The sequence below is a fragment of the Salvelinus namaycush genome, chromosome 12 (genome assembly GCF_016432855.1).
Source record: "Salvelinus namaycush isolate Seneca chromosome 12, SaNama_1.0, whole genome shotgun sequence".
Taxonomy (NCBI): Eukaryota; Metazoa; Chordata; class Actinopteri; order Salmoniformes; family Salmonidae; genus Salvelinus; species Salvelinus namaycush.
This window is the reverse complement of record NC_052318.1, coordinates 53,314,615-53,386,703: the sequence shown is the minus strand read 5'-3', so window position 1 is coordinate 53,386,703 and position 72,089 is coordinate 53,314,615. Positions and strand designations below refer to the sequence as shown.

The 72,089-nt window shown below is 43.2% G+C and overlaps 1 protein-coding gene across 1 annotated transcript; it reads left to right on the top strand.

The window, feature by feature from the left end:
- The first annotated feature begins 47,904 nt into the window (after positions 1-47,904).
- ncbp3 (nuclear cap binding subunit 3) lies at positions 47,905-71,863 on the top strand. Its single transcript, XM_039006046.1, has 13 exons — positions 47,905-48,356; positions 48,967-49,032; positions 49,180-49,285; positions 53,309-53,434; positions 53,510-53,644; positions 53,846-53,976; positions 54,062-54,170; positions 65,007-65,106; positions 66,413-66,513; positions 68,012-68,321; positions 68,482-68,693; positions 70,412-70,594; positions 70,699-71,863. The coding sequence occupies exons 1-13, from the start codon at positions 48,174-48,176 to the stop codon at positions 70,989-70,991; spliced, it is 2,055 nt and encodes a 684-aa protein (XP_038861974.1). The 5' UTR covers positions 47,905-48,173; the 3' UTR covers positions 70,992-71,863.
- The last annotated feature ends 226 nt before the right edge of the window (positions 71,864-72,089 follow it).

Sequence of the window (72,089 nt, the reverse complement as noted above, 5' to 3'; positions counted from 1 at the left end):
CTTCAAAAAAGGTATAATTATACCCTGAACAAAACATCAACACATAAGAAGGTAGTACAAACCCTGAGGCCTCCCGGAAGCGGTATTCCACTGATTGCATGCATCTCCTGTGAGCAGGCGGGACAATGGAGGAGATCGCTTCCACAAAGCCTGTCTATTTCAAACCGCCTGTACGTCTACTCGAGGAATGCCTTCTGGAATGTCGCCACATATCTTTCCACTCTAATAACATGCAAAACATACAGAGGTATAAGTAAGGGGCAATTTTTTATATTAGGGGCAAATATGAATCACAAATGTATTCAATCGTTTGATGAGCATATACACACTTATCCTGCCAAAGTGCTTTTTTCTTCCATCAAACATTCCCACAAAGGCTTGATGGGAGCATCCCGGGGCCAACACCTGCATGTCTTCAAAGAACTTGTGGTCTGACCACTGTCTGACCACTGACCACTCGTCTGACCACTGTGAAGGTGGTCAGACGAGTCACGGTGGCTGCCCAGTAGCCATTCTTTGAAACTTTGTCCAGCCCCACTGTCCCAATGTCTCAGACACCCGGATCAGTTTAGAGCAGGAGGGAACAGGTTGAAGCGCCCTGAGTCAGGAGTAATTATTAGGAAGTAATTAATTACATTCTTTAAAACAACCATACAGCTGTGGCACAGCCATGGACAAAATACAAACTAGAAACCAGAATGTGACACAAACAAAATCCAAATTAAATTGTTCTATATATTTGGACTGTAAATACTGATGCACTGAAAATTGTGCAGCATGACTCAAAAGTATTGCAGGAGGTGCTATCAGATTTGATTTGAAACACCTAAACAATAAACACACACCTTTCTCCTGGTATGTAAGAGACCCCTCATCATCCTGATGAATTACGGTGGTTGGGGACAAGGGGCGATAAAACCCTTCAAACTGAGACTTCCTGTGGTGCAAAACCTTGATGCTATGCGTGGCTATGTCTAATGCGGCACAGAGAAGATGCCTGCACCGCACAACAGCATCCTCACTGTTGCAATTCTGACACTGGCCCAACACAGTACTTTCAGCAGAGAGCATGCTGTCCACCAATACCAATACTGCCACTGGCCCAACACAATGCCTTCAGCAGAGAGCATGTTGTCCACTATTACCAATACTGCCACTGGCCCAACACAATGCCTTCAGCAGAGAGCATGCTGTCCACTATTACCAATACTGCCACTGCCCCAACACAATGCCTTCAGCAGAGAGCATGTTGTCCACCATTACCAATACTGCCACTGGCCCAACACAGTACCTTCAGCAGAGAGCATGTTGTCCACCATTACCAATACTGCCACTGGCCCAACATATTACCTTCAGCAGAGAGCATGTTGTCCACCATTACCAATACTGCCACTGGCCCAACACAGTACCTTCAGCAGAGAGCATGTTGTCCACCATTACCAATACTGCCACTGGCCCAACACAATGCCTTCAGCAGAGAGCATGTTGTCCACCCTTACCAATACTGCCACTGGCCCAACACAAGGCCTTCAGCAGAGAGCATGCTGTCCACCATTACCAATACTGCCACTGGCCCAACATAGTACCTTCAGCAGAGAGCATGCTGTCCACCAATACCAATACTGCCACTGGCCCAACACAGTACCTTCAGCAGAGAGCATGTTGTCCACCATTACCAATACTGCCACTGGCCCAACACAGTACCTTCAGCAGAGAGCATGTTGTCCACCATTAACAATACTGCCACTGGCCCAACACAGTACCTTCAGCAGAGAGCATGTTGTCCACCATTAACAATACTGCCACTGGCCCAACACAATGCCTTCAGCAGAGAGCATGTTGTCCACCATTACCAATACTGCCACTGGCCTAACACAATGCCTTCAGCAGAGAGCATGTTGTCCACCATTACCAATACTGCCACTGGCCTAACACAATGCCTTCAGCAGAGAGCATGTTGTCCACCATTACCAATACTGCCACTGGCCCAACATAGTACCTTCAGCAGAGAGCATACTGTCCACCATTACCAATACTGCCACTGGCCCAACACAGTACCTTCAGCAGAGAGCATGTTGTCCACCATTACCAATACTGCCACTGGCCCAACACAATGCCTCCAGCAGAGAGTGTGCTGTCCACCATTACCAATACTGCCACTGGCCCAACATAGTACCTTCAGCAGAGAGCATGTTGTCCACCATTACCAATACTGCCACTGGCCCAACACAATGCCTTCAGCAGAGAGCATGCTGTCCACCATTACCAATACTGCCACTGGCCCAACACAGTACCTTCAGCAGAGAGTGTGCTGTCCACCATTACCAATACTGCCACTGGCCCAACATAGTACCTTCAGCAAAGAGAATGCTGTCCACCATTACCAATACTGCCACTGGCCCAACACAATGCCTTCAGCAGAGAGTGTGCTGTCCACCATTACCAATACTGACACTGGACAAACATAGTACCTTCACCAGAGAGAATGCTGTCCACCATTACCAATACTGCCACTGGCCCAACATAGTACCTTCAACAGAGAGTATGTTGTCCACTATTACCAATACTGCCACTCCCCGAACACAGTACCTTCAGCAGAGAGCATGCTGTCCACCATTACCAATACTGCCACTGGCCCAACACAATGCCTTCAGCAGAGAGCATGCTGTCCACCATCAGCTTCTGTAGTTCCTGCATCAGGGAGTCTTGTGGAGATAAAGACAGTTATTTTTTTTTTTAAACATGACAGAACCCATGAAGATAAAAGATTGGCTATATTAAAAAAGTTTAATGTTGGCATGGCATTTGTTTGGCATTGTAGCAAACTTTACCTGTATCTTGTGGGGATAGGTGCAGGAGCCTGGATACTGCAGGAGGATGGGTACTGGTACTAGATACTATTAAATACAAATTGTGTTATATTTCTTCATCAACACAACTTAAAGGCATTAGTATAACTGTGTTTTTTGGGTGAAGAGATGAGAATCCACTTCGACAGACATACGTCATAAAAGTATGATATACTTTACGTCGTTATATTAGATATATATATATCATTAAATGACATGTGCGTAACTATGTGGTTTTAATGTACATTAGCTGTGGTTCTTCTTATTTTGGGAGTAATATGCAAATTTGAATCTATTTTCAATACATGCAACCTAAGAGTTCATGCCTGCAAGTTAGAGGCTTAGGTTACAGTCAGTCAGTCTGAGGATTTGAACGTTTTATAGCACTACTTTGTATTTAATCCCACACTGAAATGAAAGCCAGTGAGCTAGCTGAAATTGGTCAGAATATTGCAACTGCAAATAGTACTAGTTAGATATTTCCTAACAAGGCAGTCATGCTACCTGACAAGTTGAACGACGCTAGCCTTGATGAGACCCTTACTCTCTTGGGGTTGGAGTGTGTAGCTTGATTTCCTTAGAGTCAAGTGACCTGGATTCAAGCCTACCTCAGGTCAAAACCCCCTCCTACCATTTGATTTCCTTAGGGTCAAGTGACCTGGATTCAAGCCTACCTCAGGTCAAAACCCCCTCCTACCATTTGATTTCCTTAGAGTCAAGTGACCTGGATTCAAGCCTACCTCAGGTCAAAACCCCCTCCTACCATTTGATTTCCTTAGAGTCAAGTGACCTGGATTCAAGCCTACCTCAGGTCAAAACCCCCTCCTACCATTTGATTTTCTTAGGGTCAAGTGACCTGGATTCAAGCCTACCTCAGATCAAAACCCCCTCCTACCATTTGATTTCCTTAGAGTCAAGTGACCTGGATTCAAGCCTACCCCAGGTCAAAACCCCCTCCTACCATTTGATTTCCTTAGTGTCAAGTGACCTGGATTCAAGCCTACCTCAGGTCAAAACCCCCTCCTACCATTTGATTTCCTTAGGGTCAAGTGACCTGGATTCAAGCCTACCTCAGGTCAAAACCCCCTCCTATCATTTGATTTCCTTAGGGTCAAGTGACCTGGATTCAAGCCTAACTCAGGTCAAAACCCCCTCCTACCATTTGATTTTCTTAGGGTCAAGTGACCTGGATTCAAGCCTACCTCAGGTCAAAACCCCCTCCTACCATTTGATTTCCTTAGGGTCAAGTGACCTGGATTCAAGCCTACCTCAGGTCAAAATCCCCTCCTACCATTTGATTTCCTTAGGGTCAAGTGACCTGGATAACAGCCTACCTCAGGTCAAAACCCCCTCCTATCATTTGATTTCCTTAGGGTCAAGTGACCTGGATTCAAGCCTACCTCAGGTCAAAACCCCCTCCTATCATTTGATTTCCTTAGGGTCAAGTGACCTTGATTCAAGCCTAACTCAGGTCAAAACCCCCTCCTACCATTTGATTTCCTTAGGGTCAAGTGACCTGGATTCAAGCCTACCTCAGGTCAATACCCCCTCCTACCATTTGATTTCCTTAGGGTCAAGTGATCTGGATTCAACCTACCTCAGGTCAATACCCACTCCTACCATTTGATTTCCTTAGGGTCAAGTGACCTGGATTCAAGCCTACCTCAGGTCAAAACCCCCTCCTACCATTTGATTTCCTTAGGGTCAAGTGACCTGGATAACAGCCTACCTCAGGTCAAAACCACCTGCTACCATTTGATTTCCTTAGGGTCAAGTGACCTGGATTCAAGCCCACCTCAGGTCAATACCCCCTCCTACCATTTGATTTCCTTAGGGTCAAGTGACCTGGATAACAGCCTACCTCAGGTCAAAACCACCTGCTACCATTTGATTTCCTTAGGGTCAAGTGACCTGGATTCAAGCCCACCTCAGGTCAATACCTCTCCTACCATTTGATTTCTTTATGGTCAAGTGACCTGGATTCAAGCCTACCTCAGGTCAAAACCCCCTCCAACCATTTGATTTCCTTAGGGTCAAGTGACCTGGATTCAAGCCTACCTCAGGTCAAAACCCCCTCCTACCATTTGATTTCCTTAGGGTCAAGTGACCTGGATTCAAGCCTACCTCAGGTCAAAACCCCCTCCTATCATTTGATTTCCTTAGGGTCAAGTGACCTGGATTCAAGCCCACCTCAGGTCAAAACCCCCTCCTACCATTTGATTTCCTTAGGGTCAAGTGACCTGGATAACAGCCTACCTCAGGTCAAAACCACCTGCTACCATTTGATTTCCTTAGGGTCAAGTGACCTGGATTCAAGCCCACCTCAGGTCAATACCCCTCCTACCATTTGATTTCTTTATGGTCAAGTGACCTGGATTCATGTCTACCTCAGGTCAAAACCCCCTCCAACCATTTGATTTCCTTAGGGTCAAGTGACCTGGATTCAAGCCTACCTCAGGTCAAAACCCCCTCCTACCATTTGATTTCCTTAGGGTCAAGTGACCTGGATTCAAGCCTACCTCAGGTCAAAACCCCCTCCTATCATTTGATTTCCTTAGGGTCAAGTGACCTGGATTCAAGCCTAACTCAGGTCAAAACCCCCTCCTACCATTTGATTTTCTTAGGGTCAAGTGACCTGGATTCAAGCCTACCTCAGGTCAAAACCCCCTCCTACCATTTGATTTCCTTAGGGTCAAGTGACCTGGATTCAAGCCTACCTCAGGTCAAAATCCCCTCCTACCATTTGATTTCCTTAGGGTCAAGTGACCTGGATAACATCCTACCTCAGGTCAAAACCCCCTCCTATCATTTGATTTCCTTAGGGTCAAGTGACCTGGATTCAAGCCTACCTCAGGTCAAAACCCCCTCCTATCATTTGATTTCCTTAGGGTCAAGTGACCTTGATTCAAGCCTAACTCAGGTCAAAACCCCCTCCTACCATTTGATTTTCTTAGGGTCAAGTGACCTGGATTCAAGCCTACCTCAGGTCAATACCCCCTCCTACCATTTGATTTCCTTAGGGTCAAGTGATCTGGATTCAACCTACCTCAGGTCAATACCCCCTCCTACCATTTGATTTCCTTAGGGTCAAGTGACCTGGATTCAAGCCTACCTCAGGTCAAAACCCCCTCCTACCATTTGATTTCCTTAGGGTCAAGTGACCTGGATTCAAGCCTACCTCAGGTCAAAACCCCCTCCTACCATTTGATTTCCTTAGAGTCAAGTGACCTGGATTCAAGCCTACCTCAGGTCGAAACTCCCTCCTACCATTTGATTTCCTTAGGGTCAAGTGACCTGGATTCAAGCCTACCTCAGGTCAAAACCCCCTCCTACCATTTGATTTCCTTAGGGTCAAGTGACCTGGCTTCAAGCCTACCTCAGGTCAATACCCCCTCCTACCATTTTCTACTCTGATGAGCAGAAGTAGGATAGTGTATGAGGGTCAAAAGCATGTCATGTTAAGGTGTGAGGGATTTGTGATAGAGAAGCACAGGTTGTGTTTTCTGAACCGAGGGAGTAGTGTAACGATCCTAGCCTTGATAAGCCTGTTAGGAAATCCCCAAAGGGAGATCTCGCTCTTGGCATCCCCCCTGGGGTTCCTTAAGGGCAGGCTATACCAAACCTCTCCTCGGGCCCCTCCAGACGTTTCACATTTTTATTTTAACTTTTAACGGGCATAAATGGTTCAATTAGTCAATTAATCATCAAGCTTTTGACTAATTAAATCATGTGGTATAGTTTAGGGTTAAAACAGAAATGTGAAACTTCTGGGGGGGCCGGTGGAGAAACCGTGTTTTAGGGTCAGATTCCCCAGGGTCAAACTCTATTTTGGGCGATGCTCACCCCCGCCATTAGCTGCAATATGGTGACCTGTTCCGGTAAGGTCCATGTCCTCCTCTGTGACCTTTGATGACAATAATATACAATTAAAATTTTCTTATTTTCTTTATTTCACATTTATTTAACCTGGTAGGCCAGTTGAGAACAAGTTCTCATTTACAACTGCGACCTGGCCAAGATAAAGCAAAGCAGTGCGACACAAACAACAACACAGAGATACACATGGAATAAACAAAAGTACAGTCAATAACACAATAGAAAAAATCTATATACAGTGTGTGCAAATGAGGTAAGATTAGGGAGGTAAGGCATTAAATAGGCCGTAGTGGCGAAGTAATTACAATTTAGCAATTTAACACTGGAGTGATAGATGTGCAGAAGATGAACGTGCAAGTAGAGATACTGGGGTGCAAAGGAGCAAAGAAAGTTATTTTTGTTTTTATTTGTATTATTTTATTTCACCTTTATTTAACCAGATAGGCCAGTTGAGAACAAGTTCTCATTTGCAACTGCGACCTGGCCAAGATAAAGCAAAGCAGTTGGACACATACAACAACATAGAGTTACACATGGAATAAACAAACATACAATCAATAATACAGTAGAAAAATCTATATACAGCATGTGCAAATGAGGTAGGATAAGAGAGGTAAGGCAATAAATAGGCCATGGTGGCGAAGGAATTACAATTTAGCAATTAAACACCGGAATGATAGGATGTGCCAAAGATGAATGTGTAAGTAGCGATACTGGGATGCAAAGGAGCAAGATAAATAAATAAATACAGTATGGGGATGAGGTAGATTGGATGGGCTATTTACAGATGAGCTATGTACAGGTGCAGTAATCTGTGAGCTGCTCTGACAGCTGGTGCTTAAAGCTAGTGAGGGAGGTAAGAGTCTCCAGCTTCAGTGATTTTTGCAGTTCGTTCCAGTCATTGGCAGCAGAGAACTGGAAGGAGAGGTGGCCAAAGGAAGAATTGGCTTTGGGGATGACCAGTGAGAAATACCTGCTGGAGCGCGTGCTGCAGGTGGGTGCTGATATGGTGACCAGTGAGCTGAGATAAGGCGGAGCTTTACCTAGCAGAGACTTGTAGATGACCTGGAGCCAGTGGGTTTGGCAATGAATATGAAGCGAGGGCCAGCCAACAAGAGCATACAGGTCGCAGTGGTGGGTAGTATATGGGGCTTTGGTGACAAAACGGATGGCACTGTGATAGACTACATCCAATTTGCTGAGTAGAGTGTTGGAGGATATTTTGTAAATGACATCGCCGAAGTCGAGGATCGGTAGGATGGTCAGTTTTACAAGGATATGTTTGGCAGCATGAGTGAAGGATGCTTTGTTGCGAAATAGGAAGCCGATTCTAGATTTAATTTTGGATTGGACATGTTTAATGTGAGCCTGGAAGGAGAGTTTACAGTCTAACCAGACACCTAGGTATTTGTAGTTGTCCACATAATCTAAGTCAGAACCATCCAGAGTAGTGATGCTGGACGGGCGGGCAGGTGTGGGCAGCGATCGGTTGAAGAGCATGCATTTAGTTTTACTTGCATTGAAGAGCAGGAGGTAAGTTGTATGGCATTGAAGCTCATCTGGAGGTTAGTTAACACCGTGTCCAAAGAAGGGCCAGAGGTATACAGAATGGTGTCGTCTGCGTAGAGGTGGATCAAAGAATCACCAGCAGCGAGAGCGACATCATTGATGTTTTCAGAGAAGAGAGTCGGCCCGAGAATTGAACCCTGTGACCCATAGAGACTGCCAGAGGTCCGATTTGACATACTGAACTCTATCGGAGAAGTAGTTGGTGAACCAGGCGAGGCAATCATTTGAGAAACCAAGGCTGTTGAGTCTGCCTATAAGAATGTGGTGATTGACAGAGTCAAAAGCCTTGGCCAGGTCGATGAATACGGCTGCACAGTATTGTCTTTTATCGATGGCGGTTATGATATTGTTTAGGACCTTGAGCGGGGCTAAGGTGCACCCATGACCAGCTCGGGAACCAGATTGCATAGGGGAGAAGGTACGGTGGGATTCGAAATGGTCGGTGATCTGTTTGTTAACTTGGCTTTCGAAGACCTTAGAAAGGCAGGGTAGGATAGATATAAGTCTGTAACAGTTTGGGTCTAGAGTGTCTCCCCCTTTGAACAGGGGGATGACTACGGCAGCTTTCCAATCTTTGGGTATCTCAGACGATACGAAAGAGAGGTTGAACAGGCTAGTAATAGGGGTTGCAACAGATGCAGCGGATAATTTTAGAAAGAGAGGGTCCAGATTGTCTAGCCCAGGGGATTTGTAGGGGTCCAGATTTTGCAACTCTTTCAGAGCATCTGTCACGACTTCTGCCGAAGTTGTTGCCTCTCCTTGTTCGGGTGGTGTTCGGCGGTCGACGTCACCGGTCTTCTAGCCATCATTGATCCATTTTCCATTTTCCATTGGTTTTGTCTTGTCTTCCTACACACCTGGTTTCAATCCCATTCATTACCTGTTGTGTATTTAACCCTCTGTTTCCCCTCATGTCTTTGTCAGAGATTGTTTATATGTCAGTGTTGTATTTATGTCTGTATAGGTGTGCGACGGGTCCTCGTACCCACTTTTGTTTTTGATGTACATTTAGTGTTTGGAGTATGTTTAGTGGACTGCTATTAAAGAGATTCCATTACACTCCATTTGACTCTCCTGCGCCTGACTTCCCTGCCACCTATACACACGACTCTGACAGCATCAGCTATCTGGATTTGGGTGAAGGAGAAATGGGGGAGGTTTGGGCAAATTGCTGTGGGGGGTGCAGGGCTGTTGACCGGGGTAGGTGTTGCCAGGTGGAAAGCATGGCCAGCCGTAGAAAAATGCTTATTGAAATTCTCAATTATCGTGGATTTATCGGTGGTGACAGTGTTTTCTAGCCTCAGTGCAGTGGGCAGCTGGGAGGAGTAGTTGGTGAGGAGGCTTCTAATGTTAACATGCATGAAACCAGGGCTTTTACTATTACAGAAGTCAACAAATGAGAGCACCTGGGGAATGGGGGTGGAGCTAGGCGCTGCAGAGCCTGGATTAACCTCTACATCAACAGAGGAACAGAGGAGGAGTAGGATAAGGGTACTGCTAAAGGCTATAAGAACTGGTCTTCTAGTGTGTTTGAAAAAGAGAGTAAAAGGAGCAGTTTTCTGGGCATGGAAGAGTAGATTCAAGGCATAATGTACAGACAAGGGTATGGTAGGAAGTGAATACGCCGAAGCATTGAGTGACGATGAGAGAGGTTTTGTCTCTTGGGACATCATTTAGACCAGGTGAGGTCACCACGTGTGTGGGAGCAGAAACAAAAGGGCTAGCTAAGGCATATTGAGCAGGGCTGGAGGCTCTACAGTGAAATAAGACAATAATCACTAACCAAAACAGCAATGGACAAGGCATATTGACTTTAGGGAGAGGCATGAGTAGCCAAGTGATCATAGGGATAGCTAGCCGAGTGGATAGCTAGCCGAGCTGGAGACACGGCGATTCAGACTGCTAGCGGGCCGGGGCTAGCAGGCCGGCAGAAGGGCCTTAGGGGGACGTCGCGACGGAAGAAATCTGTTGTAGCCCCTTTGGACGGTTTATGTCGGCAGACCAGTCGTGTTGGATCGGCAGGGCTCTGTGTAGGCAGTAAAAGGGTCCAGGCCAATTGGCAAAATAGGTATTGTAGCCCATGAGGCAGCCAGGACTGGCATATGTTATCTATTTAGAAAAATTGGTTACACTTTACATGCGTAAACCAACACACAAAACGAAATAGGTACATAACACTTACCATGTCTGTAGGCCTTCTTAGACCTTTTTAGTCCAGGTCTTCGGTGAATTATGTTGCCTTTGCTGTCCCTCTCTATCCATTGGACAGGAGCAAGGCTAGTGGCAGGAGCAGGTGACTGTCGCTTTGCAGCTCGCTCCTTCTGATCCTAAAGTATTTATTAAAATCAAACATAGAATGGAAATCAAATCAAATCAAACTGTATGTGTCACGTGTAGTGTAGACCTTACCATGAAAAGCTTACTTTACAAGCATCTAACCAACAGTGCAGTTCAAGAAGAGTTAAGAAAATATTTACCAAATAAACTAAAGTAAAAAATAATAAAAAGTAACACAATAAAATAACAATACCGAGGCCACCGGGAGGTACCGGTACCGAGTCAATGTGCGGGGGTACAGGTTATTCGAGGTAATTTGTACATGTAGGTAGGGGTGAAGTGACTATGCATAGATAATAAACAGCGAGTAGCAGCAGTGTACAAAGCAAATGGAGTGGGGATGTCAATGTAAATAATCCGGGGACCATTTGATTAATTGTTCAGAAGTCTTATGGCTTGGGGGTAGAATCTGTTAAGGAGCCTTTTGGTCCTAGACTTGGCGCTCCGGTACCGCTTGCCGTGCGCTAGCAGAAATAACAGTCTATGACTTGGGTGACTGGAGTGACAATTTCTTAGGCCATCCAAAAAACGTAACGATGCGGTTGGAGTCGTGTTTGGCCACGCAGTCGTGGGTGAACAGGGAGTACAGGAGGTGACTAAGTACACACCCCTAAGAGGCCCCAGTGTTGAGGATCAGCATGGCAGACGTGTGTAGTAGCTGAATCAGAATTAGTTAGGTAACATAGATAAATAAGATGTTTAACTTTCATAATATGCTTATGTGAGATACTTGTCATTACAATGTCTGTTTTTGGACTATACTGTCGGCAGTTGCATTTTCCTTTCTTCTCTAGGGAAAAGTCACTTGGGGCCTAGAGAGGGGAGAGGTCAGGCTTGTCTTTTACATGTATGGTAATATGCAGAATATCCGAATGGAACATTGTCTTCATATGTGAACAGGTTTGAACATTGTCTTCATATGTGAATGTATCTGTTAAACCATGTGAAGGGCTCCACAATGTCTGTACTCCAGTCACTCCCTCCTTTTCCCATTGGGGGGAGGAGAATGGCAGTGTCTGAACCATTGTATTACCCCTCTGATGTTGCACTAATCTTGAGATAGTATATGACCTAGAAGTCACTCCCCTCAGTGAGCTTGTCCAGGAGGGGGAGAAGAGGGGGTGTATTTGAGATGGGAGTATCTAAAGTTGACAATTGAGTTATGCCATTGGATGAGGTAATGTTTTCGTACTATGAAGTACCAAGAACGAGATTAGAACCTCGTCTTAGAGAGCATACTGAACGATAATTTATAGCTAATGCTATCTGGCTATGGGATACTCCTCTCTCAAGTAAAAGGCCCTTTGTGAAGTTTCTGAGATCTGTGGTTCGTCATGTGAGTTGAGAGGGGTGTATCTTGGCTATAAAAGATACTAGAGTTATTTTGTAAGCACTCTCAGAATTAATTTATAGACACTGAATTGATCTGAGAGTCAAAGGGCTATGGTGAAGCTCATTTGATTAAAGATGAAGTTTAAATATAACTCTGACTTGTGTGTGGTTTGTAAACTCTCCTCATTTAGTAATACAGGAAATTACCACGACACGTGTTGTTGCCTACCCTTACCACCTGGGGGCGGCCCGTCAGGAAGTCCAGGATCCAGTTGAAGAGGGAGGTGTTTACTCCCAGGGTCCTTAGCTTAGTGATGAGCTTCGTGGGCACAATGGTGTTGAATGCTGAGCTGCAGTGAATGAACAGCATTCTCACATAGGTGTTCCTTTTGTCCAGGTGGGAAAGGGCAGTGTGGAGTGCGATTGAGATTGCGTCATCTGTGGATCTGTTGGGGCAATATGCAAATTGGAGTGGGTCTAGGGTATCTGGGAGGATGCTGTTGATGTGAGCCATGACCAGCCTTTCAAAGCACTTGGCTACCGACGTGAGTGCTATGGGTAGGTAATCATTTAGGCAGGTTACCGTCGCTACTTTGGGCACAGGGACTAATCTGTCTGTGATTAAAATTACAACACAACAACATTGTGGTATGTACCCACAATTCAACTGCCCTAAAAATATACTGGGGTAATGTGAAAAAATATCACTCACAGCTACATGTTGAAACTGTAACCCTGTGCGATAGATTTCACGAAGTATGTCCTCAAATGCTACTTGTGCCTCATTGCCGCTCTTTGCTCAAGCTTTTTCCGCTATTTGGTTGAACATAAATGTTATTGTATAAACAAGTACCAAAATGTGTGATCATGTACTGTGAGACACAATCAAATATACAGTTGAAGTCGGAAGTTAACATACACCTTAGCCAAATACATTAAAACTCAGTTTTTCACAATTCCTGACATTTAATCCCCGTAAAAATTCCCTGTTTTAGGTCAGTTAGGATCACCACTTTATTTTAAGAATGTGAAATGTCAGAATAATAGTAGAGAGAATGATTTATTTCAGCTTTTATTTCTTTCATCACATTCCCAGTGGGTCAAACGTTTACATATACTCAATTAGTATTTGGTAGCATTGCCTTTAAATTGTTTAACTTGGGCCAAACGCTTCGGGTAGCCTTCCACAAGCTACCCACAATAAGTTGGGAGAATTTTGGCCCATTCTTCCTGACAGATCTGGTGTAACTGAGTCAGGTTTGTAGGTCTCCTTGCTCGCACACGCTTTTTCAGTTCTGCCCACAAATTTTATATAGGATTGAGGTCAGAGCTTTGTGATGGCCACTCCAATACATTGACTTTGTTGTCCTTTTAGAAGAATGTTTGGGGTCATTATCCATTTGGGAGACCCATTTGCGACCAAGCTTTAACTTCCTGACTGAGATGTTGCTTCAATATATCCACATAATATTCCCTCCTCATGATGCCATCTATTTTGTGAAGTGCACCAGTCCCTCCTGCAGCAAAGCACCCCCACAACATGATGCTGTCACCCCCGTGCTTCACGGTTGGGATGGTGTTCTTCGGCTTGCAAGCCTCCCCCTTTTTCCTCCAAACATAATGATGGTCATTATGGCCAAACAGTTCTATTTTTGTTTCATCAGACCAGAGGACATTTCTCCAAAAAGTATGATCTATGTCCCCATGTGCAGTTGCAAACCGTAGTCTGACTTTCTTTATGGCGGTTTTGGAGCAGTGGTTTCTTCCTTGCTGAGCGGCCTTTCAGGTTATGTCGATATAGGACTCGTTTTACTGTGGATATAGATCATTTTGTGCCTGTTTTCTCCAGCATCTTCACAAGGTCCTTTGCTGTTGTTCTGGGATTGATTTGCACTTTTCGCACCAAAGTACGTTCATCTCTAGGAGACAGAACGCGTCTCCTTCCTGAGCGGTATGACGGCTGCGTGGTCCCATGGTGTTTATTCTTGGGTACTATTGTTTGTACAAATGAACGTGGTACCTTCAGGCATTTGGAATCTGCTCCCAAGGATGAACCAGACTTGTGGAGGTCTATAATTTTTTTTTTCTGAGGTCTTGGCTGATTTGTTTTGATTTTCCCATGATGTCAAGCAAAGAGGCACTGAGTTTGAAGGTAGGCCTTGAAATACATCCACAGGTACACCTCCAATTAGCCTATCAGAAGCTTCTAAAGCCATGACAACATTTTCTGGAATTTTCCAAGCTGTTTAAAGGCACAGTCAACTTAGTGTACGTAAACATCTGACCGACCGGAATTGTGATACAGTTAATTATAAGTGAAATAATCTGTCTGTAAACAATTGTTGGAAGAATTACTTTTGTCATAGACAAAGTAGATGTTCTAACCGACTTGCCAAAACTATAGTTTGTTAACAAGAAATTTGTGGAGTGGTTGAAAAACGAGTTTTAATGACTCCAACCTAAGTGTATGTAAACCTCTGACTTCAAATGTATATAAAAGGTTCACTCATGACAGAAGTAAATTGGTATACATTATGGATGGTTGATTTTCATTATCGTGGGAACTGTGTTATATTGTGCAAAAGCAAAAGGCAAAGCCTCCACAGTTAACACTAAAATGTTTTGTTATTTATCAGCTTTAAAACATTAAGATCTTAGGTGAGAACAACGCTCAAATTATTATTTATTAACTAGATGTTGTAATATTCATATGTGTAAACATACTGAATTATAATTGGATGCATTTTACCGCCATATCATACTGTGCTATGATTGGTTAAGACCACCCAGATGGTTAGGTCATGGTCAGTTTGATCCTGGTTGGCGATACGTGAACATGCCAGTTATAGCTAGCTAATAAAGAGCTACGTTAAGAAATATCCTGTAGTACTGCATTTTATTATTTTGTACAAAGCGTGCAAAACAAGACAGATGTGTATATTCACATTTACACAATCAGTATACAGACAGCAGTTTAAAATGTTCAGACACCAGTGTAGCTATGGAATCATATTTATATGAGACACATACAGGCCATAAATAAACGAGCTACGCCATCAAAGATCTAATTAAAAGGCTAACTAGTTTATTCTGTTATATGTTATTGTCACGCCCTGGCCTTAGTTATCTTTGTTTTCTTTATTATTTTAGTTAGGTCAGGGTGTGACAGGGGGGGATGTATGTGTTTTGTAATGTCTAGGGGTTTTGTATGTTTATAGGGCAGTGTCTAGTCTTGGTGTATGTATGTCTATGGTTGCCTAGATTGGTTCTCAATTAGAGACAGCTGTCTATCGTTGTCTCTGATTGGGAACCATATTTAGGCAGCCATATTCATTAGGTAGTGCGTGGGTGATTGTCTATGTCTATGTGTAGTGTTTAGTGTCAGCACTATTTTGGATTATAGCGTCACGTTTGTTGTTTTTTGTAGTTTGTAAAGTGTTCTTCGTTTTCGTCTTCATTAAAAATAGAAGATGTATTCAAACCACGCTGCGCTTTGGTCCTCCTCTCCCACCATATAACGATCGTGACAGTTATGTATTATATGCAGAGTAATTGCTCATTTTAAGTTGGGTGCGGTATTCAACACAACCGCAGGTGTAATAAGAACGAACACAATGGTCAGTTCTGGTACAAATGATAAAACGTCAGTTCCAGTACTACGGAATCATGGGAGATTGAGTTTCACAGTCCGTCACTCACAGCCAGACACTTTTAAGTCATGAAATAAATAGCTCAATAATTTGCTAAAAAGTATTCCTATGTGCTTATACACAATTGTTATTATTGATTATATTTTTACATAATTAATAACGGCAAGCAGCTAGCTAAAAAGGACCAATGTTCACTGGGGTTGCATCTGGCAGGAACCAAAAAGCTAACGTTAGCATACAAGATACTATTGTGTAGTGCGAATAAATATAACTTACTGTCTACAAGATGAACCAATATACGTAACTGTCTGAAATAAAATAAGAGTTGGCCTGACATTTGCCACAGCCCTTTTCAACCACTTTTGATTTGGTTTAATAAAATATATTGATTCCAAAAAAGAGGGGCAAAGTGCTGTTTTTTAGAACCATTTGCCTCATGATTTGTCAATTCGCACCCAATTTCTCCATCCTTATGACACATACAGTCTATATCGCTTTTGAGTTCAGCACTGATAAAGACATTGATATAGATACATTATATCTCTTTATGGATCTGTGCATTCTTGCATTCTCTTCAAGGGTGGGGAAACGTATTTTTATAATGTTACGACATTCATTTTATTAAACATTATATGGAGTTTCTGCAGTGATTATAGGCTCTGATTGACAGCCTATTTCTGGCAGTTACAGCATGATACCTATAAAGTACCACACCCCAGGTCATATAATGATTCCCATAGTGCTATATAACAATTACTGAATGATATTTTGAGAGCAAAGTCGACTTCTCTTCATGCTTTCAAACCAGAGACTCCTAGCCTGGTCCCAGATCTGTGTATGCTTCATTCCAAGTCCTTGATTGCATTCGGTTGTACAACTGACTGACTTTCCCTTCCTTTCCCTTTCCCTTGTCATGCAAAGAGTAGTGTCAATGAGTGGCATGATGGCATGAACAGACTGGTACCCAGGCTAAGACACTCCTACACTTTCTTTCTCATTGTGGGAGGATATACAGAAAGCTCAGGTAGGCACCTTCCTTTTCTCTCACTTCTGACACATCTGCAGTCATTCCAGTATGGCCACAGCCTCCTCTTCCCTCACAGACCACCTCCGCTGTTCGATCTGCACAGAGGTCTTCACTGAGCCTGTGTCTCTCAACTGCCACCACACCTTCTGTAAGAGCTGCATCCAACAAAGCCTGAAGACCCTTCAGCAATGTCCGTTGTGCGGATCTTGCCTATTCAGAGACTCAACCTTTGAAATCAACAAGCCTAAACCTAAACCTAGACTTAAATCTAAACCTGAAGGGGTGGAACAGTCTTCCGATCACGGTGAATGGAGACAGAGAACCACAGCAGGACAAGACATGTGTTCTAAACACAATGAAATCTTGCAATTGTTCTGTGATACAGACAAACGGTTCATCTGTGTTGTCTGCAGAGACGGGAGAGCCCACGCAGGACACAAGTTCAAACCTGTGAAAGAGGCGCAAGATGACGTTATGGAGAAACTAGTCTCTGAATTAATCTACCTTCAAGAGGATATCAACATGGTGGTCAGGTTCCTGGAGAGCGAGCGAGGCATCACGGCGAACACGCGGGAGAGAAACGTCAGACTCAAAGCCGAGATAAGCTCCCAATTTGAGGAGCTCAGAGAGCAGCTGAGACTGAGAGAGGAGCAAGCCATGAGGGAGATAGAGGACATGGACATGGACTTTGAGACTAAACTAACCGAGATAGAGGAAGTGTTGGCAGAAGGCTGGGAGAGACAGGCCATCTTAAAGTCAGCGATGAACATTGCTGAGCCCAGGGAGTTCGTCATGTGGTGGACAGAAAAGGGTGAGGCCGAGGCGAGGCTGGTGAGGGATGTTGGAAAACTGCAGGGACCTTTGATGAGGAAATGCCCCCCTCCCAGTCCACAGAAACCCTGGACAATCCTGGGCCTATCTGCTACACAGTCCAAACCATCCATCACACTCCCCAACTCAGTCAGGATACAACGTGGCCCAGCCGGGACAGAATTGCAAAGCCTGCTTGGCTTCCTGGACTCAGAGGGTCTGAAGAAAAGTCTTTCCAGAAGCATTTCTCAACCCACAGAGACCAAATCCAACAATTTATTCTTCAAAAAGAGTAATTCTAAAAAAGATAAGAGTAAGTTTCATGTCAGTTTTTAGATGCTGAGTCATGTCTCAAAGTGACTTTCCTCTTTACAAACTGATTGTGCTCTTGTAATCTGATTATTTTTATTGATGTGATTGAGTTGAATGAATAGTTTGTATTATTTTTTACAGTTTTATTTGAATTGTGGCACTGAGAAAACAATTATTGTGTGCATTTGAAATGTGTAAAGAAGCTCATATAGATTTGAGATTATATTTAGATTGAACATTTCTTGTTAGATTTTAGCATTAGCAATTAATCATGCAGGTATAATGCACTCAATTCTCAAGATCAATGGACTTATATGAATACATTCAAAAAAGTGTCAAACTGTGACCTAAGCAAGGAAGCCATAAATATTTGAAAACATGGTATACAGTGCTAAACCTATTTTATTTATCCTCTACGGGATCGGTGTCCCTAAACCGGGACAGTTTTTGCTCAATATGCGATATTGTGACTAGAAGGACGTTGTAAACAACAGACAACTTCCGGGACATAGACGTCTAATATGGGCAGAAAGCTTAAATTCTTGTAAATCTAACTTCAATATGCGATAATGTGACTAGAATGACGTTGTAAACAACAGACAACTTTCCTGGACATAGACGTCTTATATGGGCAGAAAGCTTAAATTCTTGTTAATCTAACTGCAGTGTGCAATTTACAGTAGCTATTACAGCAAAAAAATACCATGCATTTTTGTATGTTCGCTATAGTTATGTACTTGAAAATGTATAAATTGACCAATTCAGGACATTTGGGCAAACTCCTGACAGACTTGATACAAAATATTGTGTAGTGATGTAATTCTTAACTGGATCAATCTGAAACTTTGCACACATACTGCTGCCATCTTGTGGACAACATCTAAATTACACCTAGAATCCTACATCACTGTCTGGCCTTTCTACTACATTTCAAAGACAATGAAACAAAAAATAAAATAGAAAATACATGTTTTTTTGTTTGTATTATCTTTTACCAGATCTAGTGTGTTATATTATCCTACATTAATTTTAAATTTTCCCAAACTTCAAAGTGTTTCCTTTCAAATGGTATCAATAATATACATAACCTTGCTTCAGGTCCTGAGCTACAGGCAGTTAGATTTGGGTATGTCATTAGACGGTCCGATCCTTAAGAGGTTTAACCGAAACACTACAAGTCACATCTATTTCTGAATTACCAACAAAATAATGTAGGCTATTATCTGTATAAGACAGATCAACTTTGTAATAAATTACATATCACATATTTTAACCTCCCTGTACCAATGTCTATTTCCACAGCCTTCCAAGTCCAAAGCATGAAGGCAATACCTACACAATACTCTGACATTACTCCCATTTATATTCCATTAGTCCTTCCACACCGACATCGTCATTGTCTGACCAATTCGGTTATCTCACTTTCAGAAAGATCATTTGAATAATGTGATGACAACCATGTGATTGTTGCCTGAGGTGAGTGAAATAGATTTTGTCAGTGCTGTTCATTCTCTATGGTAAGTCTCATCACTACGAGTGAAATATATTTCTGTCCACTGGTTGGTTTTGTGTCGGTTTTGTCGCGCTGTTCCACTCTCCATAGGCCACTGTAGAAAGGACACTTAGAACAATGAGATAGATATTTCACCTGATGTATAAATGTGAAGCATCCGCTGGGAATTTCCACTCACTACCAAATACGGTAGTGAGAGGAAGCCCAATGGCCAGCAGTGGGAGGAGATGAAACAAGATACATTTTGGCTGACATTGTGCACATTTTCTCATAGATAAAACATTTGATCTCAATACAGTTTTCAGTTTCCTAAACTAGAATCTGTTACGAACAGAGTGGACTAAGTTTAGTAGACTTTACCCTTTGCCAAAGTCTTTGAAATTGATTGTTTCTTTGTAGTTATCTAGCTTGGTTGTAGTCTGCAGGCTACAGTAGGCTAGTACAGCAACGTTACAGTTGCTAGCTACACCTTTACTGAATGACAACAATGTAGCCTTAACACTGTTCTGTGTAGCTAGCTGGGCATATAAATACATTAACATATGGGGAGATCACACATTCATGTAGCTTCGGTGGTGCTTTAAATAATGAACATTCTCAAGCCTTTATCGATAAAGGTCTCCTATGAAAGTAATGTTGACTTTCAATGGGACAGCCAGGTAATTAAAGATTAAATGTTGCGTGCTCTCTCTCACTAGATAGAAGTGTGTGGTTCAGTGGCAGATTTTCAAAAGAAAATATACAAAGATAGTATCAGTGTTGCCAACTAATTTTCAGGGGAAGTTGCTAGAGTCAGGTCGATTTGTTGCTAAAAGTTGCTAAATGACGGTGTGATGTCATTGCGTGATGACGTCATTATGTAATAACGTAAAACTGCATCATTACGTAGAATACACAATAACGTTACTGGCCATCTCGGCAAAAATATGATTTGACATTTGTTAGTTTAGATTTTTATTTATTTATTTATTATCATATATTTTTTTTTGTAAAAGTAATATAAACACAACACATTTTATATGATCAGATATTTTTCTTTTAAACACAACACATTGAATTATTAAACAATTACACATTATTGAACAATTACATTTGATTTATTTTCTTTTCAACTAGTAAACCTACACAATCTGAACAATTATAGTTTTAAGCAGTGTATTGGTAGTTAAGATGCTACCTAACTGATCAACAATTATAGGTACAAGCTAATAACAAGGTATATATGCTATCTTATTGAACAAGCAACTTAACTCACAACAAAGCTCTCTCCAGGTTGTTGAGCTGCTCGGCTGGCTAGCTGCTCAATGGTTTCCTCCAGATATTGCCACTTTTCTCGCACACACTGCAATACACACTGCCACCATCAGCTGTGTGTCTCCGCCAGTTCCAGAAAGTCCACTCCTTGCATACGTACTGTAAATATGATGAATCATAGATTGGCAAGGAAATCCTCGTAATCTTCACTGTCCAACTGCATTGTCACGGAGCTGGAACCAGCAGTAGAGGATGGAGGGGCCTTAAAGCTGTATGCTGCTGTGGTGCCAAACTGCTGCAGAACTTCACTTCGTAGTTTATGCTGGTAACTTGTATCACCAGCCAGCTTCAGTCCATACCGCACCAGGAGTATGGAGTTGAGAGTGTGCAGTGACATTCTATTTCTTAACTTTGACTTGACCACACTCATTTGGCTGAACAGCCGTTCAACCTCCGCATTTGAGTGTGGCAAGGAGAGGGCAGTGAGTGCAGCTTTGCACAGTTCTTCAAATGGATTTGACCCGGAAGAGTCCGTGTAGTTATTGACTTCACTCCAAAGTCGACTGTATTTTCAGTTGAGTCCCACCTAAACAGATGGATGTTTCTCCATTGGGAAACAATTTGATCAATTGTTTGGGGCTGGTATTCCAGTAGCTCAGCTACTTTAATAATTTCAGTGGTGCCTTTATTATGCTTTAGTGCTTCCTTAACACTGAACAAGGCCATGTTTCGCAAGGCTTCAAGGTTGTCTGGGAGCCTTGCTTGCAGCTCCTTGCTTAAAGCAACAATGTAGTTGATGCACCGTCTCCGAATTACCTTTTTGTACTCTGGCGCAAGACAGAGTTGGTAGACCGTGCTCTCAAAAAGGTACCCAAGGTATGGTGATGGACTGAGATGTCCATCAATGGCATCCTTCAGGACATCAATTTTTGAAATAGAGTTGACTACTCTGCTGCAAATTGATGTTAAGAGGTGTACCAGATTGTCCAAAAGCTTGACAGGATCTGTTTGCTCTCCCTCAAATGACTTCCCTGCAACTTGTACATCAGACAGGATTAATTACAAGAATGTCAGGTAGACATAGTTGGACGTGGAGCACATCCGTCATGTAGCAATGCTCACTGGCCTTGGTCACCTCAAAGTGGAGTTTCAGTTCTTCCCACTGGCTCAATATACGAGTTACTGCAGGCTCAATCGATAGCCAACGTGTGGCACACACTTTGGTGATCTGCAGGGGTTTCTGGCCACAATTAATGGTGGCATACACTGCTTTGTACTCCTCGCGCCGTTTTGGGGAAATCGAAAACCAGTTGTAGGTTTCCCTGATTAAGTACTCAACACTCCTAGGGATGGTTTCTTTGGATGCTGCACTGACAGCCAATTGTAAAGAGTGGCACACACAGCGGATGAGTACCAAATTGGGCAATGCACATTCTTCCTTTAAAATCTTGTGAACCCCATTGTGCAACCCAGTCATCACGGACACATTATCAGTGCCAATACCCTGAAGATTCTCTTTTTTAAGGTTACACTTCTCAAGAAACTCAACTACCACCTTTGCTATTGTCTGGCATCGCCCTCCTCCAATTCAACCAGCCCAACAAATGTGGACACAACGGTTCTTTTTTTAGCACTGAAATACAGAATCACCACACCCAGGTATTTCGAGACACTGACATTAGTGGACTCATCCAAAAGGAGACTGAACTTTTCATCCCCCACATCTGATGTTACCCTTTTGAGAAAATAAGGTGCCAGTACTCCCCTAATCATTTCTGTGCACTTTGTGCGGTGCATTTGGAAGTTTGTTGCTGCCACAGAATCTGAAAAGGCAGCTTTGCAAGCCATACCTAAATGGTCGCATGCTAGCAGCGAACAATGCTCCACAATGGCCATTGCCATAGTAGCTTCTGCGCTTTTGCAGTTATCCACTTTCTTACCAACTGTGGTAATGTAGACTGCGTTGTGGGGTTGTACAGTTTTGATTTATTTATATGCTTTGCTGTAGCACAATGTTTTTTGATGTCATACATTTTTGCAAGCATATCTGATTTGCAGTATGCACAGTATGCCCGACAATTACTGGCTTCAGCCACCCTTTAAATTCAGGTACAGACTCCCACTCTTTTCTGTACTTCTGGCTGTACAATTTTGATTGAGACATGTTGATTGATGTTGTAAGTTCTGTTCAAGATCAAACATTCGTGACCAACTATATTCATTGGGTTTGTCTCGTCGAATGCATACTACTGCTGCAGTCAGCCAACAATGACTTGCAATTTGCTGAAATTGCTGCTGGCCTGCTGCTGCCTGTGCACGAGCTGAGCGCCTGCTGCTGACTTCACTCACAATGCACTTTTGCAGCGAGGCACGTGTGTTGTGACTGAGTGTGTGACAGAGAAAATCGGTTTTGTGTCATTTAGAGGGAAAATGCCTTTTAGCGTTTGAGTCACTTTTCAAAAGTTGCTAAAAGTTCCAAATTTAAAAGTAGCTACATTTGTTGCTAGGTGCTGTTTGAAAAACAAATTGCCAGGGTACTCTGAAAAGTTGCTAAATCTAGCAACAAAATTGCTAAATTGGCATCACTGGATAGTATCAGCAATTTTCAATCAGATGAGACACGCCTGGTCTCATTAATTGTGAGACGTTACTTATACTGAACAAAGATATATACTGAACAAAAATATAAACGCAAAATGAGACAATTTCGAAGATTTTAATGAGTTACAGTTCATATAAGGAAATCAGTCAACTTAAATAAATAAATTAGGCCCTAATCTAAGGATTTCACATGGCTGGAAAGGGGTGCAGACATGGGTGGGCCTGGGGGGCATAAGCCCACCCACTGGGCAGCCAGGCCCAGCCAATCATAATGAGTTTTTCTCCACAAAAGGGCGTTATTACAGACAGAAGAAATCCTCAGCACCGCCCCACCATCCCTCAGAAGATCTCGCAGGTGAAGAAGCCGGATATGGAGGTCCTGGGCTGGTGTGGTTACACGTGGTCTGCGGTTGTGAGGCCGGCTGGACGCCCTGCCAAATTCTCTAAAACGATGTTGGAGGCAGTTTATGATAGGGAAATTAACATTAAATTCTCTGGCAATAGCTCTGGTGGACATTCCTGCAGTCAGCATGCCAATTGCACGCTCCCTCAAAACTGATATCTGCATATTTTAAAGTGGCCTTTTACTGTTCCCAGCACAAGGTGCACCTGTGTAATGATCATGCTGGTTAATCAGCTTCTTGATATGCCACACCTGTCAGGTGGATGGATTATCTTGACAAAGGAGAAATGCTCACAAATCTTGAGAGAAATAAGCTTTTTGCACAAATTGGAACATTTCTGGGATCTTTTATTTCAGCTCATGAAACATGGGACCATGTTGTGTTTTATATTTTATTCAGTATAGATTGAGAAAAATGTCCATATCGATAAGAGCGTCTGCGAAATGACAGAAGTGTAAATGTAATGTAAATGTTACTGCTCATGGTAACTCATGGTAACTATGTGCTGTTTTTAATCACACAGCAAACCAAACGTTGCTGCCATTGCTGTGGGTTCCAGAGATACAACGGGGGTAAATCTCATTCAAATTGAATTTTATTCATAAATGTGGCCACTTAATTTACTGTGTTATAAGTTATTCATACGTCATGTTAATATTCTATTGTCCTCAATTCCCGAACGTGAAACTGCCTGACCCTAGCAGAAAAAAAGGACCAGAGAAAAGTGTTGGCCTGAGGTATGACTTCTTATTGAATAAAATTAAGATCACTTAAGTTCTTACTTAGATTTAGTATTGACTGACATAAATTGGAGCATGAACAGGCTTAGTCTACACATTAATGCGTATCACAACAGTTGAGAGGTGTGTACACACTTGCAATTTAGCCTAGATCCGTTAAACTCGAGTGATGACTGAGCTCTAGAGGTTTTGTAACTTCACATGAGTAAGACTATGTCAATACTGTACACTGTTGATGGTAGTTGATGCCTGTCACGTTCGTTGTTGGAATGAGACCAAGGTGCAGCGTGGTAGGCGTACATTTTTATTTTATTAAAATGACACAGAAAAACAACAAAATACAAAAACGAACGTAAAGCTATATGCAGTGCAGAAAGCAGCTACACACAAACAAGATCCCACAATCTAAGGTGGGGAAAAAGGGCTGCCTAAGTATGATCCCCAATCAGAGACAACGATAAACGGCTGCCTCTGATTGGGAACCATACTAGGCCAACAAAGAAATAGAAACATAGATTTGCCAACCCGGGTCACACCCTGACCTAACCAAATAGAGAATAAACAAGGCTCTCTAAGGTCAGGACGTGACAATGCCAAAGCTAATCACTGGACTCAGTCAGCTTGACAAACTTCTGAGGCATATGAATACACATACACAAGGGGTTGCCAGGTTGAGTACACTGAGCAGTCAGGAAAAGTTCCTATTGTGAACTTAGTGACTGAATGGAACAAAGAAGAAACAGCACAGCGACATGATCACACAGTTCACTCTCCACCTCTCAATCACACAGTTCACTCTCCGCCTCTCAATCACACAGGTCACTCTCCGCCTCTCAATCACACGGTTCACTCTCCACCTCTCGCTCACTCACTAACATGGCCTTCTGGTTCTCTTCTCTGCTGAGACCAATCCGACCCCAGCAGAGCAGGCACCAGCTCTAACAGTGGTCCTCACTGAAGGCTGTCTTGATCTTCTCCCTTTTAGCACCAGCTCAACCAGTGGTCCTCCCTGCATGCTGTCTTGCGCATCTCCCCTTTAGTACCAGCTCAAACAGTAGTCCTCACTACAGGCTATCCTGCTCCCCTTTATCACCAGCTCTACCAGGGGTCCTCCCTACAGGCTGTCCATGCTCCCATCCCATTTAGCACCAGCTCTAACAGTGGTCCTCCCTACAGGCTGCCCTGCTCCCCTCCCCTTTAGCACCAGCTCTAACAGTGGTCCTCCCAACAGGCTGTCCTGTTCTGCTCCCCTTTAGCACCAGCTCTAACAGTGGTCCTCCCTACAGGCTGGCCTGCTCCCCTCCCCTTTAGCACCAGCTCTAACAGTGGTCAAACCTACAGGCTATCATGCTCCCCTTTAGCACCAGCTCTAACATTAGTCCTCCCTACCGTCTATCCTACTCCCCTTTAGCACCAGCTCTAACAGTGGTCAAACCTACAGGCTGACCTGCTCCCCTCCCCTTTAGCACCAGCTCTAACAGTGGTCAAACCTACAGTCTATCATGCTCCCCTTTAGCACCATCTCTAACAGTACTCCTCCCTATAGGCTGACCTGCTCCCCTCCCCTTTAGCACCAGCTCTAACAGTGGTCAAACCTACAGGCTATCATGCTCCCCTTTAGCACCAGCTCTAACAGTGGTCCTCACTACAAGCTGTCCTTCTCCAATCCCCTTTAGCACGAGCTCTTACAACGGTCCTCCCTACAGGCTTGCCTGCTCCTCCTTAGCACCAGCTCTAACAGTGGTTCTCCCTACAGGCTAGCCTGCTCTCATTTAGCACCAGCTCTAACAGTGGTCGCTACAGGCTAGCCTGCTTCCCTTTACCACCAGCTATAACAGTGGTCCTCCCTACAGGCTGTCCTGCTCCCCTCCCTTCAGCACCAGCTCTAATAGTGGTCCTTCCTACAGGCTAGCCTGCTTCCCTTTAGCACCAGCTCTAACAGTGGTCGCTACAGGCTAGCCTGCTTCCCTTTACCACCAGCTCTAACAGTGATCCTCCCTACAGGCAGGACTTCCTCCCTTCCCATTTGGCACCAGCTCTAACAATGGTTCTCCCTACAGGCTCTTCTCTTCCCTTCCCTTTAGCACCAGCTCTAACAGTGGTCCTCCCTACAGGCTGTCCTACTCCCCTTTAGCACCAGCTCAAACAGTGGTCCTACCTACAGGCTGGACTGCTCCCCTTTAGCTCCAGCTCTAACAGTAGTCAAACTTAAAGGCTATCATGCTCCTCTTTAGCACCATCTCTAATAGTGGTCCTGCTTACAGGCTGTTTTGCTCCCCTTCCCTGTCGCACAAGCTCTCAGTGGTCCTCCCTACAGGCTAGCCTGCTTCCCTTTAGCACCAGTTCTAACAGAGGTCATACCTACAGGCTGTCCTACTCCACGCCCTTTTAGCACCAGGTCTAACAGTGGTCCTCCCTACAGGCAGTCCTGCTCCCCTCCCCTTTAGCACCAGCTCTAACAGTTGTCCTTCCTACACGCTGTCCTGTTCTGCTCCCCTTTAGCACCAGCTCTAACAGTGGTCTTCCCTACAGGCTAGCCTGCTTCCCTTTAGCACCAGCTCTAACAGTGGTCGCTACAGGCTAGCCTGCTTCCCTTTACCACCAGCTCTAACAGTGGTCCTCCCTACAGGCTGTCCTGCTCCCCTCCCTTCAGCACCAGCTCTAACAATGGTCCTCCCTACAGGCTAGCCTGCTTCCCTTTAGCACCAGCTCTAACAGTGGTCGCTACAGGCTAGCCTGCTTCCCTTTACCACCAGCTCTAACAGTGGTCCTCCCTACAGGCTGGCCTGCTTCCCTTTACCACCAGCTCTAACAGTGATCCTCCCTACAGGCAGGACTTCTTCCCTTCCCATTTGGCACCACTTCTAACAATGGTCCTCCCTACAGGCAGGACTTCCTCCCTTCCCATTTGGCACCAGCTCTAACAATGGTTCTCCCTACAGGCTGTCCTGTTCCCTTCCCTTTAGCACCAGCTCTAACAGTGGTCCTCCCCACAGGCTGTCCTACTCCCCTTTAGCACCAGCTCAAACAGTGGTCTTACCTACAGGCTGGACTGCTCCCCTTTAGCACCAGCTAAAACACTAGTCAAACTTAAAGGCTATCATGCTCCCCTTTAGCACCATCTCTAATAGTGGTCCTGCTTACAGGCTGTTTTGCTCCCCTTCCCTGTCGCACAAGCTCTCAGTGGTCCTCCCTACAGGCTAGCCTGCTTCCCTTTAGCACCAGTTCTAACAGGGGTCATACCTACAGGCTGTCCTACTCCACGCCCCTTTAACACCAGCTCTAACAGTGGTCCTCCCTACAGGCTGGCCTGCTCCCCTTTAGCACCAGCTCAAACAGTGGTCCTACCTACAGGCTGGACTGCTCCCCTTTAGCACCAGCTCTAACAGTAGTCAAACTTAAAGGCTAACATGCTCCCCTTTAGCACCATCTCTAATAGTGATCCTGCTTACAGGCTGTTTTGCTCCCCTTCCCTGTCGCACAAGCTCAAACAGTGGTCCTCCCTACAGGCTATCCTGTTATGCACCCCTTTAGCACCAGCTCTTACAGTGGTCCTCCCTACAGGCTGTCCTGTTCTGCTCCCTTTAGCACCAGGTCTAACAGTGGTTCTCCCTACAGGCTGTCCTATTCCCGTTTACCACCAGCTCTAACAGTGGTTTAACCAAAATGCTTTCATGCTCCCCTTTAGCACCTGCTCTTACAGCGGTCCTCCCTACAGGCTAGTCTGCTCCCCTTTAGCACCAGCTCTAACAGTGGTCCTCCCTACAGGCTGTCCTACTCCCCTTTAGCACCAGCTCAAACAGCGGTCCTCCCTACAGGCTAGTCTGCTCCCCTTTAGCACCAGCTCTAACAGTGGTCCTCCCTACAGGCTGTCCTACTCCCCTTTAGCACCAGCTCAAACAGCGGTCCTCCCTACAGGTTAGTCTGCTCCCCTTTAGCACCAGCTCTAACAGTGGCCCTCCCTACAGGATGTCCTGTTCTGCTCCCCTTTAGGACTTGCTCTAACAGTGGTCCTCCCTACAGGCTAGCTTGCTCCCTTTTAGCAACAGCTCTAACAGTGGTCCTCCCTACAGGCTAACCTGCTTCCTTTTAGCAACAGCTCTAACAGTGGCCCTCCCTACAGGATGTCCTGTTCTGCTCCCCTTTAGGACTTGCTCTAACAGTGGTCCTCGCTACAGGCTAGCTTGCTCCCCTTTAGCACCATCTCTAATAGTGGTCCTGCTTACAGGCTGTGCTGCTCCCCTCTCCTTTAGCAACAGCTCTAACAGTGGTCCTCCCTACAGGCTAACCTGCTCCCTTTTAGCAACAGCTCTAACAGTGGCCCTCCCTACAGGATGTCCTGTTCTGCTCCCCTTTAGGACTTGCTCTAACAGTGGTCCTCCCTACAGGCTAGCTTGCTCCCTTTTAGCACCAGCTCTAACAGTGGCCCTCCCTACAGGATGTCCTGTTCTGCTCCCCTTTAGGACTTGCTCTAACAGTGGACCTCGCTACAGGCTAGCTTGCTCCCCTTTAGCACCAGCTCTAACAGTGGTCCTCCCTACAGGTTCCCCTGCTCCCCTCCCCTTTAGCACCAGCTCTACCAGTGGTCCTCCCTACAGGCTAGTCTGCTCCCCTTTAGCACCAGCTCTACCAGTGGTCCTCCCTACAGGCTGTCCTACTCCCCTCATTTTTAGCACCAGCTCCAGCAGTGGTAGTCCCTTCAGGCATCCTACTCCCCTATAGCACCAACTCTAACAGTGGTCCTCCCTACAGGCTGGCCTGCTCTGCTCCCCTTCAGCACCAGCTCTTACAGTGGTCCTCCCTACAGGCTATCATACTCCCCTTTAGCACCAGCTCTAACAGTAGTCAACTCTTAAAGGCTATCATGCTCCCCATTAGCAGCAGCTCTAATTGTGGTCCTCCCTACAGGCTGGACTGCTCCTTTTTAGCACCAGCTCTAACAGCGGTCCTCCATACAGGCTCCCCTGCTCCCCTCCCCTTTAAGCACCAGCTCTAACAGTGGTCCTCCCTACAGGCTCCCCTACTCCCCTCCCTTTTAGCACCAGGTCTAACAGTGGTCCTCCCTACAGGCTGGTCTGCTCCCCTCCCTTCAGCACCAGCTCTAACAGTGGTCTTCCCTACATGCTAGCCTGCTTCCCTTTAGCACCAGCTCTAACAGTGGTTGCTACAGGCTAGCCTGCTTCCCTTTTCCACCAGCTCTAACAGTGGTCCTCCCTACAGGCTGGCCTGCTTCCCTTTACCACCAGCTCTAACAGTGATCCTCCCTACAGGCAGGACTTCTTCCCTTCCCATTTGGCACCAGCTCTAACAATGGTCCTCCCTAAAGGCAGGACTTCCTCCCTTCCCATTTGGCACCAGCTCTAACAATGGTCCTCCCTACAGGCTGGCCTGCTCCCTCCCCCTTTAGCACCAGCTTGGACAGTGGTCCTCCCTACAGACTGCCCGCTCCCCTCCACTTTGGCACCAGCTCCTGCTACAACAAACGTGGATTGCTCTTTAGAGTTGCTGCTGGATACAGGCATTTCAAATGATATCACACACATACCTATATGTGTAGGCACACACACACACTGAAGGGGGGACCACTGTTAGATCTACTGCTAAAATGGAGGGGAGATGGACAGCCTGTCCCTCTCTTTCAGATCTGCCAAACACACCTCTGCCAGCCACACAACCACTGCCTTTGACAGCTTCTCCACTGGCCCCATCAAGAGATGAGGTTGCGTCTTCATCTTGGACCAACGCTGATAGATAGAGCCCTGCTTCCCTGCCCTTTAGCACCAGCTCTAACAGTGGTCCTCCTTACAGGCTGTCCATGCTCCCCTCCCTTTTAGCACCAGGTCTAACAGTGGTCCTCCCTACAGGCAGCCCTGCTCCCCTCCCCTTTAGCACCAGCTCTAACAGTGGTCCCCCCTACAGGCTGTCCTGTTCCCTTCCCTTTCGCACCAGCTCTAACAGTGGTCCTCCCTACAGGCTGTCCTGCTCTGCTCCCCTTTAGCACAAGCTCTAACAGTGGTCCTCCCTACAGGCTGACCTGCTCCCCTCCCCTTTTGCACAAGCTCTAACAGTGGTCATCCCTACAGGCTGACCTGCTCCCCTCCCCTTTTGCACAAGCTCTAACAGTGGTCCTCCCTACAGGCTTCACACACATGTCAGGAAAATATCTACTATTTGTTTTTTGTATGCTGTTCTTTGTATGTAATTTTAATATTTGAGAATTAACCAATGATATTAGGCCACTCTTGGCCATGATTACAGACACCTGTGTGTCTTTTGGCACTATATAAGCAAGTCATCCCGCTGTGTTTGTGATTATACCCTGATGAAGACAGCTTGGCTGTCGAAACGTTGGTAATTAAATCTTTGCATCAGAGCTCGTAGAGTGTGCGGCTCTCCTTTATTTTTAGGAAAATATCTACTGCCTAGGCAAAGTGTTTTCCCTATACCTGGCACAGGGCATTGGGAGGGAGCGCCAGCAGTCTGCCTTTTATAAGACTGAAAGTATAGATTGGATGGTAGAGAAGGAAGATTGACTCTACACACACACATACAGAAATAAATAGGAGCTGAAAATCTATTTCCATTGATTGAAGGTGTTTGGACTCTTGTTTGCTTTGTATTTATTTCCCAGGTACTGTCCATTCTTTTACATTACTGTACATACATTGCTGTATACAACTGTATATGTTTTTTTTCATTGCTATTTAGCGTAAATGTTGCACAAAGACCAACATGTTATTCTAATCGCGGTGAATATGTCTTGTATTATAAACCAATTGCTATAAAGTTGGTGTGTGAATAACTTTATTGTACAAGGGATTGTGCTCCAACACTATCATAAATATATCTTGATTTAGCTAAAGTAAACCTAGAAATAAAGCAATCTTTTTTAAATGTTTATATATTGTCTTTATATGCATTAAAATGACAATTGCAGCGTCCTCCAAATGTAAGACATCCTCCAGCGATTTCTACATTTTTGAAAAGTGATCTCCCAACTATAAATACAGTACACACACTAAAGTGTAACAAAATAGTATTTTTTTTGAAAACTTTTTAGGCATTCAAGGAGTTGGTCTGATGGGAATCCGTGACGTCATCAGCCGCCCCCTGCATGAAGAACAATAGTGGAGCAATCAAGAACAAAAGGGGAAAGCCCCTCCCCCCACCCACATGTGCTATGCCATGGCCCATGACTTACCAGGCCCACCTATCGAGATGTGCCTTTTGAATAAATCAGTTGTTAAATGAGTAAAAGGAGTGCCATTTAATGAAAATAAAAAGCTCTGCATTTTAGTTTGCATATCAAACTGTTTACACTAAACAGACCTAAAACTACCCAGGTTTGTTGCATGAAGAAATTAATAAATTGGTGTTGCTCTTGAAAGAGGTACAATATGGAACATTCCATTTTATGTGTTTGTCTTCAGATTTTGCTTTTATTGACCTACTTTGCATCTCACATGATATGGAGGCACTCAGTTAATCATAGTGGGTCCCCTCCTCTCCTGTAAAACTCGTTAATCATAGTGGGTCTCCTCCTCTCCTGTAAAACTAGTTAATCACAGTGGGTCCCCTCCTTTCCTGTAAAACTAGTTAATCGTAGTGGGTCTCCTCCTCTCCTGTAAAACCAGCAAATCATAGTGGGTCCCCTTCTCTCCTGTAAAACAAGTTCATCACAGTGGGTCTCCCCCTCTCCTGTAAAACTAGTTAATCACACTGGGTCCCCTCCTCTCCTGTAAAACTAATTAATCACACTTGGTCCCCTCCTCTCCTGTAAAACTGAAAGAAACCTGAAAGATGGTGCCGATAGAGATGGCAGCTTCGCTTCTAGTCCTTAGAAAACTGTGCAGTATTATTTTTTTTACTGTATTATTTCTAACATTGTTGGCCCAGAAAACCTTTAGTGGTATTACACACACCCAGGAAGAACTATTGGATATCAGAGAGACGTCAATTCACCAGCACAACCAGCACTACAACTGGGAATACGACTTTCCCAAAGCGGATCCTTTGTCTGCACCTCCCAGGGCATTCGAACTGATTCCAGAGGCTGACCAAAAACAACGCCGTAGGAGGAGAGGGTGCTGGAGCGGTCTCCTAGTGAGGCTTCGGATGCGCACACACCACCAACCACTTCCGAGTATAATACTCGCTAACGTCCGGTCTTGACGCTAGGAGGCAGAATTTTTATGTTTGGAAAAATAACGTTCCCAATGTAAACAGCCTATTTCTCAGGCCCAGATGCTAGAATATGCATATAATTGACAGATTAGGATAGAAAACACTCTAAAGTTTCCAAAACTGTCCAAATATTGTCTGTGAGTATAACAGAACTGATTTTGCAGGCGAAAACCTGAGGAAATCCAACCCGGAAGTGCCTCTTATTTTGAAAAATCCCTGTTCCATTGCCTGCCTTTCCTTCATTTAAAGGGATATCAACCAGATTCCTTTTCCTATTGCTTCCTCAGGGTGTGAACAGTCTTTAGACATTGTTTCAAGCTTTTATTCTGAAAAATGAGCGAGATTTATCAAATCGCATCAGTGTCCTTGATTAGTTCTTGCGCGCGAAAGTGGTAGCTCGACATTTTATTTCTGTCTTGTATTGAATAGTTTACCCTCCGGTTGAAATATTATCGATTATTCATGTTAAAAACAACCTGAGGATTGATCATAAAAAACGTTTGACATGTTTCTACGAACTTTACGGATACTATTTGGAATTTTCGACTGCCCTTCATGACCGGCACGAGCCTGTGGAATACTGAACATAACGCGCAAACCAAATGGAGGTTTTTGGATATAAAAATCATCTTTATCGAACAAAAGGAACATTTATTGTGTAACTGGGAGTCTCGTGAGTGCAAATGTCCGAAGATCATCAAAGGTAAGCGATAATTTTTTTTGCTTTTCTGACTTTCGTGACCAAATGCTGCTAGCTGTTCGTAATGTTTTGTCTAGTGATCGATAAACTCACACAAACGCTTGGATTGCTTTCGCTGTAAAGCATATTTTCAAAATCTGACACAAGCTAAGCTGTGTTTTGCTATATTGCCCTTGTGATTTCATGAATATAAAAAAAAATTGCCTTTTTTTTTTACATTTGGCGCTCTGCAATTCAGTGGTTGTTGATGAAAATGATCCCGCTAAAGGGATCCATCCATCAATAAGTTAATTAACAAACTCAACGAAATTAGGGCAAGAGTTGCTTTCCAAAGATATATCCGGGATTGTAACATACTCTGTTTCACGGAACATGGCTAGCTTGGGACATGCTGTCGGAGTCAGTACAACAAACAGGATTTTCAGTGCAATGCGCCGACAGGAATAAACATCTCTCCAGTAAGAAGAAGGGCGGGGGTGTATGTTTCATGATTAACGACTCATGGTGTAATTGCAACAACATACAGGAACTCAAGTGCTTTTGTTCACCTGAACTAGAATTCCTCACAATCAAATGTCAACCGTATTATCTCCCAACGGAACTCTCCTCCGTTATTGTCACAGCCGTGTATATCCCCCTTCAAGGGGATACTGTAACGACTGCGCTAAGAGTCGGGAAACAAGTACAGTAATTGAGTGTTTTAATAAATAAACAAAACAATAAAACACAAAACACAAACAATGCACCGACATGAATTAGAGTCAATTAAACCTGAGGAAAGAACCAAGTGGAGTGACAGATATGGAGAATATAATCAAGGAGGGGATGGAGTCCAGGTGAGTGTCATGAGGCGCAGGTGTGCGAGACGATGGTGACAGGTGTGCGGAATAATCAGCAGCCTGATGACCTAGAGGCCGGAGAGGGGGTATACGTGACAGATACCAAGACGGCCATCAAGTAACTTCACTGGACTTTATGCAAACTGGAAACCATATATCCTGAGGCTACATTTATTGTAACTGGGGATTTTAATAAAGCTAATTTGAGAACAAGGCTACCTATATTCTATCAGCATATCGATTGCAGTACACGAGCGAGTAACACGCTCGACCATTGCTACAAGGCCCTCCACCGCCTTCCTTTTAGCAAATCTGACCATGACTCCATCTTGTTGCTCCCCTCCTATAGGCAGAAACTAAAACAGGAAGCACCCGTGCTTAGGTCTATCCAACGCTGGTCCGACCAATCGGATTCCACGCTTCAAGATTGCGTTGATCACGTGGACTGGGATATATTCCGGGTAGACTCAGATAACAACATTGACGTATACGCTGACTCGGTGGGTGAGTTTATAAGGAAGTGTACAGGAGATGTTGTACCCACTGTGACTATTAAAACCTTCCCTAACCAGAAACCGTGGATTGATGGCAGCATTCGCGCAAAACTGAAAGTAAGTATCCCTGCATTTAATCTTGGCAAGGCAACTGGGAATATGGCCGAATACAAACAGTGTAGTTATTCCCTCCGTAAGACAATCAAACAAGCAAAGTGTCAGTATAGAGACAAAGGAGTCGCAATTAAACAGCTCAAACATGAGACATATGTGGCAGGGTCAACAGACAATCACGGATTACAAAAAGAAAACCAGCCCCGTCGCGGACATCGACGTCTTGCTTCCAGACAAATTAAACAACTTCTTTGCGCGCTTTGAGGACAATACAGTGCCACCAACGCGAACCGCTACCAAAGACTGTGGACTCAGCTTCTCCGTGGCCGACGTGAGTAAAACATTTAAACGTGTTAACCCTCACAAGGCTGCCGGCCCAGACATCATCCCCAGCCGCGTCCTCGGAGCATGCTCAGACCAGCTGGCTGGTGTGTTTACAGACATATTCAATCAATCCCTATTACAGTCTGCTGTCCCCACATGCTTCAAGATGGCCACCATTGTTCCTGTTCCCAAGAAAGCCAAGGTAACTGAACTAAATGACTATCACCCCATAGCACTCACTTTGGTCATCATGAGGCGCTTTGAGAGACTAGTCAAGGAACATATCACCTCCACCTTACCTGTCACCCTAGACCCACTTCAATTTGCTTACCGCCCCAATAGGTCCACAGACAATGCAATCGCCATCACACTGAACACTTCCCTATCCCATCTGGACAAGAGGAATACCTATGTGAGAATGTTTTTCATTGACCACAGCTCAGCATTTAAAAACATAGTAACCTTCAAACTCATCATTAAGCTTGAGTCCCTGGGTCTCGACCCCGCCCTGTGCAACTGGGTCCTGGACTTCCTGATGGGATGCCCCCAGGTGGTGAAAGTAGGAAAAAACATCTCCACATGGCCACTCCTCAACACTGGGGTGCGTTATCAGCCCCATCCTGTACTCCCTGTTCACCCACAACTGCGTGGCCATGCACGCCTCCAACTCAATCATCAAGTTTGCAGACGACATAACAGTGGTAGGCTTGATTACCAACAACGACAAGACAGCCTACAGGGAGGAGGTGAGGGCCGTCGGAGTGTGGTGTCAGGAAAATAACCTCTCACTCAATGTTAGCAAAACAAAAGAGATGATCGTGGACTTCAGGAAACAGCAGAGGGAGCACCCACCTATCCACATCGACGGGACAGCAGTGGAGAAGGTGGAAAGTTTTAAGTTCCTCGGTGTACATATCACCGACAAACTGAAATGGTCCACACACACAGACAGTGTGGTGAAGGCGGCACAATAGCGCCTCTTCTACCTCAGAAGGCTGAAAAAATGTGGTTTGTCACCAAAAACCCTCAAAAACTTTTACAGGTGCACAATCGAGAGCATCTTGTCAGGCTGTATCACCGCCTGGTACGGCAACTGCACCGCCTTCAACCGCAGGGCTCTCCAGAGGGTGGTGGGGTCTGCACAATGCATCACCGGGGGCAAACCACCTGCCCTCCAGGACACCTACAACACCCGATGTCACAAGAAGGCAAAAAATATAATCAAATCAAATCAAATTCATTTATATAGCCCTTCTTACATCAGCTGATATCTCAAAGTGCTGTACAGAAACCCAGTCTAAAACCCCAAACAGCAAGCAATGCAGGTGTAGGAGCACGGTGGCTAGGAAAAACTCCCTAGAAAGGCCAAAACCGAGGAAGAAACCTAGAGAGGAACCAGGCTATGAGGGGTGGCCAGTCCTCTCCTGGCTGTGCCGGGTGGAGATTATAACAGAACATGGCCAAGATGTTCATATGTTCAGAAATGACCAGCATGGTCAAATAATAATAATCACAGTAGTTGTCGAGGGTGCAGCAAGTCAGCACCTCAGGAGTAAATGTCAGTTGACTTTTCATAGCCGATCATTAAGAGTATCTCTACCGCTCCTGCTGTCTCTAGAGTGTTGAAAACAGCAGGTCTGGGACAGGTAGCACGTCCGGTGAACAGGTCAGGGTTCCATAACCGCAAGCAGAACAGTTGAAACTGGAGCAGCAGCACGGCCAGGTGGACTGGGGACAGCAAGCAGTCATCATGCCAGGTTGTCCTGAGGCATGGTCCTAGGGCTCAGGTCCTCCGAGAGAGAGAAAGAAAGAGAGAAAGAGAGAATTAGAGAGAGCATACTTCAATTCACACAGGACACCGGATAAGACAGGAGAAGTACTCCAGATATAACAAACTGACTAGCCCCCCGACACATAAACTACTGCAGCATAAATACTGGAGGCTGGTGTCAGGAGACACTGTGGCCCCATCCGATGATACCCCCGGACAGGGCCAAACAGGCAGGATATAACGCCACCCACTTTGCCAAAGCACAGCTCCCACACCACTAGAGGGATATCTTCAACCACCAACTTACCATCCTGAGACAAGGCCGAGTATAGCCCACAAAGATCTCCGCCACGGCACAACCCAAGGGGGGTCGCCAACCCAGACAGGAAGATCACGTCAGTGACTCAACCCACTCAAGTGACGCACCCCTCCTAGGGAGGGTATGGAAGAGCACCAGTAAGCCAGTGACTCAGCCCGTGTAATAGGGTTAGAGGCAGAGAATCCCAGTGGAGAGAGGGGAACCGGCCAGCCAGAGACAGCAAGGACGGGTCTTTGCTCCAGAGCCTTTCCGTTCACCTTCACACTCCTGGGCCAGACAACACTCAATCATATGACCCACTGAAGAGATGAGTCTTCAGTAAAGACTTAAAGGTTGAGACCGAGTCTGCGTCTCTCACATGGGTAGGCAGACCATTCCATAAAAATGGAGCTCTATAGAAGAAAGCCCTGCCTCCAGCTGTTTGCTTAGAAATTCTAGGGACAATTAGGAGGCCTGCATCTTGTGACCGTAGCGTACATATAGGTATGTACGGCAGGACCAAATCGGAAAGATAGGTAGGAGCAAGCCCATGTAATGCTTTGTAGGTTAGCAGTAAAATCTTGAAATCAGCCCTTGCCTTAACAGGAAGCCAGTGTAGGGAGGCTAGCACTGGAGTAATATGATCAAATTTTTGGGTTCTAGTCAGGATTCTAGCAGCCGTATTCAGCGCTAACTGAAGTTTATTTAGTGCTTTATCCGGGTAGCCGGAAAGTAGAGCATTGCAGTAGTCTAACCTAGAAGTAACAAAAGCATGGATTAATTTTTCTGCATCATTTTTGGACAGAAAGTTTCAGGTTTTTGCAATGTTACGTAGATGGAAAAAAGCTGTCCTTGAAACAGTCTTGATATGTTCGTCAAAAGAGAAATCAGGGTACAGAGTAACGCCGAGGTCCTTCATAGTTTTATTTGAGACGACTGTACAACCATCAAGATTAATTGTCAGATTCAACAGAAGATCTCTTTGTTTCTTGGGACCTAGAACAAGCATCTCTGTTTTGTTCGAGTTTAAAAGTAGAAAGTTTGCAGCCATCCACTTCCTTATGTCTGAAACACAGGCTTCTAGCGAGGGCAATGTTGGGGCTTCACCATGTTTCATTGAAATGTACAGCTGTGTGTCATCCGCATAGCAGTGAAAGTTAACATTATGTTTTCTAATGACATCCCCAAGAGGTAAAATATATAGTGAAAACAATAGTGGTCCTAAAACGGAACCTTGAGGATCACTGAAATGTACAGTTGATTTGTCAGAGGACAAACCATTCACAGAGATAAACTGATATCTTTCCGACAGATACGATCTAAACCAGGCCAGAACTTGTCCGTGTAGACCAATTTGGGTTTCCAATCTCTCCAAAAGAATGTGGTGATCCAACCACAGTGTCCGATTTCAAAAAGGCTTTTCGGCGAAAGCAGAACATATCATTATGTTAGGTCAGCAACTAGTCACAGAAAGCATACAGCGATTTTCCAACCAAAGAGAGGAGTCACAAAAAGCAGAAATAGAGATAAAATGAATCATTAACCTTTGATATTCTTCATCAGATGACACTCCCGGGACAACATGTTACACAATACATGTATGTTTTGTTCGATCAAGCTCATATTTATATCCAAAAACCTCAGTTTACATTTGGCTTTGCCTCCAAAACATCCCGTGAATTTGCACAGAGCCACATCAATTTACAGAAATACTCATAATAAACATTGATAAAAGATACAAGTGTTATTCACAGAATTAAAAATATACATCTCCCTAATGCAACCGCTGTGTCAGATTTCAAAAAAACTTTACGGAAAAAGCAAACCATTAGTAGACCATCTGAGTACGGCGCTCAGACAACAAATCAAGCCAAACAGATATCCGTCATGTTGGAGTCAACAGAAGTCAGAAATAGCATTAGAAATATTCACTTACCTTTGATGATCTTCATCAGAATGCACTCCCAGGAATCCCAGTTCCACAATAAATGTTTGATATGTTCGATAAAGTTCATCTTTATGTCCAAATACCTCCTTTTTGTTCGCGTTTAGCCCAGTAATCCAAATTCATGACGCACGATCACTAGGTGCAGACGAAAAGTCAAAAAGTTCCGTTACAGTCCATAGAAACATGTCAAACAAAGTATAGAATCAATCTTTAGGATGTTTTTAACATAAATCTTCAATAATGTTCCAACCGGAGAATTCCTTTGTCTTCAGAAATGCAATGAAACTCAAGCTAACTCTCACATGAACACGCATGGTCAGCTCATGGCACTCTGGGAGAGACCTTACTCAATCCCCTCTCATTCGCCCCCACTTCACAGTAGAAGCTTCAAACAAGGTTCTAAGACTGTTGACATCTAGTGGAAGCCTTAGGAAGTGCAATATGACCCCATAGACACTGTGTATTCGATAGTCCAAGAGTTGAAAAACTACAAACCTCAGATTTCCCACTTCCTGGTTGGATTTTTCTCAGGTGTTTGCCTGCTATATGAGTTCTGTTATACTCACAGACATCATTCAATCAGTTTTAGAAACTTCGGAGTGTTTTCTATCCAAATCTACTAATAATATCCACATCTTAGCAACTGGGACTGAGTAGCAGGTAGTTTACTCTGGGCACGCTTTTCATCCAAACGTGACAATGCTGCTCCCTATCGCAAACAGGTTAAGGCAGTCTACCCTTAGTCAATGGCAATGCCCTCTCCCTCTTCATATTGGTCCAAATCACAAATATGGCTAAGAACTAAAAACTTAATCATAATTATCAATATTACAAATTACCTTAAATTCATTATCCAAATGGCTTTCCAATGAGGGTGATCAAACCACACTGGAAAGTCAGGACAGAGGTCAGTGGTCATACAAACCCTTCAAATAAGTGTTTCTTACTATATTAGATAAATTAATGAAAACAGTCAAACATTTCATACATGTCGTATCCTAGGTTTCCAGTACATTTCTTTATCCAAATAATTCATGTGTTTAATTATAACTCAGAAAATAAAAACTTCTGAAAATCCCATGTGTGTGTGTGCCCCTTTAAGATACTTCGGCACTAAGACAAATGGAAAACTCACTAAACCCAAAGGAAATAGAACACACAAATCAAACATAGTATTTTAAAAACACCAACAAATAGTCATAACAAGTGTGTTGTGTGTGGGTATTTGCAAACCTTAAGGTAAAAACAAACAAAAATTGCCAGGCCTTATTTAATTTGGTAGTTTACGGCCTTAATCTCACTCACTGCTCTTCCCAAGACCACAGCCCCGGGAAACATTTCAAAGAGAGACAATGAAACCCCCATTCTCCAGGAAAAAACACAAAACACGTCGTTAGCATTCATTATATTACACTGATTCAGCAACCCACAAGTTTTAACTACAAACAAAACCTGATAATCATGATAAGTCCACTGTACTCCCTCAAATCATTAATCATTTGTTTTAATCTACCTCAATGTTTATTTGCGCTTAATTTAGCATGTGCTACCCTTAGACACAGCAACATGTATCTCGCCACCGGGTCTAACAATTCACACCCATATTATATTATATGACTGATCTCTTTGTTCCATAACCATATAAAATTATCCTGGCATCGTTACTGGACCAATGTCCAACAGATATGTGATAGCTGTTTCGCCTTAGATAGTTCCTGTAACCCCTCTAAATGTAATACTTTTTCCTGTCGCAAATGTAGTCAATTTCTCAGCGTAAGGAGTCAGTGATATTTGATCCCAGGCAGTTAGTAAAAAGTTGTTTGTGACGTGTTCTCCTATGTCTCCCTTAACATACATACTGTAGGGTACTTCCATCAGTCCCGGAAAGAAGATTCCTACTAAAAACACATCTAAACAAACTTGTAACCCCTTTCCAATAATCTAAACATGTCAACCTGTTGCATTAATTTAGTAAAAATATAAACCTGTTGTTTAACAAATCTAGAACCTTTAAAAAGTTGGTGCTGTCTCATCAGCGTAATAGTCAACACTAACTGTTGCCCACTCGTAGCTACTGTTCAGCCTGTACATTAATGATCTGCCTTCTGTCTGTACTGGGTCTGAAGTTCAAATGTATGCAGATGATACAGTGATATATGTGCACGCAAAGAGCAAACTACATGCTACAGAAGAACTCACTACTGTAATGGTCCAGGTGACAAAGGGGCTCAGGCACTCATGTTCGCATCTCAATGTAAAAAAAACTATCTGCATGTTCCTCACAAAGAGAACAACTGATGCCACTGAGCCAGATGTCTATGTGTCAGGGGAAAAGCTCCAGACATCATACTTGATTAAGTACCATGGCATCATACTTGATTCCAACCTCTCTTTTAAAAGCAAATGAAAAAGGTAACATAAATAACCAAATTCAACCTAGCTAATTTCCAATACATTTGAAATTGTTAGACTACAGACGAAGCAAAACTGTACTTAAAATCTATGATACTTGACTAGTTGGGCCCAAGCTTGACTAGTTGGGCCCAAGCTTGCTGTACAACATTAAAACCCATTCAGTCTGTCTGCAAATAGGCTCTCAAAGTGCTTGATAGGAAGCCCAATAGCCATCATCACTGACGCATGTCTTGTATTCATGATCTTAAATGGCCTGGCTCCCCCTCCACTCAGTACTTTTGTTAAACAGAAAACCCAAACCTATGGCAGCAGATCCACAAGGTCTGCCATGAGAGGTGACTGTATAGTTCCCTTAAGGAAAAGCACCTTTAGTCAATCTGCTTTCTCTGTGAGGGCTTCCCATGTCTGGAACACCCTGCCATCAAACACACACAACTGTGATTAATGTGCACTGTCCCTGTAAAAATAAAAATAAACTCAAACTGCAATCCACTTTAATGACCGGACATTGTTCCACGTAATGGAAACAGATTATAATGTTAGAATACATTAACTTCCTGCTCAAATTCCCTGGTGTTACCTAAACAATAAACCCCAGCAACAGTAATCACAAATGATCACAAAACGTTTCCGATTCAACTATTCAGACCTGAATCCCTTACAGCCCGATATAGACCAGCGAGCACAACTAAGTCTCCTATTCTTACCAGTAGGCAAATATATAACCCATTCTCAAACAACGCTCTGCGCTTACCTCTATCATAAGATTAAAAACAAACTTGGCAACTTTCTCTTCTCTTTCGGCTTCACGCTTATGAAATGTCCAAGACTTTAAAAATAACATTTAATGCGCCAAATTTATAAAATACATCAGTCAAAATCCATAAGAATTTTTAAAAAACACAGAGGTAAAGACAGTTTCAAGTTGGAGATTCGACGGATATTCGCGCTTTCAAACCTCAATAGCTTTCAAACCACTTGAGCCACAGACTCCAAATAAGTGTCATGATGTTGTAAAAATTGCGCACAACATTGCACAGGTCTTATTTTCATGATTTGGACATTAATTCGCTTTCCAAAGCTAATAAACATGTGGAAATGTGAGCAGCATTTTGTATTCCAAGTTGAATTAGTTAGGGAGCGTAAAAAAAGTACAAACTTCTTTTACATTCAAATTTCAATAGCTCCTTGGTCATGTGACCTAGAATGTCCACTAAGTGAGCCTACACACTGCACAACCTTTGGTGTGTAAATTTTTGGTTTAAATGGTTTAAAATGAATTTTTCAGAATTTAGAATTTCAATAACTCCTTGGTCATGTGACCTAAGGACTTCAAACACGATTCAGTATGTCCAATGACTACCCTTCTAAGTTGCACACCCTTTAGTTTGTCAATTTTCATCTCACATGGTTTTATATGAATTTTTCCAAATTTAGTCTTTCAATAGCTCCTTGGTCATGTGACCTAGTGACTTCAAACAAGGTTCAGAATGTCCACTCAGTGGGCCTACACGTTGCACACTCTTTAGTTTGTCCATTTTTATCTCACATTTGATTTTACATGAAATTTTCAAACTTTCAAATGTCAATAGCTTCTTGGTCATGTGACCTAATGACTTCAAACAAGGTTCAGAATGTCTACTCAGTGGGCCTACACATTGCACACCATTTGTCCATTTTCATGTCACACATGATTTTACATGACATTTTCAAGCTTTCAAATTTCCATAGCTCCTTGGTCATGTGACCTAATGACTTCAAACAAGGTGCAGAATGTAAACTGACTACTCTTATATATTGTACACCCTTTAGTTTGTCCATTTTCATCTCACTTGATTTTTTTTATTTTTTTTTATTTTTTTTATTTATCCCCTTTTCTCCCCAATTTTCGTGGTATCCAATCGCTAGTAATTACTATCTTGTCTCATCGCTACAACTCCCGTACGGGCTCGGGAGAGACGAAGGTCGAAAGCCATGCGTCCTCTGAGGCACAACCCAACCAAGCCGCACTGCTTCTTTAACACAGCGCGCCTCCAACCTGGAAGCCAGCCGCACCAATGTGTCGGAGGAAACACCGTGCACCTGGCCCCCTTGGTTAGCGCGCACTGCGCCCAGCCCGCCACAGGAGTCGCTGGAGCGCGATGAGACAAGGAAATCCCTACCGGCCAAACCCTCCCTAACCCGGATGACGCTAGCCCAATTGTGCGTCGCCCCACGGACCTCCCGGTCGCGGCCGTTTTAAATTTTTCAGAATTTAAAACTTAAATAGCTCCTTGGTCATGTGACCTACAAACTTCAGACTGTCCACGGACTAGCCTTATATATTGCACACTCTTGTTTGTGTACTGTAAAATCACGCAGTGTAACGTACATTTTTCATAGTTTTAAATTTCAATAGCTCCTTGGTCATGTCAATTACACACCTAAGAAGCGTGCAGTGGATATACACCCATATTGCATTACCTCTAGTTCTGTATTTTCTATATTGTTGTACGTTAATAGTAGTTTGACAATTAGGGGGTTCAGTCCAGCGTTGTGTTTACCCTTTTCTTTAATATTTATCTAAAATAATTGGTATTTCTAAGTACTTATTTTACCTGTTTTTTTATTTTGCCACAGTATTCTAATAGCGGTACACAATAGGAGAGAGACAGATAGTATCTCCTTTCATCGTTTAATATCAACCATAAAGGAAAAGGGCAAAGTACGAGAGTCATGTTATTAATTGTCCATAGCAGGGATGGAGAGTGAGCCAGTAAGGTAGGCTGCAGTGGGTTTGCTGGTCAATACATATACTGAACATGTAACCACAGTAATGGTGGCCAGAAAATCAATGAATAAAAATTGAATATTGTCAAGTTAAACAGAAATTGTAGACCTTTAATCTTTTCCAACATGTCAACAGATACTTTACTTCAAATAAGTACAAAACATTTCACAGTGTTAACTTTCTCTTTATCCCTGGTTGATGAACATTTCAGAGCCTCTTCAGTGTGGATGGGGTATAGCATACATTTTTAACAACAAAGACAGCACTTCCAATTTGTGTTCTTCACTCTGAACTCTTTTGTTTTCATTCCTAGGCACAGCACATGGAACCACCGTGTGCATGCAAAACATTCAATCTAAAACATAACAAAGCGTAACACGTTATAAATACAATCAAATATCAATGCAGTATGACGAATTAGCCATCCATTGTGTTATATCATAAATTGTCTTACATGCCGTCACTGTTGTCAAAAGATTATAAACATGTTAAATAAAGTTACTAACCCAGTCAGTCTTTGGGCCACATCCAGGTTCTTTATCAGTGGCACACATGAAGCAGTTGTTGGCTTTGTTGAACTCTGAAATCATAGGCATGAACTGAACATATGGCTGTCCCACACAACTACATAAAAATAAAGAATTTACATTTACTTTGAATTAAATGTCATTACATACCAGACATTTTTAGTATGTCCTCAGCCATTTATTTTCGTAGTTGCTCCATGTGTTCTTGTGAAGGTTCTATATCAATTTGGAAGGGAATGTTGGGGAAGTTCTGTGCAAATTCCTTGTTTGACCTAATTGTCACATAACAGCTAACCATTTATCATTGAAAATATAAATTATGTGAGTTATTTCCCCTCCTTTCCACTTTATGTCCACACAGTCGTCTTTTCCATGGCAGGATCTTATCATTTTGAAGTATTCTCTTTTTTATGTAATTCTGATTAGTTATAGGCAAATGAATACACAGGCCAAAACTGTATGCTGATTTTCTTATCACTATAATCTAGTAGAGGTAATTTACTTTATATCCCATTCTACACACAACCTAAATTATAGGCACTGAACCATTTACAGGAGAATAATAAAAGGAGCATATACTATCCAACACTATCACAGAGTGAATAAATGTAGAGCGTTTGTAGACTTTAAGAAACAAATATTAAGTGACATCAGTGCGTGCTTATAGAAAGTCATATTACAAAGATCACAGATGACAGTGCCCATCAAGTCTATGACAATAGAGAATGAATTGTAAGCACCAAAGTGTGTTAAAGTGTGTTTGTCAAAATAATATCTGAAAATGTCAGTTGTTGAACAAAGTACTTCTATTTGCAATAGCAATAGCAATATATTATATATGTAACGGATGTGAAATGGCTAGCTAGTTAGCGGTGGTGCGCGCTAGCAGCCTTTCAGTCGGTTACGTCACTTGCTCTGAAACCTAGAAGTTATGGTTCCCCTTGCTCTGCAAGGGCCGTGGGTTTTGTGGAGCGATGGGTAACGATGCTTCGTGGGTGTCTGTTGTTGATGTGTGCAGAGGGTCCCTGGTTCGCGCCCGGGTCGGGGCGAGGGGACGGTCTAAAGTTATACTGTTACATTGATGCTGTTGACCCGGATCACTGGTTGCTGCGGAAAAGGAGGAGGTCGAAAGGGGGGTGAGTGTAACGGATGTGAAATGGCTAGCTAGTTAGCGGTGGTGCGCGCTAGCAGCCTTTCAGTCAGTTACGTCACTTGCTCTGAAACCTAGAAGTAGTGGTTCCCCTTGCTCTGCAAGGGCTGCGGCTTTTGCGGAGCGATGGGTAACGATGCTTCGTGGGTGACTGTTGTTGATGTGTGCAGAGGGTCCCTGGTTCGCGCCCGGGTCGGGGCAAGGGGACGGTCTAAAGTTATACTGTTACATATATGCAGTTGAGGAATATTCCAGGTATCAACACTACATGTATGACGGACATAAGACATTCCCACATACAGTATACACATACGCAGAGGCATTTTTCAGCTATGATTTTACCACGCAGAATCCAGAATGGATATGGCAATGCGGCCAGCACAGGACGCAATACACCCTTACAACAATCTACCTTTTGATCTTCTTGACTTTTTATCTGGTAAACTGCTACTGTGTGTCAAGAAAATAGCCCCAATTAGGGGTTAGTGTACTCCAGTAAAAAAGGGCTGGTTTAGATTAAAAACTATTGCCTTGTGTCCCCGTTCATAGGGGCATGAGAGACTAGTCAGTGGTAGAATTGAGATGGCACTTTATTGGCCCAAACACCCACAGACCCACAAGGTTGAGGTTACTCATAGACAGTGATTAGTAAAAAAAAAAAAAAAAAAAAAATGTCGCATTGATGCATTGTGTCTTCTAACTGTCCAAGAATAGGATCCAAAGTGTTAGGAAATATTTGTTCCCATAAATACAAAGGAGGATGTCTCTCCTCATACCTCTGGCACTTTAGTCAGACGGCCAGACTGTGTAAAAACTTTATGATGGGGCCGGCAACGGAGCTCCCATTGACTAAGCACCACGGAGACCAATCAGGAGAGAATACATACAGGTCAAGGGTGCAAATTGAAAGTCAAGGGGTGTGTCTGTGCCTTTTCGATTACTCTCTCTTTACAGAGAACCCCTGTGGTTCAAGTCAAGTGCTACCCTTCCCTTTCAGTCTGCTCGGCGCATGTCTGAAAGTGACAGCCAGCAGCCAAGAGACTTTTTCACAGTATGTCATAAAAAATTATTACATTTATGAATGTACGTAAAATGCTCATATGTATTAGATCCAGTACAATAGAATAACGATAGTCCACTGACTATATAAGGGTAGTCAGTGGACATTCTGAACCTTGTTTGAAGTCAGTAGGTCACATGACCAAGGAGCTATTGAAATTTGAAAGTTTGAAAAATTCATGTAAAATCATGTGAGATGAAAATGGACAAACTAAAGGGTGTGCAATATAGAAGGGTAGTCAGTGGACATCCTGAACCTTGTTTGAGTCAGTAGGTCAGATGACCAATAAGCTACTGACATTTTTAAGTTTGAAAAAGTTATGTAAAATTGAGTGAGAATAAAATGGACAAACTAAAGGGTGTGCAATGTGTAGGCCCACTGAGTGAACATTCTGAACCTTGTTTGAAGTCAGTAGGTCACATGTCCAAGGAGCTATAGACATTTTTAAGTTTGAAAAAGTAATGTAAAAACATGTGAGAATAAAATGGACAAACTAAAGGGTGTGCAACGTGTAGGCCCACTGAGTGAACATTCTGAACCTTGTTTGAAGTCAGTAGGTCACATGACCAAGGGGCTATTAAAATTAAAAAGTTTGAAAAATTAATGTAAAAACGTGTGAGATGAAAATGAACAAACCAAAGGGTGTGCAATAATAGAAGGGTAGTCAGTAGACATTCTGAACCTTGTTTGAGGTCAGTAGGTCACATGACCAAGGAGCGATTGAAATTTGAATGTAAAAAAAGTTTGGACTTTGTTTACGCTCCCTAGAATACTAAGAATACAACTAATCAACTAAGAATACAAAGTGCTGCTCATATTTCCACATGTTTATTAGCTTTGGAAAACGAATTAATGTCCAAATCGTGAAAATAAGACCTGTGCAATGTTGTGCGCAATTTTTCCAACATCATTACACTTATTTGGAGTCTGTGGCTCAAGTGGTTTGAAAGCGCAAATATCCGTCGAATCTCCAACTTGAAACTGTTTTTACCTCGGTCACTTTATGTTGCGTTTATATTTTTGTTCCGTGTATATACATCTATTTGAAGCCAACTCTTAAGAATAGCTTTGGCTTTCAATAAATTGTTTTCATGATTTGATTTCACACGGCTCACTGTCCTTTGTGACAAAAACTCCCAGATATGCAACTGTACTTTTTTTAATGGATTTTTTTACTGTACTGTCTTTAACTCGACTCTCACTGCACATTCACTAAAATTAGGCACCAGGCGTGTCGGTATAGCCTTTCCCTGCACACTCACGTCTTCCTGCTTCGAAAGCGTTTGCGGACCGAGTGCTAGGACCATGGCGGCAGTGCGCAGTCTACGGGTGTCGGTAAAGCCAGACAGTGGGCCAGACCACTCAGAATCGGACTCGGATTCAGACTCGGACCGAGGTGCCCGTGAATCTGAACCGATGGAGGTGGAGGAGGGTGAACTCGAGGTGGAAAACATCCCCGTTAACCGGTCTTTGAAGGAATTGTTGCCGGTGAGGGAAGTAGGCCTCACCAGATCGCGGGCTCGCGTACCTTCGGGGGCCTGTGAATATTGCCTTGGTATTTGAGGAGCTCAGCGTGCCTTATGCTAACAAGATAGCTCGGTAGCTCATGACTAGCTAGTGTTACCCAGTGTAGCTAGTTGATATTAACATCATACCTGTTTGTGTTGTTACAGTATATTGTTGATTCTAGCGTAAGCAAGCTAACTTTACATATTTTATGACAAACGGCTATCTTAGCACTTAACTCTGCTTAACTACCGGTGGCTAGCTAATTCACTTGACGTTAAGTTTCATGACAGAAACCCCCTCGCTACATAGTTAATAATACAACGTACTAGTGAGTTACACTAGTTAGCTAACTCATTTTAACATCCCCAAGGACAGAGGTTTGGTGCGAGATCTTGCCACTTTCAATTTGCCAGCTTTTTTTGGGGGGGGGGGTTGTATGATAGACTCAATGCACACTTTCTTGTTTTGTCGACAGTCATTCATCGTTCAGAACAAACATAAGCTGTCAGATCAATACATTGTTATCTAGGCTACCCCACAGTAAGAAAGTGCATCTCTAATGTATACATATTTGTTGACATTTAACCAGGACACAAGTCGGCGGTATGAGAACAAAGCTGGCACATTCATCACTGGAATCGATGTCACATCAAAGGTACAGTATTGTAACCACACCTGAAAGTTATCTGGCAAACATTCACACTAATACTAGTTCCATCACTTAAAAGTGAGAGGGTAAACCAACAGTTAAACTTTAACTGCCATAACTCGTCTTGTCATAACTGTGTGTGTGTGTTTCTAGGAGGCGATTGAGAGGAAGGAGAAGAGAGCGGAAAGGTTTCACTTCCGTGCAGAGGCCAACCTGGCCCAGAAGAACGTGGTGTTGGACAGAGACACCATGAAGAAAGGTAGATACACACACGTACAGTGCCTTCAGAAAGTATTCATACCCCTTGACGTATTCCACATTTTGTTTTACAGCCTGAATTCAAAATAGATTAAATATCTTTTTTTCTCATCTATCTACACACAATAACCCATAATGACAAAGTGAAAACATGTTTTTGGAATTTTTTTGAAAATGAAATACAGAAATAACATTTACATAAGAATTCACACCCCTGAGACAATACTAAGTAGAAGCACTTTTGGTGGCTGTTACAGCTCTGATTTCTTGGGTATGTTTGTCTCACATTTGCACATCTAGATATGGGGATTTTCTCCCGTTCTTCCTTGCAGATTTTCTCAAGCTCTTAAGTTAGATGGGGAGCGGTAGTGAACAGCAATCTTCAAGTCTTTCCAGATATTCAATGGATACATTTTTTTGTCTCATCAGACCACAGAATTATTTGCCTTATGATCTGTCTTTCGCATGCCTTTTTGCAAACTCCAGGTGTGCTGTCGTGCCTTTTTTCTCAGGAGTGGCTTCCGTCTGGCCACTCTCCCATAAAACCCAGATTGGTGAAGTGCTATCGAGACGGGAGACCCTGCCAAAAGGACAACAATATCAGCCTAATTCTGTCAGTGGTCATTGGCTTCTTGGCAACCTCACTGACAAGGTCCTTCTTGCCCGGTTGCTCAGTTTGGTTGGACGGCCAGCTCTAGGCAGAGTCTGGGTAGTTCCATCATTTTTATATTTCCCAATGATAGAGACAACTGTGCTCTTGGAAACTTTCAACACTCTAGAAATTGTTTTATACCCTTCCCCAGATATATACCTCATCACAATTCTATCGAAGATCTACGGACATTTCCTTTGTACTTCATGGAGTTAACTGTGTTCGAATACTCATACTGACCGCACTAACCGTACCATTTGTGACGTGAATTGAGTATATAGTATGCTTATTGGTCATAGTATGGATATAGTTAGTATGCCAAAAGTTCCCAGATGTCATACTAAATTTGCCAAAATGCGAAGTATACATGCAGAGGACACTATTTACCTACTTTTAGGGCCCATAATGCAATACTTCAGGAAATGGGTGTGGCTTCACGTTTTCAGATTTGAAGAAAATAGCGGAAAATATGCAGGCGAAGTCCGATGAGAGCGAATACAAATTAATTGAACTAATGACAAATGTTAAGAAAATGTTGAGCAATGTAATGACTTTAAATATGTTAAATTACACGTTATGTTGGCTGACAATTTGTTAGCTACACTATCCTTACGAACCGCATAGCATTACAGCAGTATGTACCGGTTTATTAGCTAGTTGCTTAACGTTAGTTGGATACTAATACATCGAACTTGGCAGGCAGTATATTAACTAACTAACCAACGTTTATTGACTTGATTATTCACATAATTCCTAGCTAAGTGGTATAGTCGTTGTGCGTTTCAATGGACATTGTTCATTCTGGCTATCTATTCCGGTTTCAGAGTGTTCTCGTTGAATATGGCTGGTGTCAGTAAATGTCGGCAAAAAAACCCTAAATAAATTGTTGCCAGCAGCACAGTTGGTCACCAACGCTCTGGATAACATGAAAACAGCCTAACCAGCTATGCTATGGCGAGTATAATGGTCAGTGAGGTGTTCTCTCAATTGTGTCTGGAAGTAGCTAGCCAACGTTAGCCAGTTAGCTTGGGCGCTTGACTGCCGTTGAACACTCGCATCAACCCTAGTGTGCGCTCTGAACGCTCTGAGTTTACAATCTGACAACGCTCTGGATTTACAGAGTGCCCAGAGCTCACTCTGGCACTGCAGATTGAATTTACGAACACACCAACAATCGTAAAATGTTTAGCTAGTCATTTGTTATGCTAACAAGCTAGCAAGAGGTTGCATAGCAACAGCATCAACTTCCGGTACCATTTGTTTACAGTATACTAAAATGAACTAATAGAATGTAGTATATACTCATTAATTATGTAGTGTACAGTATATTAGTATGGGTATTTGAACACAGCCATCGTTTCTGCTCTGACATGCACTGTCAACGGTGGGACCTTATATAGACAGGTGTTTATTTTCTATATCATGTCCAAACAATTGAATTGGCCACAGGTGGATTCAAAGGAAATTGGATGCTCCTGAGCTCAATTTGGACTGTCAGAGCAAATAGGTGTGAATGCTTATGTAAGTGAGATATTTCTGTATTTAATTTTCAATAAAGGTTTTTACTTTGTCATGGGGTATTGTGTGTAGGTTTTTAATCCATTATGAATTCAGGCTGTAACACAACAAAATGTCTAAAGTCAAGGAGTATGAATACTTTCTGACGGTACTGTATATATACACACACACACACACACACAAAGTGCTGGATAAAGATGAAAGGTACACACTTACCTGGCTTTTTATCACTTAAACACTAGGGCTGTGACTAGTATCGCTATATTTGTTCCATGGCAAAAATGAAAACACAAAGCAGACTACACTTTTGTCCTTTAAAAACCAACTGTATGTAAAATATTGTGTATTATAGCTTGGAAAATAAATAAACTCAGCAAAAAAATGAAACGTCCTCTCACTGTCAACTGTGTTTATTTTCAGCAAACTTGTGCAAATATTTGTATTAACATAACAAGATTCAACAACTGAGAGATAAACTGACTAACAGAAATGGAATAATGTGTCCCTGAACAAAGGGGGGGTCAAAATCAAAAGTAACAGTCAGTATCTGGTGTGGCCACCAGCTGCATTAAGTACTGCAGTGCATCTTCTAATGGACTGCACCAGATTTGCCAGTTCTTGCTGTGAGATGTTACCCCACTCTTCCACCAAGGCACCTGCAAGTTCCCGGCCGTTTCTGGGGGGAATGGCCCTAGCCCTCACCCTCCGATCCAACAGGTCTCAGACGTGCTCAATGGGTTTGAGATCCGGGCTCTTCGCTGGCCATGGCAGAACACTGAAATCACACACAGAACGAGCAGTATGGCTGGTGGCATTGTCATGCTGGAGGGTCATGTCAGGATGAGCCTGCAGGAAGGGTACCACATGAGGGAGGAGGACGTCTTCCCTGTAACGCACAGCGTTGAGATTGTCTGGAAAATTACAACAAGCTCAGTCTAAAAATGCTGTGACATACCGCCCCAGACCATGACGGACCCTCCCGCTCCAGAGTACAGGCCTCGGTGTAACGCTCATTCCTTTGACGATAAACGCGAATCTGACCATCACCCCTGGTGAGACAAAACCGCGACTCGTCAGTGAAGAGCACTTTTTGCCAGTCCTGTCTGGTCCAGCGACGGTGGGTTTGTACCCATAGGCGATGTTGTTGCCGGTGATGTCTGGTGAGGACCTGACCTGTAAGGCAGGCCTACAAGCCCTCAGTCCAGCCTCTCTCAGCCTATTGCGGACAGTCTGAGCACTGATGGAGGGTTTGTGCGTTCCTAGTGGAACTCGGGCAATTGTTGTTGCCATCCTGTACCTGTCCCGCAGGTGTGATGTTCGGATGTACCGATCCTGTGCAGGTGTTGTTACACGTGGTCTGCCACTGCGAGGACGATCAGCTGTCCGTCCTGTCTCCCTGTAGAGCTGTCTTAGGCGTCTCACAGTACGGACATTGCAATTTTATTGCCCTGGCCACATCTGCAGTCCTCATGCATGTTCATGCAGATGAGCAGGGACCCTGGGCATCTTTATTTTGGTGTTTTTGAGTCAGTAGAAAGGCCTCTTTTAGTGTCTTAAGTTTTCATAACTGTGACCTTAATTGCCTACCGTCTGTAAGCTGTTAGTGTCTTAACGACCGTTCCACAGGTGCATGTTCATTAATTGTTTATGGTTCATTGAACAAGCATGGGAAAGGCAGGGTCCTGAAAAAGGGAGGTTTACATGTGACTGGATTACATGTTTTGTTTCCAACATTAGTGCTGTTTTCTTAAAGAAGTGAATTCCGCTTCGTGTTTTGTTTCCTTGCCACGATACTAACGAATATCGCGATATTGCGCGCACACACACTGAATACACTCTCCTTCCCTTTCTCAGCCATCCCTAACTTGCGCCTGGAGGCGTTGCACGTGGCGGGTGTTGATGATATGAGCACCCAGGATGTGTTTGGCTACTTTAAGGAGTACCCTCCAGCACACATCGAGTGGATTGACGACACCTCCTGTGAGTAACACACACACAGAAGCGACTGACAACACGTGGGCTGTTTTTAACATGCCGTTAAATATTGTTTCCTAGGTAATGTGGTGTGGCTGGATGATGTCACTTCCACCCGGGCTCTGATCAACATCAGCCGCATGCCTGACCCAGAGGTGGTTACCACGGAGACAGACAGCACCAAAGAACCTGGTGATCCCACCCAGGAGAGCACGGGTGAGTGCTGTGTGTCCATGCACTGTCCAGTGTGTGTCCATGTTCCAATGTTCACTGTCTTTGTATGTTTTATGATTAGTGTAGTGGGTAATTCTGTGTTGGTCAGGACTGCGACGTGTTTGTGGTCAGTGTGTTTTGTCAGTCATATGAGGCATGTACTTAATGTGCTTTGTCACTGAGTGTTGCTTGCTGTTCTCTCAGCTCGCAGAGAACGAGGCTCGGATGACGATGATGGAGAGGCGGATGAGGAGGAGAAGGAGATGGTGAAGGAGAATGAGGGGAAAGCCTGCGAGGGAGAGACGGAGAAGAAAACAGAACCTGAGACCACCCAGGTAAAACTGTGTTCAAGACTGTGGGTGTGTGTGTGGGGAAATGTTGCATATTAGTTACCTGTGTGTTTGTGCGTGTGCATTTGAGGTGGACCTGCTGTCTCAGGCAGAGAGTGAGTCTCTGCTCCGGAACGACCTACGACCGGCCATCAAACCCTTCAAGGGCAACAAACTCTTCCTGAGGTTGGCCACTCACGGTGAGAGACAAACACACACACACCAGGGTCTCCCTAATGAAAATGTGGCACCGGATATTTGACCGGCAGCATTTAAATTTACCGGACATTTGAGAAATTCACCGAACCTATATGCATTGGCTGCGTAACCTGATTAGTTCGTCCTCCCACGGTGCTCAGAATGACAGAAATCACATTTAGATTATGGTAATTAATCTTTACAGAACATGCAAGTCTAGGATGCAATGATGTATGTCCTTACCACGCACTTTGAATATGTTAGAATAACTGTCCACGTTTACGTTTCGTCAGCCAACAAGACAAGTAACGAACAGCAAATTCACTAGCGCGTGAGTTATATTTGGGGGAGCAAATTTTAACCATAAAAATTCGACTTTATAATAAAGCATTCCATGTACAGCATCACCCCATTTGCAGACTTATGTAAGTTAGCCTACTATTTGTGATGAGTAGATTGGATAGTCAAAATTTATGCTAATATAACTCAATCACTGTTTGCAAAAAAATACATTTCAATGCATGGCTGAGTGCGTAGAGGCCTGGGCTATAGGCTGTATCGGATACGTTTCTTTGCACGGGAAAACACATTTCATGCAATTCTACTACACTATGACTGGAGACATAAGATGCATATTCTTTTATACCACAAATGACAGGGTAGCCTACTCTGCTGACACTGACAAACAGATCAATAAAAACAAAGTTTTTCATATAATAGGCCTACAAGACACAAATAGAATATGACGTCCATCAAAACTGGAGGTGGAAATGATTGTTCAAAAACAAACTTATAACGTGGCACTGACCCAGCAATGATAATATGCGAAGTGCGCACTCACTGGGGGTATGGCCAATGCTCTTCGCTGGTGCCAAAAAGTTTTCCCCCCACAAAATTAGTCAGTGCAGTTAACTTCTTGAGCCTATGGGGGCGCCATTTCGACTTTGTTAAAATGAGTTCCCAAATTAAACTGCCTCGTACTCAATTCTTGCTCGTACAATATGCATATTATTAGAAAACACTCTCTAGTTTCTAAAACCGTTTGAATTATTTCTCTGAGTGAAACAGAACTCATTCTGCAGCACATTTCCTGTCAGGGAGTGAGATTTCAGAAATCGAGGTCCCTGTTCTGAGGCCAGTTTATAAGTCCCCATGTAAGCCATCGGGCTACATGCACTGCATACGTCTTCCTCTAGATGTCAGTAAGCGGGGAGAATTTGAATGGAGTGGATTGCGCAATCTGGGCCCTATATATAGACCGTGGAACGGAAGTACCGTCCTTTTCAACGGTGCGCTTGACGCATGAAGACATCACAATGGCGTCCTGCAAACGCTTTCGTTTTAGTAGTTCTATATCTCCGGTCATGTTTTTATTCGTTATAGGTGTTAAAGACATAAGGTAGTTAATTTAAACCGACTTAGCAGTTTATAGCAGTTTATTGCGATTTTCTGGGATTTCTTTGCCATGCGCTTTCACGAGTTGGACACCTCCAGTTGGCGGCTAACATTAGCGGCTATTTCGACCGGACAAGAGGACATCTTTCAACCCAAAGACGATTGTTCTGGAGAAAGGACACCTTGCCCAAGATTCTGATGGAAGCTCAGCTAATAGTAAGCAGTCTTTATGCTGTTAATTCGTACTTATGTTGACAAATGTCAGATAATAATTCCGCCATGAATTATGGTGCGGTCTCGCTTTAGCGCACGCTGTATGCTTGAAGTAACGTTAATTTTTAAAATGTAACCCTGCGATTGCATTAAGAACTAATTTGTCTTTCAATTGCTGTCCAACCTGTATTTTTTAGTCAAGTTTTGGAATAGTTACTGATTAGAATAGGTGCCTCTTCAAAGATTTCTCCTGCCATTTTCTGGGCAGCTTTGCTACTTTTCTCATTGTATAACCACGATTTGTGCCGCTAAATATGCACATTTTTGAACAAACTCTATATGCATTGTGTAATATGATGTTATAGGACTGTCATCTGAAGAATTCTGAGAAGGTTAGTGAAAAAATGTATATCTTTTGGTGGTTTATACGTAATCGCTATGTTTGGCTTGAATCAATGCGGTTGTGATGTTTGCTATTGTGGTATGCTAATATAACGCTATATTGTGTTTTCGCTGTAAAACACTTAGAAAATCTGAAGTATTGTCTGGATTCACAAGATCTGTGTCTTTCAATTGCTGTACGCTGTGTATTTTTAAGAAATGTTTTATGATGAGTAATTAGGTAATACACGTTGCTCTCTGTAGTTATTCTAGTCGAGTTGTGATGGTGGCTGCAATGGTAAACTATGATTTATACCTGAAATATGCACATTTTTCTAACAAAACATATGCTATACAATAAATATGTTATCAGACTGTCATCTGATGAATTTGTTTCTTGGTTAGTGGCTATTTATATCTTTATTTGGTCGAATTTGTGATAGCTACTGATGGAGTAAAAAGCTGGTGGAGTAAAAAAAGTGGTGTCTTTTGCTAACGTGGTTAGCTAATAGATTTACATATTGTGTCTTCCCTGTAAAACATTTTAAAAATCAGAAATGATGGCTGGATTCACAAGATGTGTATCTTTCATCTGGTGTCTTGGACTTGTGATTTAATGATATGATGCTAGTATGATGCTAGTATTTACTTGTGACGCTATGCTAGGCTATGCTAGTAGCTTTTCTACTGATGGGGGTGCTCCCGGATCCGGGTTTGGGAGGTGTTAGAGGTTAACACAAAACATATTATTTTCCGTTTTACAGTCGAACTAGACAATAGGCTATAAAGTCCTGGGACATTTGTAATTTCAATAAAACCAGAGAGGAAGAGGCAAACTTTAGGATACTTTGTGAGGCATACAAGACATTGTGAGATACAGATTACCAAGACAGTGCATTCAGAAAGTATTCAGACCCTTTTTCCACATTTTGTTACGTTACAGCCTTATTCTAAAATTGATTAAATTGTTCCCCTCCCCCCTTCATCAATCTACACACAACACCACACAATGACAAAACAAAAAAACAGTTTTTTAGACATTTTTGCAAATGTATTAAAAATGAAAAACGGAATTATTACAATTACATAAGTCTTCAGACCCTTTACTGAGTACTTTGTTGATGCACCTTGGGCAGCAATTTCAGCCTCGTGTCTTCTTGGGTATGACACTAAAAGCTTGGCACACCTGTATTTGGGGAGTTTCTCCCATTCTTCTCTGCAGATCCTCTTAAGCGCTGTTCAAGTCCGGGCTCTGGCTGGGCCATTCAAGGTCATTCAGAGACTTGTCCTGGAGCCACTCCTGCGTTGTCTTGGCTGTGTGCTTAGTGTCGTTGTCCTGTTGGAAGGTGAACCTTCACCCTGTTCTGAGGTCTGTTCTGGAGCAGGTTTTTATCAATGATCTCTCTATACCTTGCTCCGTTCATCTTTCCCTCGATCCTGACTAGTCTCCCAGTTCCTGCCACTGAAAAACATCCCCTCAGCATGATGCTTGCTGCCCCCACAATGCTTCACCGTAGGGATGGTGCCAGGTTTCCTCCAGATGTGATGCTTGGCATTCAGGCCAAAAAGTTCATTCTTGATTTCATCAGATCAGAGTATCTTGTTTCTCATGGTCTGAGAGTCTTTAGGTGCCTTTTGGCAAACGCCAAGCGGGCTGTCATGTGATTTTTACTGAGGAGTGGATTCCGTCTGGCCACTGTACCATAAAGTCCTGATTGGTGGAGTGCTGCAGAGATGGTTTTCTTTCTGGAAGGTTCTCCCATCTCCACAGAGGAACTCTGGAGCTCTGTCAGAGTGACCATCGGGTTCTTGGTCACCTTCCTGACCAAGGCCCTTCTCTGACCAAGGCCCTTCTCCCCTGATTGCTCAGTTTGGCCGTGCGGCCAGCTCTAGGGAGAGTCTTGGTGTTTCCAAACTTCTTCCATTTAAGAATGATGGAGGCCACTGTGTTCTTGGGGACCTTCAATGCTGCAGAAATGTTTTGGTACCCGTCCCCAGATCTTTGCCTCGACACAATCCTGTCTCAGAGCTCTGTAGACAATTCCTTCGACCTCATGGCTTGGTTTTTGCTCTGACATGCACTGTCAACTCTGAGATCTTATATAGACAGGTGTGTGCCTTTCCAAATCATGTCCAATCAATTGAATTTACCACAGTTGTAGAAACATCTCAAGGATGATCAATGGAAACAGGATGCACCTGAGCTCAATTTTGACTCTCATAAGCGAAGGGTCTGAATACTTATGTAAATAATAATTAGGCCTATATTTCAGTATTTATTTAGGCTAATGTATAAATCCCAGTCATTCATGATGTGAAATGCAATCAAGCATAATAAACTTTGAAATAACAAAGTGACCATTGAATAATTAGCGTAAACAATAAATACGCCGGAAATTGCATTCACGAATGAATGCGACTGTTTTTAGTCTTTGCTGTAATGAAGGCTTTACAAAAAAACGTTACAACAGTCTCTCTGGTACACTTATGATTTATTTAGTGTTTGCATTCTTCTGAACGGTTAAAAAAATGAAATTGTAATCTAACAGCACCTGTTTGGCACACACAATATGCACACAGCGCTTACTCATTATTCTTGATCTCCAGTATTTTCCACAACTAGTCAAACTTATTCCACACATCTGACTTCCCCTTTACCTCCTGAGCAACCAGTAAACATTCGTCCTTTTCGAGTTTGTCATGTCCTCTGCATCCATTTTGCTGTCACGTGTCAGTGTTCCGAGTTTATAACCAATTTATTGATGTGATTATGATATGCTAAAGGTCAGGCCCTATTAGTCACATGCATACATGTGTCACGTTAAGAGAGCAAGGGTTGAGGGAAGAGGGAATGTTTTTCCTAAACAAATTAGGGATTTCGTTAACACAATTTCATTCAGAAATGAATGTGGCAGCTTCAGCAACACGGACAGCACTATACACACTGTTGATGTGTCGTGGTTGCTGCATCGGGGAGAGTGTGACAAGCACCTGTTGTCTCTGTGTTAAAAAAGAAAGGCATTGAGTGACTGACTAGCACCTGTTGTCACTCTCTGTCACTCAATGTCTTTTTTTAACACAGCTCAGCGTGTCTGAGCCAAGCGGCACAATAAAATCAATTGTGGTCAGACTCCCTCTAGTCATTTGTCTTAATTATTTAATCGTTTAAAGCTTCAGACACACTCAGTGCATATAGTTGATTTGATTAAAACGCATAGGATGTGTATATAGAAAAATAGACATTTAAAAAAAATTCAACCAATCGATTGCTCGAAATAAGATTTTTTTCTAGCCAACTGAAAATACTCTGGATAACTTCAGTAACATAAGAAAAGGGTTTGAGTGAGAGGACTAACGTGTGTCTCCAAGTGGCCCCACACCTTCAAAGTGTGCACAGTTCCGAAGCAATATCAACGATAAGGTACTTTTTTTTGCTTTCCTAGCTGTGCCGTTGAGGAACTAGAGCAAGGACACTTGTAGAAGTGCACATTTGGGCTCACCAGTGTTTTGGTGTGCTTTTATGACATGAGAGCAGTATTTATTATAATCAACATCTTATCTTTCAAAATAAATAGAATCCTCATAATCTACAGCATTTCCCTCACTTGGACAACAGAAAATGTTCAAAAGTTGCCCAATTACCAGGTGGGATGGGGGCAACTTCTTGTAGCGTGCATTGCTCAAGTTCAGAATGTCTGTCAGTCAAACCCCATACAGAGATGTGAAACGCGGAGCCAGAGCTCTGTCATGTAAAAGGATGTTACTGTACAGTAGTGCTGAGCAATTAGTGCTTTTTGAGGTCGGTTCGGTTTCTATTAGATAAAAAAAAAAGATCACTTTTCAATTTAGATTTTTTTTAATACATTACGTGGGTAGAATGCTGTAACACATAATACAACAATTATAAGTCCCATGATGGTAGGGACTGCCCATTACTGCTAATCATTTATTCACAATTACTTTACTAAAATATTTCATTTGAGTAGATTACACTTCACGAAAGTTTACATACACTTTAGCCAAGTACATTTAAACTCAGTTTTTCACAATTCCTGACATTTAATCCTAGTAAAAATGTCCTGTTTTAGGTCAGTTAGGATCACCACTTTATTTTAAGACTGTGAAATGTCAGAATAATAGTGGAGAGAATTATTTATTTCAGATTTTATTTCTTTCATCACATTCCCAGTGGGTCAGAAGTTTACATACACTCAATTAGTATTTGGTAGTATTGCCTTTAAATTGTTTAACTTGGGTAAAATGTCTCAGGTAGCCTTCCACAAGCTTCCCACAATAAGTTGGGTGAATTTTGGCCCATTCCTTCTGACAGAGCTGGTGTAACTGAGTCAGATTTGTAGGCCTCCTTGCTCGCACATGCTTTTTCAGTTCTGCCCACAAATTTTCTATGGGATTAAGGTCAGGGCTTTGTGATGGCCACTCCAATACCTTGACTTTGTTGTCCGTAAGCCATTTTTCCACAACTTTGGAAGTATGCTTGGGGTCATTGTCCATTTGGAAGACCCATTTGCGACCAAGCTTTAACTTCTTACGGATCATTGGGACGCTAGCGTCTCACCTCGACAACATCCGGTGAAATTGCAGAGCGCGAAATTCAAATTACAGAAATTGTTATATTAAACATTCATGAAAATACAAGTGTCATGCATCATTTAAAAGCCTAACTTCTTGTTAATCCAGCCGCGTCAGATTTCAAAAAGGCTTTACGCACACCATGCGATTATCTGAGGACAGCGTCCCGCACATAAAAGCATTACATACATTTTTCCAACCAAGCAGAGGCATCACGAAAGTCAGAAATGGAGATAAAATAAGTCACTTACCTTTGAAGATCTTCATCTGGTTGCAATCACAAGGGTCCCAGCTACATAACAAATGGTCCTTTTGTTCGATAAAGTCCTTATTTATATCCCAAAAAAGTATGTTTCATTGGCGTGCTAGACTCAGTAATCAACCGGTTTCCCTCGTTCAAAATGCATACAAATGAATCTCATAAGCATTACCAATAAACTTCGACCAAACATATCAAACAACGTTCCTAATCAATCCTCAGGTACCCTAATATGTAAATAAACGATCACATTTAAGACGGAGAATACCGGAGACCATTACCGGAGACAAATAACGAAGTACGCGCACTCACCGGAATGCGCAACAAACACTACAGCCAAAATGGGAGCCACTTACTAAAACTACAAATTCAAGCTCATTTTTCAAAAAACAAGCCTGAAACTCTTTCTAAAGACTGTTGACATCTAGTGGAAGCCCTAAGAACTGCAATCTGGGAGGTATTCCTTTTATATTCCCATTGACAGCCATAGTAATCAAGGGTGAGCTGGGAAAAAATACGTTTTTCGCCTGCCATATCAGTTCTGATATACTCACAGACATTACTTTAACTTCTACTTCATCACAATCCCGGATCCGGGAGCACCCCCATCAGTAAAAAAGCTGACTAGCATAGCCTAGCATAGCGTCACAATTAAATACTAGCATCTAAATATCATTAAATCACAAGTCCAAGACACCAGATGAAAGATACACATCTTGTGAATCCAGCCATCATTTCTGATTTTTAAAATGTTTTACAGGGAAGACACAATATGTATTTCTATTAGCTAACCACGATAGCAAAAGACACAACTTTTTTTTCCCACCATTTTTTCCCTGCATAGGTAGCTATCACAATTTCGACCAAATAAAGATATAAATAGTCACTAACCAAGAAACAACTTCATCAGATGACAGTCTGATAACATATTTATTGTATAGCATATGTTTTGTTAGAAAAATGTGCATATTTCAGGTATAAATCATAGTTTTACATTGCAGCCACCATCACAACTCTCACCAAAGCAACTAGAATAACTACAGAGACCAACGTGAATTACCTAAATACTCATCATAAAACATTTATGAAAAATACACAGCGTACAGCAAATGAAAGACAAAGATCTTGTGAATCCAGCCAATATTTCAGATTTTTTAAGTGTTTTACAGCGAAAACACAATATAGCATTATATTAGCTTACTACAATAGCCAACCACACAACAGCATTGATTCAAGCCAACAATAGCGATAACGAATAAACCAGCAAAAGATATTAATTTTTTCACTAACCTTCTCAAACTTCTTCAGATGACAGTCCTATAACATCATATTACACAATACATATACAATATACAATACACAAAATGTGCATATTTAGCGGCACAAATCGTGGTTATACAATGAGAATAGTAGCCAAGCTGCCAACAAAATGTCGGGAGAAATCTTGGGAGAGGCACCTAATCTAATCAGTAACTAATCATAAACTTGACTAAAAAATACAGGTTGGACAGCAAATGAAAGATACATTAGTTCTTAATGCAACCACTGTGTTAGATTTTTTAAATGAACGTTACTACGACATACAGCGTGCGTTAAAGCGAGACCGCACCGAAATTAATGGCGGAATAGGAGTTTTACATTTTTCAACAGAACAACGAATTAACATCATAAATACTTCTTACTTTTTGATGAGCTCCCATCAGAATCTTGGGCAAGTTGTCCTTTGTCCAAAAGAATCGTTGCTCGGTTGTAGATTGTCGCCTTCAACTTTGGAATTAGCAGTAAACATTAGCCATGTGGCCCAGACGTGCCCAACTCACTATAACGCAGCACAAAGAAATATCCGAAAATCGCAATATACTGATATAAACTGATATAACTCGGTTTAAAATAACAACATTATGATGTCTTTAACACCTATATCGAATAAAATCAGAGCCGGATATATCTAAGGCCTATAACGGGAGCTTTCCAGAACGCCATCCTGAGGTCTGTCTTGCGTCATGGCGAATGTTGAAAAGAGTGCACCCCACGTTCCAAGCCCATTTATATGGCCTCAGATCTGCCTAGCAACTCCATTCCAATTCTCACTATTTGCTGACATCTAGGGGAAGGCGTATGCAGTGCATCTCGACCAATAGAAGACATGCAAATTAATAAACTGACCCCAGAACAGCCTGCCTGATTTCAGATTTCTCACTTCCTCACATGAAGTTTGCTCCAACTTGAGTTCTGTTTCACTCACAGATATAATTCAAACGGTTTTAGAAACTAGAGAGTGTTTTCTATCCAATAGTAATAATAATAATATGCATATTGTACGAGCAAGAATTGAGTACGAGGCAGTTTAATTTGGGAACTAAATTTTTACAAAGTGAAAACAGCACCCCCTATTGAGAAAAGGTTAACAGTTTTAGAAACTAGAGTGTTTTCTATCCAATACTACCAATATATATGCATATCCTAGCTTCTCGGCCTGAGTAACAGGCAGTTTACTTTGGGCACCTCATTCATCCAAACTTCCGAATACTGCCCCCTAGCCCGAAGAAGTTAACTTCCTGGCTGATATCTTGAGATGTTTCTTCAATATATCCACATAATTTTCCTACCTCATGATGCCATCTATTTTGTGAAGTGCCACAGTCCCTCCTGCAGCAAAGCACCCCCACAACATGATGCTGCCATCCCCGTGCTTCACGGATGGGATGGTGTTCTTCGGCTTGCAAGCCTCCCCCTTTTCCCTCCAAACATAACGATGGTTATTATGGCCAAACAGTTCTATTTTTATTTCATCAGACCAGAGGCCATTTCTCCAAAAAGTACAATCTTTGTCCCCATGTGCAGTTGCAAACCGTAGTCTGGCTTTTTTTATGGCGGTTTTGGAGCAGTGGCTTCTTCCTTGGTCTACAATTATTTTTTTGAGGTCTTGGCTGATATCTTTTGATTTTTCCATGATGTCAAGCAAAGAGGCACTGAGTTTGAAGGTAGGCCTTGAAATATATCCACAGGTACATCTCCAATTGACTCAAATGATGTCAATTAGCCTATCAGAAGCTTCTAAAGCCATGACATCATTTTCTGGAATTTTCCAAGCTGTTTCAAGGCACAGTCAACTTAGTGTATGTAAACTTCTGACAAACTGGAATTGTGATACAGTGAATTGTAAGTGAAATAATCTGTCTGTAAACAATTGTTCAAAAAATGACTTGTTTGATGCACAAAGTAGATGTCCTAACCGACTTGCCAAAACTATAGTTTGTTAACAAGAAATTTGTGGAGTGGTGAAAAACGATTTTTAATGACTCCAACCTAAGTGTATGTAAACTTCTGACTTCAACTGTATACACACTACCGTTCAAAAGTTTGCGGTCACTTAGAAATGTCCATGTTTTTGAAAGAAAAGCACTTTTTTTGTCCATTAAAATATCATCAAATTGATCAGAAATACAGTGTATACATTGTTAATGTTGTAAATGACTATTGTAGCTGGAAACGGCAGATTTTTTGAAAAATGTATGGAATATCTACATAGTCGTACAGAGGCCCATTATCAGCAATCATCACTCCTGTCTTCCAATGGCACGTTGTTAGCTAATCCAAGTTTATCTTTTTAAAAGGCTAATTGATCATTAGAAAAGCCTTTTGCAATTATGTTAGCACAGCTGAAAACTGTTGTTCTGATTTAAAGAAGCAATAAAACTGACCAACTTCTACATTTGGGCTTTGGATAGATATATATTTTTTTACTGTTCCCAAATGCTCTGTGGGACACCACCTGCCAATGTGGCTGGTGAAATAGTCATTCTTAAACGCCAATGCCAAAATCTACCCGTGGGTTGTCATTTCCCAGCCTGATTGTGTGTAGGGGGAAAAATATATATTTTAATCGATTTTGAAATCCGGCTGTAACACAAAAAAAAATTGGAATAGCTCAAGGGGTATGAATACTTTCTGAAGGCACTGTATTATGATTGTGACGGTTTTCTTTCTGTGTTTTCAGGTGATAAGAAGGAGCTGGGTGCTGCGAGGAAGAGCAGATATTACATGAAGTACGGCAACCCGAACTACGGAGGCATGAGGGGCATCCTCAGCAACTCTTGGTAACCACACACACGGATGCTTCCTTGGCCAACACTGACTTTATTCATACATGCTGGATAGGCACCCTGTGGTGAGTCTCCATGGTGATTCAGAGGACAGTGTGCTAAACCAGGGGTTCCCAAACTATTTCACTCAGGCCCCCCTTCCAGCATGTACGAATATCTTGTGCCCTGTCTATTTCTATGGGCACAAGCACTGTTCATGAAACAAACTGTTCACACCCCTCTTTTTGGGGGAGAGAAAATGTTGCAGGTTTAAAGGTTATTTCCTGCAATTCTACACATTTTGTCATGGGGTGCAGAGAAAATGTTGCTTTTGTAAAAGCTAATTGTCTTGCAATTTGATACGTTTTGCCACTTCAAATGTGTAATCATGTGATATTTGAGCGACAACCATTACAACAAAATCTATGGGCTGAAAAACATCTGACATGGGCTAGTTGATCTGGACATTTCTGACAAGTTATAAATAGATCTCTAAGGTATGCAATAACTGACATGACGAGGATAACTGATGCACTTCCCAATTTGTGCGTTCCACTATTACAACCTTCAGGAGTATCTTGAAAGCTGGACTGAGTTCCTTTTAATTAGTTTCTTGTTTTTCTTTGTTCTAAACCATCATGGTAGATCCTCAGCATCACCAGCCAGATCCTCAGCACCACCATGGCTGACTGTAACTGATATGCTGCTACACTGTTGTACATTGTACTGCTTTTGTTTCTTTCACTTTCCTAACATTTTCTCTTTCTTTCCTTTCACTTTTTCTTTGTTTGCACCTTCCCGTATTCCAAAAAAAAACGTTTGTGTATAGTAGTACCAACATCTATGTTTATCGTCCTCTGCTTGAACATGTCATTCTGCCCCCCCCCACCTTCTATCTATAACTTTTATCTCTCTCTCATTTCCTCTACTTCTCTCATCTGTTTTCCCTGATTTTCTTTTTTTTTTTTTTTTGCTTTTGACACCCTTCCTGCTATCAGGAAAAAAGACATGCTGGTTAGTCGAGAACCCTCAAATTCAAATCTGGACCGGGAAGCCACTGTTTGCTTTTAATTCTTCCCCTCTAATCAGGACTGATTTAGACCTGGGACACCAGGTGTGTTAAATAAATGATCAGGTAGAACAGAAAACCAGCAATAGGCCAGATCAAATAGGGTAAGATTTCTGTTCTTGAAGGTTAAGGGGATATGGTTAGGTTAGACGTTGAAGGTATAGGGTGGGTATTAGGTGAAGTATAGACTGTACGGGGTGAAGTATATAGGTGGGTATGTTGTTGCTAATATCTCTCTGTCACCTTCTGCAGGAAGAGACGGTATCACACGCGCAGAATCGTGAGCAAGAGCAAGAAACCCCTGATAGGGGACAGCATGGGGGACACATCACCCTACACACATAGACACTCTGGTAAGAACACACACACCATCCCTGATAAGAAAACACACCCTGCCCTACACACACCATCCCTGGTAAGAACACACACCATCCCTGGTAAGAACACACACCATCCCTGGTAAGAACACACACCATCCCTGGTAAGAACGCACACCCTGCCCTACACACACCATCCCTGGTAAGAACGCACACCTTGCCCTACACACACCATCCCTGGTAAGAACGCACACCTTGCCCTACACACACCATCCCTGGTAAGAACGCACACCTTGCCCTACACACACCATCCCTGGTAAGAACGCACACCTTGCCCTACACACACCATCCCTGGTAAGAACACAAGCCCTGCCCTACACACACCATCCCTGGTAAGAACGCACGCACGCCCTGCCCTACACACACACCATCCCTGGTAAGAACACACACCATCCCTGGTAAGAACACACACCATCCCTGGTAAGAACACACACCATTCCTGGTAAGAACACACACCATTCCTGGTAAGAACACACACCCTGCCTTACACACACCATCACTGGTAAGAACACACACCCTGCCCTACACACACCGACACTCCGGTACGAACACACACTCATACTACCCTACAGACATTTAGGTGGGAAGACTCACACAAACGTTTACAGACCAGGCCTAATTGTTATGCTCTAACATTTATATATTTATCTCATGTGGTAATCTGTGACTTCCTCTTGCTCTCCTTTCTCCTCCCCCTCTGTCTCATCCCTCCATCCTCTCCTCTTCCTCTCATCTCTCTCACTCTTCTCTCTCCCCATCCTTTCCGTCTCATCTCTCCTCTCTTCCCTCCTTTCTGTCTCATCCCTCTCTTTCTTCCTTTCCTTCTCATCCCTCCGTCTCTCTCTCCTTCCTTTCCGTCTCATCCCTCCTTCCTTTCCGTCTCATCCCTCCGTCTCTCCTCCCTTCCTTTCCGTCTCATCCCTCCGTCTCTCTCCTCTCCCTTCCTTTCCGTCTCTCCTCTCTCCCCCTCCTTTCCGTCTCATCCCTCCGTCTCTCCTCTCTCCCCCTCCTTTCCGTCTCATCCCTCCGTCTCTCCTCTCTCGCCCTCCTTTCCGTTTCTCTTCTCTCGCCCTCCTTTCCGTCTCTCCTCTCTCGCCCTCCTTTCCGCCTCTCCTCTCTCGCCCTCCTTTCCGCCTCTCCTCTCTCGCCCTCCTTTCCGCCTCTCCTCTCTCGCCCTCCTTTCCGCCTCTCCTCTCTCGCCCTCCTTTCCGCCTCTCCTCTCTCGCCCTCCTTTCCGCCTCTCCTCTCTCGCCCTCCTTTCCGTCTCTCCTCTCTCCCCCTCCTTTCCGTCTCATCCCTCCGTCTCTCCTCTCTCGCCCTCCTTTCCGTTTCTCCTCTCTCGCCCTCCTTTCCGTCTCTCCTCTCTCGCCCTCCTTTCCGTCTCTCCTCTCTCGCCCTCCTTTCCGCCTCTCCTCTCTCGCCCTCCTTTCCGCCTCTCCTCTCTCGCCCTCCTTTCTGTCTCATCCCTCTCCAGCTGACCTAGTCAACCTACCAGAAGAACCAATTGAGGAAGAGGAGGAGGAAGATGAGGAGGACATGGACTCAGACGACAGGGTGGTGGAGTACAAGGAGAAGGAGAAGGAGAAGAGGGAGAGGGGGGGAGGTCCAGGGGTGGCCCTGCGGAGTCGTTTGGGCAGGCCCTCCTCTTCCCCCTCTGTCTCGTCAGACTCAGACGAAATGGACTATGACCTGGAGCTCAAGATGATCTCAACCCCCTCTCCCAAGAAGAGCATGAAGATGACCATGTACGCAGACGAGGTCGAGACCAACCTCAAGACTATACGGTCAGTGGGTGTGTGTGGTGGACAAAAGTTTGTGTGGAGGTGGGTGACATGACCATGTGTGCTTACATGACCATGTATGCTTATGTGTGCAGAATGCGGACCTTTTAACGTAGGTAACATAGTAAATTAATAGTTGATGTTCTCCCTGTCTGTTCTTCAGACACTCTTCTGTTCGCAGTGACAGCGGCTTGGGGGGTAGTGGCGTCCGGAACAGGATTGGTGGAGGAGGAAGTGGAAGTGGAGGATCGGTGGGCGGGACCAAAACCAGTGCAGTGGAGAAAGTGATGGATGTGAGGCAGCTATTGGAGGAAAAAAGACAGAGCCAAACCCAGAATAGACAGCGCACCCCTGTGGCCAGTAGTGGAAAGACAGGTCAGTTATCCACTACTCTACACAGTCAATATCAATGTAATCTAGTTCCAAGACATTTCAAACTCTATTGGACCAACACATCAAACTTGGCCTTTGTTAGCCAATACAGAAAGATCGGGAAGAACTCTCCATGCATTGGCTTAATCTACCAACCAATCATCTCCCACAACTCATGTCTTGTTTCGAGGTGTTTTGACTCTTGTCACATCTATGCTAATATGGCAAAATTTCACTAGCTAGCTCACCATCAACTATAAGGATTAGGGATCTAACGATTCACCGGTACATATCAATCCCCGATTCAAATGTTTAAGATATGAGTGTACTGGTCTGCGGGACCCCAAACCGATCCAAATGTAGCATGCATCGGTCAGAAAATCCATTCAAACCTTGCTAATTGCCGGTTCACTAAACATTTTCTCAAATTACTTTCTTTCTACCTTACGAAAATAACTCATCTTTTGTGGCAACTTTGTCCTCTCCTTCAGTGTCGAACTGTATGTAATTATGTTGACAGTTAACATTAATCTACAAGTCATTTTGAATGCCGAACAAACCTTACTGAGAGGTAGGCCTAGTCCTGATCTGGCGCATCTGTGTATCACTTTAAGCATTTTGTAAAATGGCTTGCGCAAGATTATGCTTTATTAGTTGAATGACAACCAATGTAATTTGCTAGATTCTTTTTTAATAAAATGCGCTGAGAATTGTGTTTTGCCCGATTTAAAAGTAGCCTAAACTCATCTGGCTATAGGTAGGCTACATGCTAATCGAAGCTTACATTACATCTGATTGTTCAGGTTCATCAATAGTTTTGGTATTTTTGCCTGGAACAATCAGTATATATTGTCATGTTTAGATATACAGGGTAAAGTTGATCATTTCATAACGAGGACAGCAGAAGCAGAAGCTCACTGTCTGTCATGTGATTTATAAGATGGATGAAATCCAAAGTTGTGCTCAATATTAATTTACTATGTCATAACAATTTTTTTTAAAGATAAAAATTGATACATTACTAGCTATTAACACTTTTAATCTGCAAAATTACAAATTAGTTAGTGGGTGATTTCAGATCAAAAGGGGGGGGGGGGACAGAACGCAAACATTGTCCTGATAGTGGGGTGGTAGATGTCCAGTTTCCCTTATGGCGTAGCTCAGGTGCCTACATACAACATAGACATATACTGTACTTGAATTACACACACACAAAAGTTGGCTCAGCCTGATCCAGCTCAGAGAGACCCAGCTCTTGAGCTCCATCAGCAACAGATTTTAATTTGGAATTTAATGTGTTTATGCAACAAATGTTAGTGCACCGAATCGCATCGATTCATTCCTCAAATCAAGCTAAAACGTATCGTATCGGAGTCCATGTGTCTAGATAGATACGCATCGAATCGTCTTGAAAGGGAAAGATGCACATCCCTAGTAACAATGTATTTGTTTTCAATAACAATTTGGAGAAGAAATATAGTTTCCATGTTGCCAACAATCCTTTGATTCTAAGCCAACCCACCTGTTTTGCTCTACGGTTGCTAAACAACCCACCCGTCTAAAGATATCTATGGTCACTCCCACTTAGGCCAACTTTGAATCATTGATGTCCCAGACTTATGTGCGCAATATCCTGGGGACCAGGTTAATATCAATGATGTGGTATAATGTTTTTTTTCTGGTTTGTGTGTATAGTGTATTTAACCTTGTGTTGTGTGTAGATGTGAGGCAGAGGTTAGGGAAGAGACCCTACTCTCCTGAGAGACGACACTCCTCCTCCCCTGTCGCCTCCCGAGACTCACCCCCTCCCCGAGAGCCAATCACAGACGTGCACAGCCGACTGGGCATGGCCAAACTCGACTCCCGCGGCCTCTACTCTGATTCGTCCAAAGACAGGAAATCAAGTAAGGAAGAAAAACACATCTACTGCTATTAGTCAATAATGCAGTACATTAGTTGAAAAGACACTGAAAGTGCTTTAAAATGTAACCCTTGCTCCCTCCCCCAGGTCGTCTGTGGAGCAGGCTCGGCCCCTCCTCCCATAAGGGTGGTGTTCCCGAGCGGAAGCCTTCTAGTCGCCGTGCGGGGTCGGGATCAGCCAGCTCCAGGTTGGGGGGGCAGGAAGGAGAAGAGGAAAATGAGGAGGAGGACGACTCTGCACTGCAGAAGGTGTGGGGGGCCTTGATCAAACAGAAGGAACAGCAGACCCACAAGATGAAGAAGAGTCGGCTTGACAACCTGCCCTCACTACAGATTGAGATCAGCCGGGAGAGCAGTAACGGATCTGACTCAGACTCCTGAGCCCGAGGGGGAGAAAGAAAGAGTGGGAGATGTGTGGATTTGGTCATGCCTTCATCTAGAGCAGAAAGGTGATCATCCACCCTCGCCTTCCTCTTGAGTTACCTCTCTTTCTCAGTGTCTGGAGGACTCTTGATCCTTGGGCCCCTGTCGCTGTGGCCTGATCCATCGTACAAACATAAAAGAAAAGACTCTATAAAGAGAAATGAGAAAATAAACTGGACAGAATTTTTTGAAAGACTGAGACGTTCTGTTTCAGAACAGAGGCCATTTTGTTTTTGTATTACATTATCTCTGCAGCCCATGGGACTGTTGTTCTGATCAAACCTGTTCCCATGACATTTCACCCTCTGATAGCCTACCTACATGTCCAATCATTAATGAGCAATATAAATGTCTCTATAACCTCCTGTGAAGTTGACTACAGAAGAACTGTGACAGAGTAAGAGGCAGATACTGAGCTTGCTCCCTCTGTTTCTCTGTATGTGGAACCAGACACTGTATCGTATGTGGTATCTGTGTGAGTGACTGAACAACAACATATGGTTTGTGGCATTTTTTTTCCTTCCAAAGGCTGGGGCCATAGAGAAGACTACACCAGATGAATCGATTCTCTACTGAAAGGTTTTGTACTTTCTGACTGTTGGTATTATGTGCCAATGGCCAATGTTGATAATATTATGTTATTCAAGGCGGAAGAGGGTGCGTGCCAAATGGAACCATATTCCATATGTAGTACACTACTTTTGACCAGGGCTTTAAAAGTAGTGCACTATGTAGGGAAATGGGTGCCATTTGATATGTACACCTACATTCCCAGATGGAAAACAAATTGATTTAAGGTGTCAGCAGAAATAAAGAGATTTGTCTTGTTACTGCTTGTCTTGTTACCATTACTATCACAACTGGCTGTAAGCGAACGAGTGATGCGCGTTTGGCGCAATACTGGCTGTATCCAAGGCTCAGCCCATCGTTTACATAACAACAGAATGAATCACCTGAAGAGACAACCAATTTACTAGTTACAGCATCAGTGAGTGCTCTGGAAAGGCAGCTTGTCAGTTACAGCAGAGTGTCCCCTGAACGATAACGAAGAGGTAA

Coding starts and splice junctions, on each gene's coding strand:
- ncbp3 (XM_039006046.1), top strand. CDS start 48,174: ATGGCGGCAGTGCGCAGTCTACGGGTGTCGGTAAAGCCAGACAGTGGG. Junction 48,357..48,966: donor CTTTGAAGGAATTGTTGCCG/GTGAGGGAAGTA, acceptor ACATTTAACCAG/GACACAAGTCGGCGGTATGA. Junction 53,977..54,061: donor CAGAACCTGAGACCACCCAG/GTAAAACTGTGT, acceptor TGTGCATTTGAG/GTGGACCTGCTGTCTCAGGC.